The 72,089-nt window shown below is 46.4% G+C and overlaps 3 protein-coding genes across 3 annotated transcripts; all 3 read right to left on the bottom strand.

The window, feature by feature from the left end:
• Positions 1-26,238: 26,238 nt before the first annotated feature.
• LOC109746733 (uncharacterized) lies at positions 26,239-26,811 on the bottom strand. The gene has a single exon (XM_020305836.1). The coding sequence runs from the start codon at positions 26,809-26,811 to the stop codon at positions 26,239-26,241; it is 573 nt and encodes a 190-aa protein (XP_020161425.1).
• Positions 26,812-27,352: 541 nt separating this feature from the next.
• Positions 27,353-27,940, bottom strand: LOC109746734 (uncharacterized). The gene has a single exon (XM_020305837.1). The coding sequence runs from the start codon at positions 27,938-27,940 to the stop codon at positions 27,353-27,355; it is 588 nt and encodes a 195-aa protein (XP_020161426.1).
• Positions 27,941-31,528: 3,588 nt separating this feature from the next.
• Positions 31,529-32,787, bottom strand: LOC109746737 (uncharacterized). The gene has a single exon (XM_020305840.4). The coding sequence runs from the start codon at positions 32,294-32,296 to the stop codon at positions 31,718-31,720; it is 579 nt and encodes a 192-aa protein (XP_020161429.1). The 5' UTR covers positions 32,297-32,787; the 3' UTR covers positions 31,529-31,717.
• Positions 32,788-72,089: the final 39,302 nt, after the last annotated feature.

The following is a 72,089-nucleotide window of genomic DNA, read 5'->3' as shown; positions in this document are numbered from 1 at the left end:
GATAAAGATGCTTGATAAGTTTTTTCAATGAGTACATACCTTGATAAGATTTTGAAATAGTTCAAATGGAACAGTCAAAGAAAGAGTTCTTGCCTGTATTACAAGGTGTGAAGTTGAAAGACTCAAAACCCGACCACGGCAGAAAATAGAAAAAGAATGAACGTCATTCCCTATGCCTAAGCCATAGGTTCTATAAAGTATGCTATGCTATGTACTAGACCTATTGTGTACCTTGCCATGAGTTTGGCAAGGGGGTACGATAGTGATCCAGGAGTGGATCACTGGACAGCGGTCAAAGTTATCCTTAGTCACCTAAAAAGACTAAGGAAATGTTTCTCGGTTATGGAGGCGATAAAGAGTTCGTCGTAAAGAGTTACGTCGATGCAAGCTTTTACACCGATCCGGATGACTCTGTGTCTCAATCTAGATACATATTGAAAGTGGGAGCAATTAGCTAAAGTAGCTCTATGCAAAGCATTGTAGACATAGAAAATTTCCTAAATACATACGGTTCTGAATGTGGCAGATCCGTTGACTAATCTTCTCTCACAAACAAAACATGATCACACCTTAGTACTCTTTTGGTGTTAATCACATGGCAATGTGAACTAGATTACTAACTCTAGTAAACCCTTTGAGTATTGGTCAGATGGCGATGTGAATTATGGGTGTTAATCACATGGTGATGTGAACTATTGATGTTAAATCACATGGCGATGTGAACTAGATTATTGACTCTTGTGCAAGTGGGAGACTGAAAGAAATATGCCCTAGAGGCAATAATAAAGTTATTATCTATTTCCTTATATCATGATAAATGTTTATTATTCATGCTAGAATTGTATTAATCGGAAACTTGGTACATGTGTGAATACATAGACAAAACAAAGTGTCCCTAGTATGCCTCTACTAGACTAGCTCGTTAATCAAAGATGGTTAAGTTTCCTGACCATAGACATGTGCTGTCATTTGATGAACGGGTCACATCATTAGGAGAATGATGTGATGGACAAGACCCATCTGTTAGCTTAGCATAATGATCGTTTAGTTTTATTACTACTGCTTTCTTCCTGACTTATACATGTTCCTTTGACTATGAGATTATGCAACTCCCGAATACTGGAGGAACACCTTGTGTGCTATCAAACATCACAACGTAACTGGGTGATTATAAAGATGCTCTACAGGTGTCTCTGAAGGTGTTTGTTGGGTTGGCATAGATCGAGATTAGGATTTGTCACTCCGTGTATCGGAGAGGTATCTCTAGGCCCTCTCAGTAATGCACATCACTATAAGCCTTGCAAGCAATGTGACTAATGAGTTAGTCACGGGATGATGCATTACGGAACGAGTAAAGAGACTTGCCGGTAACAAGATTGAACAAGGTATGATGATACCGACGATCGAATCTCGAGCAAGTAACATACCGATGACAAAGGGAACAACGTATGTTGTTATGCGGTTTGACCGATAAAGATCTTCGTAGAATATGTTGGAGCCAATATGAGCATCCAGGTTCCACTATTGGTTATTGACCGGAGATGTGTCTCGTACATGTCTACATAGTCCTCGAACCCGTAGGGTCCGCACGCTTAACGTTCGATGACGATTTGTATTATGAGTTATGTGATTTGATGACCGAAGTTTGTTCGGATTCCCGGATGAGATCACGGGCATGACGAGGAGTCTCGAAATGGTCGAGAGGTAAAGATCGATATATTGGAAGGCTATATTCGGACATCGGAAAGGTTTCGAGTGATTCGGGTATTTTTCGGAGTACCGGAGAGTTACGGGAATTCGCCGGGGGAAGTAGTGGGCCTAATGGACCATACGGGAAAGGAGAGAAGGGCCTCAAGGGGTGGCCGCGCGCCCCCCCATGGCAAGTTCGAATTGGACTAGGGAGGGGGTGGCGCCCCCCTCTCTTTCCTTCTCCCTCTCCTACTCCTTCCCTCTCTCCCCTCTTGGAAAAGGAAGGGGACTCCAACTAGGATTGGGAATCCTAGTTGGACTCCCCTTATAGGCGTGCACCTCCTAGGCCGGCCTCCTCCTCCTCCCTCCTTTATATACGTGGCCAAGGGGGCACCCCAAAGCACAACAAACAATCTCTTAGCCGTGTGCGGTGCCACCCTCCACAGTTCAACACCTCGGTCATATCGTCGTAGTGCTTAGGCGAAGCCCTGCGCTGGTAACTTCAGCATCACCGTCACCACGCCGTCGTGCTGACGAAACTCTCCCTCGGTCTCAACTGGATCAAGAGTTCGAGGGACGTCACCGAGCTGAACGTGTGCAGATCGCGGAGGTGCCGTGCGTTCGGTGCTTGGATCAGTTGGATCGCGAAGACGTTCGACTACATCAACTGCGTTATTAGACGCTTCCACTTTCGGTCTACGAGGGTACGTGGACACACTCTCCCCGTCTCGTTGCTATGCATCTCCTAGATAGATCTTGCGTGATCATAGGAATTTTTTTTAATTACTACGTTCCCCAACAATAGTAATTGCAAGTAGGAGCAGCAAGCACATGCATATTACGAAGGAAATATGCCCTAGAGGCAATAATAAAGTTGTTATTTATATTTCCTTATATCATGATAAATGTTTATTGTTCATGCTAGAATTGTAGTAACCGGAAACTTAGTACATGTGTGAATACATAGACAAACAGAGTGTCCCTAGTATGCCTCTACTTGACTAGCTCGTTAATCAAAGATGGTTAAGTTTCTTAACCATAGACATGTGTTGTCATTTGATGAACGAGCTCACATAATTAGAGAATGATGTGATGGACAAGACCCATCCGTTAGCTTAGCATAATGATCGTTTAGTTTTATTGCTATTGCTTTCTTCATGACTTATACATATTCCTATGACTACGAGATTATGCAACTCCTGAATACCGGAGGAACACTTTATGTGCTATCAAATGTCACAACGTAACTGGGTGATTATAAAGATGCTCTACAGGTGTCTCTGATGGTGTTTGTTGAGTTGGCATAGATTGAGATTAGGATTTGTCACTCAGAGTATCGGAGAGGTATCTCTGGGCCCTCTCGGTAATGCACATCACTATAAGCCTTGCAAGCAATGTGACTAATGAGTTAGTTACGGGATGATGCATTACAGAACGAGTAAAGAGACTTGTTGGTAACGAGATTGAACTAGGTATGAGGATACCGACAATCGAATCTTGGGCAAGTAACATACCGCTGACAAAGGGAATGACGTATGTTGTTATGCGGTTTGACCGATAAATATCTTCGTAGAATATGTAGGAGCCAATATGAGCATCTAGGTTCCTCTATTGGTTATTGACCGGAGATGTGTCTCGGTCATGTCTGCATTGTTCTCGAACCCGTAGGGTCCGCACGCTTAACGTTCGATGACGATTTGTATTATGAGTTATGTGATTTCATGACCGAAGTTTGTTCAGAGTCCCGGATGAGATCACGGACATGACGAGGAGTCTCGAAATGGTCGAGAGGAAAAGATTCATATATTGGAAGGTTATATTCGGACATCAAAATGGTTCGGAGTGATCCGAGTATTTTTTCGGAGTACCGAGGGGTTACCGGAACCCCTGGGGAAGTTAATGGGCCTTAGTGGGCTTTAGTGGAGAGAGGGAGGAAGGGCCACGAGGTGGCGCGCGCCTCCCCCTGCCCAAACCGAATTGGACAAGGGGTGGGGGCGCGGCCCCCTCCTTCCTTCTCCTTCTCCCCTCCTTCCTTTCCCTCTGGTGGAAGAAAGCAAAAAGGGGGGCCCAATCCTACTTGGACTAGGAGTCCAAGTAGGACTCCCCCGTTGGCGCGCCCCTCCTGGCCGCCGACCTCTCTCCCTCCCTCCTTTATATACGTGGCCAGGGGCACCCCAAAGCACAACAGTTGTTTCTTAGCCGTATGCGGTGCCCACCTCCACAGTTTAACACCTCGGTCATATCGTCGTAGTGCTTAGGCGAAGCCCTGCGCCGGTAACTTCATCATCACCATCGCCACGCTGCCAGGCTGATGACACTATCCCTCGTCCTCAACTAGATCAAGAGCTCGAGGGACGTCATCGTGCTAAACGTGTGCTGAACACGGAGGTGCCGTACGTTCGGTACTTGGATCGGTTGGATCGTGAAGACGTTCGACTACATCAACCGTGTTACTAAACGCTTCCGCTTTTGGTCTAAGGGTACGTGGACACACTCTGCCCGCTTGTTGCTATGCTTCTCCTAGATAGATCTTGCGTGATCGTAGGAATTTTTTTGAATTACTACGTTCCCCAACATATTATATTCATCAAAATCATCATGTGCAATAGTAGAACGCAACCCATCAATATAGTCCTTAACAAGCGCAAACTTCTCCAATATAGTGTAGTTGGGAGAATTCAAAAATATAATAGGACTATCATGTGTGGGTGCCATAGCAACAATTTCATTGTTAACATAAGGAACTATAGCAAGTTCATCTCCATAAGCATAATTCATATTGGCATCTTGGCACAAGCATAGCAATTATCAAGTTCATCAAAAAGGGATATTTCAAACGAATCAAAGGGATCATAGCAATTATCATAGAAATCATCCTTCGGTAAGCACGAAGGGAAATTGAACAATGTATGAGTCGAAGAGTTACTCTCATTAGAAGGTGGGCACCGGTAGCTAATCCGCTCTTCCTCCTTTTGTTCTTCGCTCTCCACGTCATCTTTTTCATCTAATGAGCTCACAGTGTCATCAATTTCTTCTCCCATAGATTCCTGCAAAATATTAGTCTCTTCTTGGACAATGGAGACTTTCTCAATAAATGCATCAATATCGGCATTGTATTCATAATTCTCATAGGAATATTTGAGTATAGCTAAATTTTCAGGTTTGTAAACAGCATCATAAAGATTTTCACACTCTTTAAACAAAGATTCAATTTCATAAGCACCCATAAAAGCAACAAATTCTTCTATTTGTTTCACATCATAGTAATCATATATACCATTAGCATGAGAAGCCAAGGTTTTATCATCATTAAATTTGCATGAAAAGGGAAGGTGTGGAGCCTTCTGAAGGAAATATGCCCTAGAGGCAATAATAAAGTTGTTATTTATATTTCCTTATACCATGATAAATGTTTATTATTCATGCTAGAATTGTATTAACCAGAAACTTAGTACATGTGTGAATACATAGACAAATAGAGTGTCACTAGTATGCCTCTACTTGACTAGCTCGTTGAATCAAAGATGGTTAAGTTTCCTAGCCATAGACATGAGTTGTCATTTGATTAACGGGATCACATCATTAGAGAATGATGTGATTGACTTGACCCATCTGTTAACTTAGCATAATGATCGTTTAGTTTTATTGCTATTGCTTTCTTCATGACTTATACATGTTCCTATGACTATGAGATTATGCAACTCCCGAATACCGGAGGAACACTTTGTGTGCTATCAAACGTCACAACGTAACTGGGTGATTATAAAGATGCTCTACAGGTGTCTCCGATGGTGTTTGTTGAGTTGGCATAGATCGAGATTAGGATTTGTCACTCCGATTGTCGGAGGGGTATCTATGGGCCCTCTCGGTAATGCACATCACTATAAGCCTTGCAAGCAATGTGACTAATGAGTTGGTTATGGGATGATGCATTACGGAACGAGTAAAGAGACTTGCCGGTAACGAGATTGAACTAGGTATTGAGATACCGATGATCGAATCTCGGGCAAGTAACATACCGATGACAAAGGGAACAACGTATGTTGTTATGCGGTTTGACTGATAAAGATCTTCGTAGAATATGTAGGAACACTTATGAGCATCCAGGTTCCGCTATTGGTTATTGACCGGAGATGAGTCTCGGTCATGTCTACATAGTTCTCGAACCCGTACGGTCTGCACGCTTAACGTTCGATGATGATCGGTATTATGAGTTTATGTGTTTTGATGTACCGAAGGCAGTTCGGAGTCTCGGATGTGATCACGGACATGACGAGGAGTCTCGAAATGGTCGAGACATGAAGATTGATATATTGGAAGGTTATGTTTGGACACCGGAAAGGTTTCAGATGAGTTCGGGCATATACCGGAGTACTGGGGGGTTACCGGAACCCCCCGGGGGCTATATGGGCCTACATGGGCTTTAGTGGGAGAGAGAGGAGGCGTCCAAGAGGTGGGGGCGCGCCCCCCAAGCCCAATCTGAATTAGGAGGGGGGCCAGCCCCCCTTCCCTTCCTCTCATCTTCCCCTTCCTTCCCCCTCCTATTAGGACTAGGAAAGGGGGGAAACCTACTCCTAGTGGGAGTAGGAATCCCCCCCTTGGGGCACACCATGAGGGCCGGCCGGCCCCCTCCTTTATATACGGGGGAGGGGGGCACCCCATAGACACACAAGTTGATTGTTTTAGGCGTGTGCGGTGCCCCCTCCAAAGATTTCCACCTCGGTCATATCGTTGCAGTGCTTAGGCGAAGCCTGGCGTCGGTAGCTTCATCATCACCGTCATCACGCCGTCGTGCTGACGAAACTCTCCCTTGACCTCAGCTGGATCTAGAGTTCGTGGGACATCACCGAGCTGAACGTGTGCAGATCGCAGAGGTGCCGTATCTTTGGTGCTAGGATCGGTTGGATCGTGAAAACGTACGACTACATCAACCGCGTTGTCATAACGCTTCCGCTTTCGGTCTACGAGGGTACGTGGACAACACTCTCCCCTCTCATTGCTATGCATCACCTAGATGGATCTTGCGTGTGCGTAGGATTTTTTTTTGAAATTACTGCATTCCCCAACAGTGGCATCCGAGCCAGGTCTATGCGTAGATGTTATATGCACGAGTAGAACACATAGAGTTGTGGGCGATAATAGTCATACTGATTACTAGCATGTCATACTTTGATTCGGCGGTATTGTTGGATGAAGCGGCTCAGACTGACATTACGCATACGCTTACACGGGACTGGTTCTACCGGTGTGCTTCGCACATAGGTGGCTAGTGAGTGTCTGTTTCTCCAACTCTAGTTGAATCGAGTATGACTACGCCCGGTCCTTGTTGAAGGTTAAAACAACACACTTGACGAAAAATCGGTGTGGTTTTGATGCGTAGGTAAGAACGGTTCTTGCTCAGCCCGTAGCAGCCACGTAAATCTTGCAACAACAAAGTAGAGGACGTCTAACTTGTTTTTGCAGGGCATGTTGTGATGTGATATGGTCAAGACATGATGCTAAATTTTATTGTATGAGATGATCATATTTTGTAACAGAGTTATCTGCAACTGGCAAGAGCCATATGGTTGTCGCTTTAATGTATGCAGTGCAATCGCCCTGTAATTGCTTTTACTTTATCACTAAGCGGTAGCGATAGTCATACAAACAATAGTTGGCGAGACGACAACGATGCTACGATGGAGATCAAGGTGTCGCACCGGTGACGATGGTGATCATGACGATGCTTTGGATATGGAGATCAAAGGCACAAGATGATGATGGCCATATCATATCACTTATATTGATTGCATGTGATGTTTATCCTTTATGCATCTTATTTTGCTTAGTTCGCCGGTAGCATTATAAGATGATCTCTCACTAAATTTCAAGGTACAAGTGTTCTCCCTGAGTATGCACCGTTGCGAAAGTTCGTCGTGCCGAGACACCACGTGATGATCGGGTGTGATAAGCTCTATGTTCGCATACAATGGGTCCAAGCCAGTTTTGCACACGCAGAATACTCGGGTTAAACTTGACGAGCCTAGCATATGCAGATATTGCCTCGGAACACTGAGACCGAAAGGTCGAGCGTGAATCATATAGTAGATATGATCAACATAGTGATGTTCAACATTGAAAACTACTCCATCTCACGTGATGATCGGACATGGTTTAGTTGAATTGGATCACGTGATCAATTAGATGATTAGAGGGGTGTCTATCTAAGTGGGAGTTCTTAAGTAATATGATTAATTGAACTTTAATTTATCATGAACTTAGTACCTGATAGTATTTTGCATGTCTATGTTGTTGTAGATCAATGGCCCGTGCTACTGTTCCTTTGAATTTTAATGCATTCCTAGAGAAAGCTAAGTTGACAGATGATGATAGCAACTACACAAACTGGGTCCGTAACTTGAGGATTATCCTCATTGCTGCACAGAAGAATTACGTCCTGGAAGCACCGCTAGGTGCCAGGCCTGCTGCAGATGTTGCTGATGACGTTAAGAACGTCTGGCAAAGCAAAGCTGATGACTACTCGATAGTTCAGTGTGCCATGCTTTACGGCTTAGAACCGGGACTTCAACGATGTTTTGAACGTCATGGAGCATATGAGATGTTCCAGGAGTTGAAGTTAATATTTCAAGCAAATGCTCGGATTGAGAGATAGTCTCCAATAAGTTCTACAGCTGCAAAATGGAGGAGAATGGTTCTGTTAGTGAACATATACTCAGAATGTCTGGGTACCACAACCACTTGACTCAACTGGGAGTTAATCTTCCTGATGATAGTGTCATTGACAAAGTTCTTCAATCACAGCCACCAAGCTACAAGAGCTTCGTGATGAACTATAATATGCAAGGGATGGATAAGACAATTCCCGAGCTCTTCGCAATGCTAAAGGCTGCGGAGGTAGAAGTCAAGAAGGGGCATCAAGTGTTGATGGTCAACAAGACCACCAGTTTCAAGAAAAAGGGTAAAGGGAAGAAGGGGAACTTCAAGAAGAACAGCAAGCAAGTTGCTGCTCAAGTGAAGAAGCCCAAGTCTGGACCTAAGCCTGACACTGAGTGCTTCTACTGCAAAGGGACTGGTCATTGGAAGCAGAACTGCCCCAAGTATTTGGCGGAAAAGAAGGATGGCAAAGTGAAAGGTATATTTGATATACATGTTATTGATGTGTACCTTACTAATGCTCGCAGTAGCGCCTGAGTATTTGATACTGGTTATGCTCCTAATATTTGCAACTCGAAACAGGGGCTACGGATTAAGCGAAGATTGGCTAAGGACGAGGTGACGATACACGTGGGAAATGGTTCCAAAGTCGATGTGATCGCCGTCAGCACGCTACCTCTACATCTACCTTCGAGATTAGTTTTAGATCTAAATAATTGTTATTTGGTGCCAGCGTTGAGCATGAACATTATATCTGGATCTTGTTTGATGCAAGACGGTTATTCATTTAAATAAGAGAATAATAGTTGTTCTATTTATATGAGTAATATCTTTTATGGTCATGCACCCTTGATGAGTGGTCTATTTTTACTAAATCTTGATAGTAGTGATACACATGTTCGTAGTATTGAAGCCAAAAGATATAAGTTTAATAATGATAGTGCAACTTATTTGTGGCACTACCGTTTGGGTCATATTGGTGTAAAGTACATGAAGAAACTCCATTCTGATGGACTTTTGGAATCACTTGATTATGAATCACTTGGTACTTGCGAACCATGCCTCATGGGCAAGATGACTAAAACTCCGTTCTCCGGAACAATGGAGCGAGCAACAGATTTATTGAAAATCATACATACTGATGTATGTGGTCCAATGAACATTGAGGCTCGCGGCGGGTATCATTATTTTCTGACCTTCACAGATGATTTGAGCAGATATGGGTATATCTACTTGATGAAACATAAGTTTGAAACATTTGAAAAGTTCAAAGAATTTCAGAGTGAATTGGAAAATCATCGTAACAAGAAAATAAAGTTTCTGCGATCTGATCATGGAGGAGAATATTTGAGTTACGAGTTTGGTCTTCATTTGAAACAATGCGGAATAGTTTCGCAACTCACGCCACCCAGAACACCACAGCGTAATGGTGTGTCCGAACGTCGTAATCGTACTTTACTAGATATGGTGCGATCTATGATGTCTCTTACTGATTTACCGCTATAGTTTTGGGGTTATGCTTTAGAGACAGCTGCATTCACGTTAAATAGGGCACCATCTAAATCCGTTGAGACGACACCTTATGAACTATGGTTTGGCAAGAAAACCAAGTTGTCGTTTCTTAAAGTTTGGGGCGGCGATGCTTATGTGAAAAAGCTTCAACCTGATAAGCTGGAACCCAAATCGGAGAAATGTGCCTTCATAGGATACCCAAAGGAGACTGTTGGGTACACCTTCTATCACAGATCCGAAGGCAAGACATTCATTGCTAAGAATGGATCCTTTCTAGGGAAGGAGTTTCTCTCGAAAGAAGTGAGTGGGAGGAAAGTAGAACTTGATGAGGTAACCGTACCTGCTCCCTTATTGGAAAGTAGTTCATCACAGAAATCAGTTCCTGTGACTCCTACACCAATTAGTGAGGAAGCTAATGATGATGATCATATAACTTCAGATCAAGTTACTACTGAACCTCGTAGGTTAACCAGAGTGAGATCCGCACCAGAGTGGTACGGTAATCCAGTTCTGGAGGTCATGCTACTTGACCATGACGAACCTACGAACTATGAGGAAGCGATGATGAGCCCAGATTCGGCGAAATGGCTTGAGGCCATGAAATCTGAGATGGGATCCATGTATGAGAACAAAGTATGGACTTTGGTTGACTTGCCCGATGATCGCAAGCCATCGAGAATAAATGGATCTTCAAGAAGAAGACTGACGCTGACGGTAATGTTAGTGTCTACAAAGCTCGACTTGTTGCGAAAGGTTTTCGACAAGTTCAAGGAGTTGACTACGATGAGACCTTCTCACCCATAGCGATGCTTAAGTCCGTCTGAATCATGTTAGCAATTGCTGCATTTTATGATTATGAAATTTGGCAAATGGATATAAAAACTGCATTCCTGAGTGGATTTCTGGAAGAAGAGTTGTATATGATGCAACCCGAAGGTTTTATCAATCCAACGGATGCTAACAAAGTGTGCAAGCTCCAGCGATCCATTTATGGACTGGTGCAAGCATCTCGAAGTTGGAATAAACGTTTTGATAGTGTTATCAAAGCATATGGTTTTATACGGACTTTTTGAGAAGCCTGTATTTACAATAAAGTGAGTGGGAGCTCTGTAGCATTTCTGATATTATATGTGGATGACATATTGTTGATCAGAAATGATACTGAATTTCTGAATAGCATAAAAGGATACTTGAATAAGACTTTTTCAATGAAAGACCTCGGTGAAGCTGCTTATATATTGGGCATCAAGATCTATAAAGATAGATCAAGACGCTTAATTGGACTTTCACAAAGCACATACCTTGATAAAGTTTTGAAGAAGTTCAAAATGGATCAAGCAAAAAAAGGGTTCTTGCATGTGTTACAAGGTGTGAAGTTGAGTCAGACTCAATGCCCGACCACTGCAGAAGATAGAGAGAAATAAAAGTCAGTCCCTATGCTTCAACCATAGGTGCTATCATGTATGCAATGCTGTGTACCAGACCTGATGTGTGCCTTGCTATTAGTTTAGCAGGGAGGTACCAAAGTAATCCAGGAGTGGATCACTGGACAGCGGTCAAGAAGATCCTGAAATAACTGAAAAGGACTAAGGAGATGCTTCTCGTTTATGGAGGTGACAAAGAGCTCGTCGTAAATGGTTACGTCGATGCAAGCTTTGACATTGATCTGAATGACTCTAAGTCACAAGCCGGATGCGTATTTATACTGAACGGTGGAGCTGTCAGTTGGTGCAGTTCCAAGCAGAGCGTCGTGGCGGGATCTACATGTGAAGCGGAGTACATAGCTGCTTCAGAAGCAGCAAATGAAGGAGTCTGGATGAAGGAGTTCATATCCAATCTAGGTGTCATACCTAGTGCATCAGGTCCAATGAAAATCTTTTGTGACAATACTGGTGCAATTGCCTTGGCAAAGGAATCCAGATTTCACAAGAGAACCAAGCACATCAAGAGACGCTTCAATTCCATCCGTGATCAAGTCAAGGAGGGAGACATAGAGATTTGCAAGATACATACGGATCTGAATGTTGCAGACCCGTTGACTAAGCCTCTCTCACGAGCAAAACATGATCAACACCAAGACTCCATGGGTGTTAGAATCATTACTGTGTAATCTAGATTATTGACTCTAATGCAAGTGGGAGACTGAAGGAAATATGCCCTAGAGGCAATAATAAAGTTGTTATTTATATTTCCCTATATCATGATAAATGTTTATTATTCATGCTAGAATTGTATTAACCGGAAACTTAGTACATGTGTGAATACATAGACAAACAGAGTGTCACTAGTATGCCTCTACTTGACTAGCTCGTTGAATCAAAGATGGTTAAGTTTCCTAGCCATAGACATGAGTTGTCATTTGATTAACGGGATAACATCATTAGAGAATGATGTGATTGACTTGACCCATCCGTTAGCTTAGCATAATGATCGTTTATTTTTATTGCTATTGCTTTCTTCATGACTTATACATGTTCCTATGACTATGAGATTATGCAACTCCCGAATACCGGAGGAATACTTTGTGTGCTATCAAACGTCACAACGTAACTGGGTGATTATAAAGATGATCTACATGTGTCTCCGATGGTGTTTGTTGAGTTGGCATAGATCGAGATTAGGATTTGTCACTCTGATTGTCGTAGAGGTATCTCTGGGCCCTCTCGGTAATGCACATCACTATGAGCCTTGCAAGCAATGTGACTAATGAGTTAGTTACAGGATTGTGCATTACGGAACGAGTAAAGAGACTTGCCGGTAACGAGATTGAACTAGGTATTGAGATACCGACGATCGAATCTCGGGCAAGTAACATACCGATGACAAAGGGAACAATGTATGTTGTTATGCGGTTTGACCGATAAAGATCTTCGTAGAATATGTAGGAACCAATATGAGCATCCAGGTTTCGCTATTGGTTATTGACCGGAGATGAGTCTCGGTCATGTCTACATAGTTCTCGAACCCGTAGGGTCTACACGCTTAACGTTCGATGACGATCAGTATTATGAGTTTATGTGTTTTGATGTACCGAATGTAGTTCGGAGTCCCGGATGTGATCACGGACATGATGAGGAGTCTCGAAATGGTCGAGACATGAAGGTTGATATATTGGAAGGTTATGTTTGGACACCGGAAAGGTTTCGTATGAGTTCGGGCATATACCGAAGTACCGGGGGTTACCGGAACCCCCCGGGGGCTATATGGGCCTACATGGGCTTTAGTAGGAGAGAGAGGAGGCGGCCAAGAGGTGGGGGCGCGCCCCCCAAGCCCAATCCGAATTGGGAGGGGGGTCGGCCCCCCTTTCCTTCATCTCCTCTTCCCCTTCCGTCCCCCTCCTATTAGGACTAGGAAAGGGGGAAACCTACTCCTAGTGGGAGTAGGAATCCCCCTCCCCCTTGGGGCGCACCATGAGGGTCGGCCGACCCCCTCCTCCCCTCCTTTATATACGGGGGAGGGGGGCACCCCATAGACACACAAGTTGATTTTTTTAGCCGTGTGCGGTGCCCCCCTCCACAGATTTCCACCTCGGTCATATCATTGCAGTGCTTAGGCGAAGCCCTGCGCCGGTAGCTTCATCATCACCATCATCATGTCGTCGTGCTGACAAAACTCTCCCTTGACCTCAGCTGGATCTAGAGTTCATGGGACGTCACCGAGCTAAACGTGTGCAGATCGCGGAGGTGCCGTATCTTCGGTGCTAGGATTGGTCGGATCGTGAAGACGTACAACTACATCAACCGCGTTGTCATAATGCTTCCGCTTTCGGTCTACGAGGGTACGTGGACAACACTCTCCCCTCTTGTTGCTATGCATCACCTAGATGGATCTTGTGTGTGCGTAGGAAATTTTTTGAAATTACTGCGTTCCCCAACACCTTCATCCTAGAGCAACAAGTATAATCATATCTCAAGCATAGTTGCCGAGCATACCAACGCAACATATAAATTTGATCCCATAATAGTTCCCCTTTTTTAATCAAGCGCCAATCCCTAAATTATTCACGTTGATCCAACGTTACTCCCACTATATAGTTGAATGGGGTTTTCTCAGGATTATCAAAGTAGTGCATAATATATTTCACATAACAAGCATCGAGGGTTTTAGGAGGTTCCCCATCTCCATGAGTAGCAAGTACACCTAATTTTCTTTGGTATTTCGTGTACCATATCCATAACTAAAGATAGAGAACAACTTAGAACAGCAAATAAAATCTACTTAGTGATAAAGCAAACTAGCACACGCGAGAATATTCACCCCACGCTATTGCTCCCCGGCAACGGCATGAGAAAAAGGTCTTGATAACCCAAAAGTATAGGGGATAAATTGTAGCCTCTTTCGATAAGTAAGAGTGTCGAACCCAACGAGGAGCTAAAGGTAGAACAAATATTCCCTCAAGTTCTATCGACCACTTACAACTCTACGCACGCTTAACGTTCGCTTTAGCTAAAACAAGTATGAAACTAGAAGTACTTTGTAGGTGTGATAGGATAGGTTTGCAAGATAATAAAAAGCACGTAAATAAAAACTAGGGGCAGTTTAGATAAAGACACAACTAAGTTAGTTTTAGTAGAGAGCATTTTGTCACGAGAAAGTTATTTGTGTTGGGGATCGTAGCAGAATTTTAAAATTTTCCTACGCTCACCAAGATCCATCTATGGGGTATACTAGCAATGAGGGGAAAGGAGTGCATCTACATACCCTTGTAGATCGCGAGCGGAAGCGTTCCAATGAACGGGGTTGATGGAGTCGTACTCGCCGTGATCCAAATCACCGATGACCGAGTGCCGAACGGACGACACCTCCGCGTTCAACACACGTACGGAGCAGCGACGCCTCCTCCTTCTTGATCCAGCAAGGGGGAAGGAGAGGTTGATGGAGATCCAGCAGCACGACGGCGTGGTGGTGGATGTAGCGGGGTCTCGGCAGGGCTTCGCCGAGCTTCTGCGAGAGGGAGAGGTGTTGCAGGGGAGGAGGGGGGCGCCCAAGGCTGTTGTGTTGTTGCCCTCCCTCCCCCCCTTTATATAGGCCCCCTTGGGAGGGGGGCACCAGCCAAGCCCCATCTACATGGGGGGCGGCGGCCAGGGGGGGGGGGACTTGCCCCCCAAGGCAAGTGGGGCACCCCCCCACCCTAGGGTTTCCAACCCTAGGCGCAGGGGGGAGGCCCATGGGGGGCGCCCCAGCCCACTAAGGGCTGGTTCCCTTCCCACTTCAGCCCATGGAGCCCTCCGGGATAGGTGGCCCCACCCGGTGGACCCCCGGGACCCTTTCGGTGGTCCCGGTACAATACCGGTGACCCCCGAAACTTTCCCGGTGGCCGAAACTTGACTTCCTATATATAATTCTTCACCTCCGGACCATTCCGGAACTCCTCGTGACATCCGGGATCTCATCCGGGACTCCGAACAACTTTCGGGTTTCCGCATACTCATATCTCTACAACCCTAGCGTCACCGAACCTTAAGTGTGTAGACCCTACGGGTTCGGGAGACATGCAGACATGACCGAGACGCCTCTCCGATCAATAACCAACAGCGGGATCTGGATACCCATGTTGGCTCCCACATGTTCCACGATGATCTCATCGGATGAACCACGATGTCGAGGATTCAATCAATCCCGTATACAATTCCCTTTGTCAATCGGTATGTTACTTGCCTGAGATTCGATCGTCGGTATCCCAATACCTTGTTCAATCTCGTTACCGTCAAGTCTCTTTACTCGTACCGCAATGCATGATCCCGTGACTAATGCCTTAGTCACATTGAGCTCATTATGATGATGCATTACCGAGTGGGCCCAGAGATACCTCTCTGTCATACGGAGTGACAAATCCCAGTCTCGATCCGTGCCAACCCAACAGACACTTTCGGAGATACCCGTAGTGTACCTTTATAGTCACCCAGTTACGTTGTGACGTTTGGCACACCCAATGTACTCCTACGGTATCCGGGAGTTGCACGATCTCATGGTCTAAGGAGAAGATACTTGACATTTGAAAAGCTCTAGCAAACGAACTACACGATCTTTGAGCTATGCTTAGGATTGGGTCTTGTCCATCACATCATTCTCCTAATGATGTGATCCCGTTATCAATGACATCCAATGTCCATAGTCAGGAAACCATGACTATCTGTTGATCAACGAGCTAGTCAACTAGAGGCTTACTAGGGACACGTTGTGGTCTATGTATTCACACATGCATTACGATTTCCGGATAACACAATTATAGCATGAACAATAGACAATTATCATGAACAAAGAAATATAATAATAACCATTTATTATTGCCTCTAGGGCATATTTCCAACAGTCTCCCACTTGCACTAGAGTCAATAATCTAGTTACATTGTGATGAATCGAACACCCATTGCGTCCTGGTGTTGATCATGTTTTGCTCTAGGGAGAGGTTTAGTCAACAGATCTGCTACATTCAGGTCCGTATGTACTTTACAAATATCTATGTCTCCATTTTGAACACTTTCATGAATGGAGTTGAAGCGACGCTTGATATGCCTGGTCTTCCTGTGAAACCTGGGCTCCTTCGCAAGGGCAATAGCTCCAGTGTTGTCACAGAAGAGAGTCATCGGGCCCGACGCATTGGGAATCACCCCTAGATCGGTAATGAACTCCTTCATCCAGACTGCTTCCTGTGCTGCCTCCGAGGCTGCCATGTACTCCGCTTCACATGTAGATCCCGCCACGACGCTTTGCTTGCAACTGCACCAGCTTACTGCTCCTCCATTCAAAATATACACGTATCCGGTTTGTGACTTCGAGTCATCCAGATCTGTGTCGAAGCTAGCGTCGACGTAACCCTTTACGACGAGCTCTTCGTCACCTCCATAAACGAGAAACATATCCTTAGTCCTCTTCAGGTACTTTAGGATATTCTTGACCGCTGTCCAGTGTTCCATGCCGGGATTACTTTGGTACCTTCCTACCAAACTTACGGCAAGGTTTACATCAGGTCTGGTACACAGCATGGCATACATAATAGACCCTATGGCCGAGGCATAGGGGATGACACTCATCTTTTCTCTATCTTCTGCCGTGGTCGGGCATTGAGCCGTGCTCAATTGCACACCTTGCAATACAGGCAAGAACCCCTTCTTGGACTGATCCATATTGAACTTCTTCAATATCTTGTCAAGGTACGTACTCTGTGAAAGACCAATGAGGCGTCTTGATCTATCTCTATAGATCTTGATGCCTAATATATAAGCAGCTTCTCCAAGGTCCTTCATTGAAAAACACTTATTCAAATAGGCCTTTATACTTTCCAAGAATTCTATATCATTTCCCATCAATAGTATGTCATCCACATATAATAAGAGAAATGCTACAGAGCTCCCACTCACTTTCTTGTAAACACAGGCTTCTCCATAAGTCTGTGTAAACCCAAACGCTTTGATCATCTCATCAAAGCGAATGTTCCAACTCCGAGATGCTTGCACACTTTGTTAGCATTCTTAGGATCGACAAAACCTTCCGGCTGCATCATATACAATTCTTCCTTAAGGAAGCCGTTAAGGAATGCCGTTTTGACGTCCATCTGCCATATCTCATAATCATAGTATGCGGCAATTGCTAACATGATTCGGACGGACTTCAGCTTCGCTACGGGTGAGAAAGTCTCATCATAGTCAACCCCTTGAACTTGTCGATAACCCTTAGCGACAAGTCGAGCCTTATAGATGGTCACATTACCATCCGCGTCTGTCTTCTTCTTAAAGATCCATTTATTTTCTATGGCTCGCCGATCATCGGGCAAGTCAGTCAAAGTCCATACTTCGTTTTCATACATGGATCCTATCTCGGATTTCATGGCTTCTAGCCATTTGTCGGAATCCGGGCCCGCCATCGCTTCTTCATAGTTCGAAGGTTCACCATTGTCTAACAACATGATTTCCAGGACAGGGTTGCCGTACCACTCTGGTGCGGAACGTGTCCTTGTGGACCTACGAAGTTCAGCAGTAACTTGATCCGAAGCTTCATGATCATCATCATTAACTTCCTCCCCAGTCGGTGTAGGCACCACAGGAACATCTTCCCGCGCTGTGCTACTTTCCGGTTCGGAAGGGGTGACTATCACCTCATCAGGTTCCACTTTCCTCCCACTCAATTCTTTCGAGAGAAACTCTTTCTCCAGAAAGGACCCGTTCATGGCAACGAAGATCTTGCCTTCGGATCTGAGGTAGAAGGTATACCCAATAGTTTCCTTAGGGTATCCTATGAAGACGCATTTTTCCGACTTGGGTTCGAGCTTTTCAGGTTGAAGTTTCTTGACATAAGCATCGCACCCCCAAACTTTTAGAAACGACAGCTTAGGTTTCTTCCCAAACCATAATTCATACGGTGTCATCTCAACGGATTTCGACGGAGCCCTATTTAAAGTGAATGCGGCAGTCTCTAAAGCATAGCCCCAGAATGAGAGCGGTAAATCGGTAAGAGACATCATAGATCGCACCATATCCAATAGAGTGCGATTACGACGTTCGGACACACCGTTTCGCTGAGGTGTTCCAGGCGGCGTGAGTTGTGAAACGATTCCACATTTCCTTAAGTGCGCACCAAATTCATGACTTAAATATTCTCCACCACGATCTGATCGTAAGAATTTTATTTTTCTGTCACGTTGATTCTCAACCTCACTCTGAAATTCCTTGAACTTTTCAAAGGTTTCAGACTTGTGTTTCATTAGGTAGACATACCCATATCTACTTAAATCATCAGTGAGAGTGAGAACATAACGATATCCTCCGCGAGCCTCAACACTCATTGGACCGCACACATCGGTATGTATGATTTCCAATAAGTTGGTTGCTCGCTCCATTGTTCCGGAGAACGGAGTCTTGGTCATCTTACCCATGAGGCATGGTTCGCACGTGTCAAATGATTCGTAATCAAGAGACTCCAAAAGTCCATCTGCATGGAGCTTCTTCATGCGCTTGACATCAATGTGACCAAGGCGGCAGTGCCACAAGTATGTGGGACTATCGTTATCAACTTTACATATTTTGGTATTCACACTATGAATATGTGTAACATCACGTTCGAGATTCATCAAGAATAAACCATTGACCAGCGGGGCATGACCATAAAATATATCTCTCAAATAAATAGAACAACCATTATTCTCGGATTTAAATGAGTAGCCATCTCGAATTAAACGAGATCCAGATACAATGTTCATGCTCAAAGCTGGCACTAAATAACAATTATTGAGGTTTAAAACTAATCCCATAGGTAGATGCAGAGGTAGCGTGCCGACGGCGATCACATCAACCTTGGAACCATTCCCGACGCGCATCGTCACCTCGTCCTTCGCCAGTCTCCGTTTATTCCGTAGTTCCTGTTTTGAGTTACAAATATGAGCAACCGCACCGGTATCAAATACCCAGGAGCTACTACGAGTACTGGTAAGGTACACATCAATTACATGTATATCACATATACCTTTGGTGTTGCCGGCCTTCTTGTCCGCTAAGTATTTGGGGCAGTTTCGCTTCCAGTGACCACTTCCCTTGCAATAAAAGCACTCAGTCTCAGGCTTGGGTCCATTCCTTGGCTTCTTCCCGGCAACTGGCTTACCGGGCGCGGCAACTCCCTTGCCGTCCTTCTTGAAGTTCTTCTTACCCTTGCCCTTCTTGAACTTAGTGGTTTTATTCACCATCAACACTTGATGTTCTTTTCTGATCTCCACCTCCGCTGATTTCAGCATCGAATATACCTCAGGAATGGTCTTTTCCATCCCCTGCATATTGAAGTTCATCACAAAGCTCTTGTAGCTTGGTGGAAGCGACTGAAGGATTCTGTCAATGACCGCGTCATCCGGGAGATTAACTGCCAGCTGAGACAAGCGGTTGTGTAACCCAGACATTCTGAGTATGTGCTCATTAATAGAACTATTCTCCATTTTACAGCTGAAGAACTTGTCAGAGACTTCATATCTCTCGACCCGGGCATGAGCTTGGAAAACCATTTTCAGCTCTTCGAACATCTCATATGCTCCGTGTTTCTCAAAACGCTTTTGGAGACCCGGTTCTAAGCTATAAAGCATGCCGCACTGAACGAGGGAGTAATCATCAGCACGTGATTGCCAAGCGTTCATAACGTCTTGGTTCTCTGGGATTGGTGCTTCACCTAGCGGTGCTTCTAGGACATAATCTTTCTTGGCAGCTATGAGGATGATCCTCAGGTTCCGGACCCAGTCCGTATAGTTGCTGCCATCATCTTTCAGCTTGGTTTTCTCTAGGAACGCGTTGAAGTTGAGGACAACGTGGGCCATTTGATCTACAAGACATATTGTAAAGATTTTAGACTAAGTTCATGATAATTGAGTTCATATAATCAAATTATTCAATGAACTCCCACTCAGATAGACATCCCTCTAGTCATCTAAGTGAAACATGATCCGAGTTAACTAGGCCGTGTCCGATCATCACGTGAGACGGACTAGTCAAGATCGGTGAACATCTCCATGTTGATCGTATCTTCTATACGACTCATGCTCGACCTTTCGGTCCTCCGTGTTCCGAGGCCATGTCTGTACATGCTAGGCTCGTCAAGTCAACCTAAGTGTATTGCGTGTGTTCCGAGGCCATGTCTGTACATGCTAGGCTCGTCAACACCCGTTGTATGCGAACGTTAGAATCTATCACACCCGATCATCACGTGGTGCTTCGAAACAACGAACCTTCGCAACGGTGCATAGTTAGGGGGAACACTTTCTTGAAATTATCATAAGGGATCATCTTACTTACTACCGTCGTTCTAAGCAAATAAGATGCAAAAACATGATAAACATCACATGCAATCAAATAGTGACATGATATGGCCAATATCATTTTGCTCCTTTGATCTCCATCTTCGGGGCACCATGATCATCTTCGTCACCGGCATGGCACCATGATCTCCATCATTGTGTCTTCATGAATTTGTCACGCCAACGATTACTTCTACTTACATGGCTAACGCGTTTAGCAATAAAGTAAAGTAATTTACATGGCGTTATTCAATGACACGCAGGTCATACAAAAAAATAAAGACAACTCCTATGGCTCCTGCCGGTTGTCATACTCATCGACATGCAAGTCGTGATTCCTATTACAAGAATATGATCAATCTCATACATCACATACATCATTCATCACATCTTCTGGCCATATCACATCACATAGCACATGCTGCAAAAACAAGTTAGACGTCCTCTAATTGTTGTTGCAAGTTTTTACGTGGCTTGTAGGTTTCTAGCAAGAACGTTTCTTACCTACGTATGACCACAACGTGATATGCCAATTTCTATTTACCCTTCATAAGGACCCTTTTCATCGAATCCGTTCCGACTAAAGTGGGAGAGACAGACACCCGCTAGCCACCTTATGCAACTAGTGCATGTCAGTCGGTGGAACCTGTCTCACGTAAGCGTACGTGTAAGGTCGGTCCGGGCCGCTTCATCCCACAATGCCGCCGAAACAAGATAAGACTAGTAGCGGCAAGAAGAATTGGCAACATCTACGCCCACAACTGCTTTGTGTTCTACTCGTGCATAGTAACTACACATAGGCCTGGCTCATGATGCCACTGTTGGGGATCGTAGCAGAATTTTAAAATTTTCCTACGCTCACCAAGATCCATCTATGGGGTATACTAGCAACGAGGGGAAAGGAGTGCATCTACATACCCTTGTAGATCGCGAGCGGAAGCGTTCCAATGAACGGGGTTGATGGAGTCGTACTCGCCGTGATCCAAATCACCGATGACCGAGTGCCGAACGGACAGCACCTCCGCGTTCAACACACGTACAGAGCAGCGACGTCTCTTCCTTTTTGATCCAGCAAGGGGGAAGGAGAGGTTGATGGAGATCCAGCAGCACGACGGCGTGGTGGTGGATGTAGCGGGGTCTCGGCAGGGCTTCGCCGAGCTTCTGCGAGAGGGAGAGGTGTTGCAGGGGAGGAGGGAGGCGCCCAAGGATGTTGTGTTGGTGCCCTCCCTCCCCCCTTTATATAGCCCCCCTTGGGAGGGGGGCGCCGGCCAAGCCCCATCTACATGGGGGGCGGCGGCCGGGGGGGGGGGGGACTTGCCCCCCAAGGCAAGTGGGGCGCCCCCCACCCTAGGGTTTCCAACCCTAGGCGCAGGGGGGAGGCCCATGGGGGGCGCCCCAGCCCACTAAGGGCTGGTTCCCTTCCCACTTCAGCCCATGGAGCCCTCCGGGATAGGTGGCCCCACCCGGTGGACCCCTGGGACCCTTTCGGTGGTCTCGGTACAATACCGGTGACCCCCGAAACTTTCCCAGTGGCCGAAACTTGACTTCCTATATATAATTCTTCACCTCCGGACCATTCCGGAACTCCTCGTGACGTCCGGGATCTCATCCGGGACTCCGAACAACTTTCGGGTTTCCGCATACTCATATCTCTACAACCCTAGCGTCACCGAACCTTAAGTGTGTAGACCCTACGGGTTCGGGAGACATGCAGACATGACCGAGACGCCTCTCCGGTCAATAACCAACAGCGGGATCTGGATACCCATGTTGGCTCCCACATGTTCCACGATGATCTCATCGGATGAACCACGATGTCGAGGATTCAATCAATCCCGTATACAATTCCCTTTGTCAATCGGTATGTTACTTGCCCGAGATTCGATCGTCGGTATCCCAATACCTTGTTCAATCTCGTTACCGGCAAGTCTCTTTACTCGTACCGCAATGCATGATCCCGTGACTAACGCCTTAGTCACATTGAGCTCATTATGATGATGCATTACCGAGTGGGCCCAGAGATACCTCTCCGTCATACGGAGTGACAAATCCCAGTCTCGATCCGTGCCAACCCAACAGACACTTTCGGAGATACCCGTAGTGTACCTTTATAGTCACCCAGTTACGTTGTGACGTTTGGCACACCCAAAGTACTCCTACGGTATCCGGGAGTTGCACGATCTCATGGTCTAAGGAGAAGATACTTGACATTTGAAAAGCTCTAGCAAACGAACTACACGATCTTTGACCTATGCTTAGGATTGGGTCTTGTCCATCACATCATTCTCCTAATGATGTGATCCCGTTATCAATGACATCCAATGTCCATAGTCAGGAAACCATGACTATCTGTTGATCAACGAGCTAGTCAACTAGAGGCTTACTAGGGACACGTTGTGGTCTATGTATTCACACATGCATTACGATTTCCGGATAACACAATTATAGCATGAACAATAGACAATTATCATGAACAAAGAAATATAATAATAACCATTTATTATTGCCTCTAGGGCATATTTCCAACAATTTGTCCCTAGGCAATCGATAAGTTAGACCGGTAATCATTATTGCAATTTTATATGTGGGAGATGCATAAGCTAACATACTTTCTCTTCTTGGATCATATGCACTTATGATTGGAACTCTAGCAAGCATCCGCAACTACTAAAGATCATTAAGGTAAAACCCAACCATAGCATTAAAGTATCAAGTCATCTTTATTCCTATACACAAACAACCTACTTACTCGGGTCTGTGCTTCTATTACTCACGCCACCGACCATAAGAAAATCATGAACATATTGCAAACCCTACAGCGGGGATCCCTCACGCTTGCGCGACATGGAGAGCACCATAGGACAACACCAATAATAAAACATGCAACTCAAACCAATCACGATCATCAATTAACCCATAGGACAAAATGGATCTACTCAAACATCATAGGATAGCCATACGTCATTGGGGAATAATATATAGCGTTGAGCACCATGTTTAAGTAGAGATTACAGCGGGTAAAAGAGGGGTTACACCGCTGCATAGAGGGGGGAAGAGTTGGTGATGACGGCGGTGAAGTTGTTGGTGTAGATCGTTGTCGCGATGATGGCCCCGGCGATGTTCCGGCGCCACCGGGAGAGAGGGGGAGAGAGTCCCATTCTCCTTCTTCTTCCTTGGCCTCCCCCCTAGATGGGAGAAGGGTTTCCCCTCTGGTCCTTGGCTTCCATGGCGGCGGAGGGGCAGGAGCCCCTCCGAGATTGGATCTCTCTCTCTCTCTCTCTCTCTCTCTCTCTCTCTCTCTCTCTCTCTATTTCCATCTGTTTCTACCTTCCCAGATTCTGTCCTTTCACCGTTTCTTAAATTTTCGGAGATCCGTAACTCCGATTGGGCTGAATTTTAACACGATTTCTATCCAGATATTAGCTTTCTTGCGGCGAAAGAAGGGCACCAACCGCCTTACGGGGTGGCCGCAAGGTCAGGGGGCGCGCCCTCCACCCTTGTGGGCCCCTCGAGCATCGTCTCACGTTGATTCTTTTTCCCAAAAATCACATATATTCCAAAAATAATCTCCGTAAGTTTTTATCCCGTTTGGACTCCGTTTGATATGGATTTACTGCGAAACAAAAAAAGCATGCAACAAACAGGAACTGGCACTGGACATTGGATCAATATGTTAGTCCCAAAAATAGTATAAAAAGTTGCCAAAAGTATGTAAAAGTTGTAGAATATTAGCTTGGAACAATCAAAAATTATAGATACGATGGAGACATATCAATAAGACCCATTCGCTCCATTACCAAAAAAAGAAAAATCGTCATGCACAAACTCTGCAGTGTAGTACTCACTGCATTCATCTGCCAAACGAGCAAAATACAAAGCTTTAACACAGTCAACTGAAACCCTACTATTCTGATTAAACAGTAGGCAAACGAGCTCGAATTGAACTTGAATTCTAGTAAAAAAAGTGTCGGAACACAATCCAATTGCTCATAATTGAGTACCAAAACAATCAAATGTAGTGATTTTGTTGTCGAGGGGTTCTTATTGTATTGTGGGAGGGGGCCACCCTCCGCCCATCATATGCCCTATCACGAGCTGAGTGCGGACGACGACAATGCCGTGGCCGACCGCGCTAGATCGGCCACGCGAGAGCCTCTTCGGTCTACTCCACAATAACGATCACATCGCATTGTCAAGGGACGTCGTAGTCCTCGAGGAAGACGGAAGATGTGTTTGGGTGGCATGGGGCTCGAATGAATTTGGGATGTCAACGGGGGTCGTATCGCAAAGGTACGGTTGTTCAGCTGCCATGGATGCGTGACGGGATTATAAAAAAATAAAGGGGGCTTTTTCAAAATGTGCATTTTTTGCATGGTAATACGTGTCTCATTCATATTATAAAGAACAAAGTATAAGTCACGTAAAGGCCGACATGACAAAACTGAAAAGATAGCAAAACATCTCCGAGCTTGACACCACGCTCGTCACCTGCCTCCGGCACCACCACAGCAGCCACCGAAGAAAAGAATGACGAATCACCTCCTCACCCGAGCTCGATGCGGCTCCATCCCTGATATGCAGCTTGGCGGACCTCCAAGGTGGCTCACCAAAAGTAAAGCCCTTGCTGTTGAACGAATCAGACCGGGGCAACACCCCGGACACGCCATCGAACTCCAGATCTGGCACCCCACCATGACTAAAACGCCGAAACCATACCTGCCATCCACGAACCACGAGCCCAACACATGCTCCGTCTTCCAGATGTCGTCGATACAGACCACAATCTGCACCCGCTCCTGGACTACCTCCCAAGCTCCACGTCGACACTGGAGCAAACGTCGTCACAACGGCGGAGCCCGAGGACATAGGCCCACCATGAGGATTCCGCCGCCGCCACGCCATCCTTACTTGAGCAGACTGGTTTCCAAATCCATCCCCAACCATAGGACCGATGGCCTCATCAGGGAAGGATCCGAAGAATCTTTATTCAACTATGTCATCGTCGCCGCCGAAGCAAAGACGATGAACAATCTAAAAACCTAGACTACGAAGGACTAAAAACGATCAACACACGTGGACTCGACGACCCCCTTCATCACCGACGATCGAGGTCACCGGCGGAGGGGAGCCGCCGGAGAACGGTGTTGGAAGATCGGTCTCCCCTGGCGGCGGCTAGGGTTCCAACCGCCACGGATGAGAGGAAACAACGATGCGTTATGTACGTGTGTACTGGTCTATTGTGTCATTTCAAAATGTGCATTGGACGCAGGTGTGGAAGGCGCACGTGGCAGCACCGCTACGCTCCAGAGTACACAGGACCGTACATGTTACTATGTATTTTCGGAGACGGTTGTGATACGCGCCATCAAGTTGGAGGATCGGAATGTGTAATTTTCTCCCTGTAGAAGGTACAGTTAACTCTAATAACAGAAAAACAATATAACTCACGATTTCAAAGTCAGCTGACATCGCAGTACACATCTCTTTCCCAAAAGAAAAATGAAACTGCAGATCTTCCTGTGGTGCTCTCAGCCTCTCAGGTGGCCTGCGCTCCGTGCTCGTAGACTAGAAGCATCACCGGAATCGGCGCGACGTGCGAAAAGCTCCTCATGCATTCATGTGACGCGAACCGTGGAGGTGCAGTGCGAGCTGCTCTCCCGCCTGAACGGGTACAGGATGACACTGCACGATGCCTCGGCGTCCGCGCTCACCCTGAACAGCCGGAGCGCCGCGGCCTTCCCCGCCACCGCCGTCTTGGCCTCGAAGGGCAGCGCGCCTGCCACAATGTCCACCATGTAGTGCCTGCTCAGGATGACCCTCGCCGCGTCAACCCGCACCCGCGCCCCGACCGTCCTCGTCGACCGCGCCGGGATCTTCCCCGCGGGCGCGGCGGACCGCCCCACCGCCGCGCCGCGGTACGTCACCGCCGTGACCACCTCGCCGTACCGGAACGGCGCGTGGCTTGGGTTGTGCACGGTGACGTCGACGGCCAGGGAGAAGTTGAGCGCCGGCGGGAGGACGGTGAAGGCGGCGAGCTGCGTGTCCACCGCCGTTGCCACCACACGCGGCGGGTGCGGGCGGAGCAGCAGGAAGTAGAGCGCGGTGGCGAGGGCGGCGCCGAGCAGGAGGGACGCCGCGAGCAACGCGCAGCAGCATATCACGGCGGCCTTCTTCTTGATCCTTGCCATGTTTGGCAGCAGCAGTTGTCTGGAAGAAGCACGAGGGACGGCGGAACTTCTCGGTTGTGGCGTTTCTTGATCATTTTTAAAGTGGGTGGCGTTTCTTCAATTGTTGTTACTAGTGCTGGAATTGAAGCTTAGGCCGTGCGCATTGAAATAACAGTGACAATTCGTTTTCTCGAATTTGTGGGGTAGTATTTGAGAATGATTCGCTGTTTGTTTTTCAAGAATTTGTATTTCAAGAACAAGCAACGTGGGTTGCCTGGTTGTAACGGCCTTGTGGATCTTGTGAAGAACATCTCTTATTTTTCTCTGTATGCATTCTCAGGCTGCACAAATTCGGAAACATTGGCACACGCGGGGAAATACTGATTGTATGAGTGCACTTAGAAATGTTGACTACGTAGCATATACTATTATTTATTTTATACAAATACAAAACCCTCTATTCCAAGAGAAAAGCTTGCAAGCTCACCGAAAAAAGTTACTCACTCCCACAGTTCTTGATTGACACCCCGTGTGGGCTCCTCGCACGCACAGGTAAAAATAGTTAACCGACATTAACCGTGGACGTGCAGTCGGAGATGGTCTCCTGCTTGAGAGGGTAGGTGGTGATGCTGCAAGTCACCGCCGAGCTGGCCCTGATTTTGAACGTCCCCAGCACCACGGCCTTCCCGGCCACCGTCGTCCTCGTCTGGAACGGCAGCATGAAATCCGGCAGGTCGAGCAACTTGGAAGCCAGTTCCTGGACGAATTGGGGCGTGAACACCACCTTGTCCGCCTGTACCACCACCGTCCCGCCGACCGTCTGTGTGGTTCGCGCGCCCACCTCCCCCGCGAGCACCACCGACTGCCCCACGGGCGAGCCGTAGTACGTCAGCTCCGTCACCACGTCGCCGTAACGGAACGCCGCGTAGTTGGGGTTCTTCACGGTCACGTCCACGCCCAAGCTCATGTTGACCTTTGGCGGGAAGGAGGTTACTTCGAATTGAGTGAACGTCGAGCTCACCACCGTCGCCACCACGTGCGGCGCGCGCGGCCGGAACACGGTGAAGTAGAGCGCGACGAAGACGATGGCGAGGACGAGGATGAGGGCAAGCAGCACGCTGCAGCAGATCACGACGGGCTTCCTCTTCATCCTATCGAATCGGCTGGTGCGCGCTTGTTGAAGCCTTTGATGAATATCTTTGGGTTTGGATGTCAATGGGACGTAGTACGAGCAAATGAGACGGCCATATGTAGGACGGGGAGTTTCATTGGGATTACAGATGGATTTTGTTTCTGGCTGTTCGGCTTGGTGTGCGCATGCATTGTTATCCGTGTTGTTTTGTTTGGTTTCTTTGCAGGTTTGGGTGCGTCTGGAAAATCTCCCAGCCTCTGGTCTGGGGAGAACGGTAAACTAGAGGATGTACGTATAGAAGTACGTCTCGCATGTTATACCTCAAACTTAACGGCTGGTTTGGTTTGCTTAGCTTACAAGTTACATATATACGTACATGTGTGATTTCTGGGAAACTAAAATAATGAAACTAAAAACCAAGAGAGCAATCCTTGCGCAACTGTCATCATGTACATAACTTTTCCAGTAATTGCATAATGTTAGATAATATTACCTGAGGGTAGTGAACATATGTTTCATCTCTGCAGGTTTCGGTTCGTGGTCCGTTGCGGATCCGGAGCCAACGGAGGTTTGGTGGTATAGGATGGGGGCCGGAGAAAACTTTGATCGGCTTGTTCGGTCCGGCATCGGCAATGTCTCTCGACGTTGTTACCCTTCATGGAGGCGATGTCGAGGTCTCTCCTATCCACCTCCAAACCCCTCCTGGAAGAAAGTCCAAAATTCAGTCTAGATTGGGCGCGGCGTCGTCCTTCGCGCCGTACCCTCCATGGAGGCGCCGTCTTGGGAGGTTCTGCTGTTCGGCAGAGAGATGTTGTGGGTGATGGACTCCATGTAGCTCCAACAGCGGCGACGGTGTGGAGGCTGCAAGGAGGTGCGACGTTATTTCTGCTGCGTCGATGACGACGAATATTGGCAGCATGGTGCAGTTGGATGTCGACGACGAATGCAGCTGGATGGACGAGCGCAGGGCAGTGGCGCTGTCTGGCGTCATGGTGGCGTCGACAACTGACCTAACAAGGTCTTTGCGTCGGTACCTGCTTTGAAGATGGTTAGGTGGATGACGGCTGCGGTAGCCTCGGTGAGTGCGCAACACCGCTGTGTGACCCATTCCCGATATGTGGCTGGAATGGGGCAACCGGCATTAGATGTTAGGTTTCAGTGCGATGTCTGTTTGGTATTAGGCTCGGGCATTCGGCACCCCTGCATCAAGGGGATAGGAATAGCGACAGGTGTCGCCAAGATGGTGGCTTCAGACTTAGTGATGTAATTATTAAATGGTTGTATGCATCATTCAAACACTCATCGAATCTATTGACAACGACGTCCTGTCACCGTCACCGCAGCAGTTGTTTGCTTCTTCATACTCGTTTCATTCCGTTGCAACTTACTCCTACATCATTTGGAATTTTCGGCGATGGAGGTGGACGGGTAGACCAAGTCCAGCAGGAAACAACAGGTCCGCATGTAGGCAGGACAAATCATTAAGCATTGTTCTGCGTACCTCACTAAGCTATAACGCTGGCTGTTTCGACGGTTACATTGCCCGGCCTTATAAAATTCTAACCCAGGTGGTGTGCCTACCAACTTAGGCCGTGCACCTTTCACTCTACAAGGGCATTATCAGTGCAGGGGACAAAAGAGGGCAGGGAACAAAAGAGAAGACGTAACAGTATGCGCCCGCCCTGCCTCACCAATGTTTGCTCACACCGACAACGACCTATAGTACCTTCTCACGAATGATCTGTTGCAGTCCCTGACCCGCAATCGTTTCCATGTTTCAAAGGGACCTCCTATATGGCGACTAGCGCACCCCCGCTCCCCCGCGCGTCCTCATGGGCCGGCCCATGTGAAAGGCGGGAAGCCCCTTTGTTTTTTATCAGTTTTTCACTTTTTACAAATAATTATTTCCCAATTTTTTTACAAATAATTCGAGATTTTAAAAAGTTGTGAATTTTGAAAAAATGTTTGTGAATTTAAAAAATGTTCATAATTTAAAAATAATTATTTGTAAAATGATAAATGTTCATGTTTTCAAAAGCTGTTCCTGATTCCAAAAAAACATAATCATATATTAAAAATGTTCACATATTTTAAAAATTATTCATGAATATTTTTTAAAAAGCTCATCAATTTTAAGAAAATGTTAAAAATATAAAAAGATGAACGCAATTTCAAAATATGTTTGTGAAATTCTATAGAATGTTCATGAATTTGTCAAAATATGTTCACGAATTTTAAAAATGTTAACGATTTCAAAAAAATGTTGATGACCTCCTCCAAAGAATGATACTCTCCATAACTATAATTATTCTCTCGTCCAAAGAATGATAATCTTCATATTGATGTGATCTTTCTACCCAACGCTCGATGTTACTTTTCATAATTAACGTGATCTTGCTGTCTAATGATGCTCTTCATAATTAACCTGATCCTTCTGTCCAACACTCAATGTTAGTTTTCATAATTAACGTGATCCTGTTGTCTAATGATTCTCTTCATAATTAACGTAATCCTTTCGTCCAAAAATATATACTCTTCATAATTAACGTGAAACCAACAAACTGTACGAAATCAAACCAAACCAAACCAAGATGTACCATCACAATCACAGACTCCTCTTTAATAGTAAAGCATTATGATAGGTTTCTGCAATGCTATAACTGCATCATCCAGCCAAGAACCGTCTGGGATTGGTCAGGGGCAGATCCATGGCACCCCGTCTAAAAGTGCAAATAATTTACACTATACATCTAAGGCTAATTGTCTAAGTGCATCTTCAACGCCGACCACAAGGCAGATATGATATATTTTTGTGGGACTCGTCTGGATACGACAAGTGCCCTGTGGCGGATGCCGGGGACTGCCGGGCAAGCTACTTGGCGGCGTCGAAGTAGAGAGGCTGGTTTTGCTCCGGCTAGGACGGCGACGGCGGCGGCGACCCTGTCCTAGGCCCCGCCCAACCCCTGCACCCCATCCCAGGCCCCACCCGCCTTGCTCGTTGCCCTTCTTTATGTCGGCCGCCTTGTCCTTTGCCTTCGATTTGAGGCAGCGGGCTTGCCTTTGTCTCCGAGTTGATCTTCCGAGTGACCACCTTCTTCGGATTCTCCACCTCTGTCGTCTCCAGCAGCTTTTCGTATGGGTCCATGCAGCAGCGGCGAAAAGGGCGAGTATTGGTATGGATAGCGACAGGATGGTATAGTCGAGAGGGTGGAGAAAGGGAGGAGATTGTCACAAAAATTGCTCCAAATGGGCAGGCTATGCCTCGGTTTTGGGTGGGCCAAGGGTGTCAGAGTCCTATGTGTCAGGTGTCCGGACTCTCGCAAAGCCCCCTAATTTGCGGGAAAAATGGACAACCGAACCGATCTGTGGACAAATACGGGACATCATTGGATGGTTTGCGTCGGACAACTTGGTCCGGATGGTTACGAGCGGTTTGAGAGTACGCGTTACAGATACCCTAACCTCTTAATGCTATTTTAGGACATTTTTTCAGAACAATAATGGTAATTTAGACCTAGCTATGGTCTTTGAATTGTATTTTATAATGTTTGAATCGTCGTATTGAAATTATGTTGTCTATGCATTATATTTGTATAAACCGTGGGACTCCAGTGCTGAAGTTCATGGGCCCGCCACTAGAACTGGTAGAGTCATTTGGAATCAGCTTCAGAATGTACGTATGTAGTAGGAACTCGCAACCGGAACGTCCATAGTTTCCGACTTACAAACTGGAAAGAATAAATAAAGGAAACAAATTGTGGCACAAGAGGATGGATGGATTACGAGCGACGCACGCTAGTAATTACGTCCAGGCCCTGTGCGGACCCTCGAGACGCAGTTCGAGCTGCTGTCCCCCTGGAGGACGTAGACCTGGACGTAGCACACCACCTCGACGGTCACGCTCACCTCAAACGCGCGCAGCACCAGCGCCTTCCCGTCCAGCCTCACCACCACCACGAACGGAAGCGCCCCGGCCACCACGTCGCCGGCGAAGTGCGGGCTCTCGGCCACCTTGAACCCGTCCACCTCCGTCACCGGCGCCACCCACGACGTCGTCCGCCTGCCGATCTTGCCGGCCGGCACCACCGTCGTCCCCACGGGTTCGCCGTGGTACGTCACCGCCGTCACCGTCTCCCCGTACCGGAACGGCGCGCGGCTCGGGTTGCTCGCCATCACGTGCACGCTCGCGGACAGCGTGAGCGACGGCGGGAGGAGGCTGAAGTCCTCGACGGTGGTCTCCACGGGCGACGTCACCACGCGCGGCGGGAGCGGGCGGTACAGGATGTAGAGCACGAGGGAGAGGATGCCCAGGATGACGAGAACGGTGAGCAGCACGCAGCAGGACAAGGCGTGATGCCTCTTCCTCCCCTTCATGGCCGGTGGATTTTTCACTCGACTCGATCGCGTACTTTCGGTATGGCCTGTATGTGTACCTGGTTGTGTGCTGCGTCGATTAGGATCTGGCTCCCGTTATATTTGCTACGTTTCTTGTTTGTATGTTTGGCGCGTGGTCTGAGATTTCTTGCCCATGGGTTTTCAGTCCGGTTGTTTAGAAATTCGTGTGCATTCTGGGGAAAGGAAATGGCTTGTTGGTGGTGCAGGGTACTGCGGTATGGTACAACTCACTCTGTTTTTTAGGTTCGGTTGGAGGATGCCTAAAACTGAAGGAGAGCTCGTTTGGGTCCTTTTGATTTTTTATTTTTATTTTCGAGAAACTTCCGATCTATTCATCTTCAACAATGACAGTACAACGAAAACTAGGGATAATAAAAATCACATTCAGATCCATAGACCACCTAGCGACGACTACACGCACTCAAGCGAGCCGAAGGCGCGCCGCCGTCATTGCCCCTCCCTCGCCGAAGCTGGGCTAAACGTATTGTAGTAGACAGTCGGAAAGTCGTCGTGCTAAGACCCCATAAGACCAACGTAGTAGATAGCGTAGATCAGAAGGATCCAACCTGAAAACACATGAATGTAGACGAACTACGACCAGATCCGAGCAAAACCACCATGGCAGATCCGCCGGAGACACACATCCACCCGTCCACCGATTATGCTAGACTCACAATCGGGATGGGGCTAGGCGAGGAAAACCTTATTCCATCTTCAGGGAGCCGCTGCCGTCTTTTCTTCCTGAACAACACACAAACCCTAACAAAAACGTGAAGGAACAATTGAAACAGAGCCCTCTCGCAGGCAAGGGCCGAGATCCACCGTACCACCGTGGCCCTAAGGCCACCGAAAACGAGACAGATCGATGGTGAGGCCGGCGGGAGGCAGGGGAACCCTAAACTTTTCTTGAGGAGGAGGCAACCCGCTTGGTTATTTTGGTCAGACAATTGGTTTCTTTTGATTTGATCACCGAAATGCTATAAAAGACTGGGTTTATCAAGAAACGCCTTTTGTCGGTCGATTTTGCACGTAAATCTTAAAGCTATGACATGTGGCAATTTTTTGTGAGACATACTATTCGCTCCCAGGAATGTTCCCAGATAATGACACAATCGTTCGCTCCCACACACCCTTCCAAGGGAATGACTCCGTATGTAGAAGCCTATGTAGAATGACACTGCCTACATGTAGCTGACAATTACGGACGATAACTATTCTGCGTAGCATGACAGTTGGGTTTGTTGTACCCTGACAATTCCTGAACATGCGCTGCTTCGCAAGACGGGTCATCGTTGGCCTTGTACCAAACCATCCCTACCCCTTCCTTCGTTCATTTGGCCATGAAATCTGCGTGAAGTCTATGCCAAATTTCGTGGAGTTTGAACATTTCAATAGCTCTCAATAAAAAGAGTAAATCTCGGGCCGTGAGAAACATTTGAAAACAATAATGTTCGGAGCTCATTTTGCCTTTTTTGCCACGAGCTCTCAGAATGTCATTTTGCCATGAAATTTTGCACGCACCTTACGCACTCCAGCATCTTGAATAAAAAAAGAATTCAGATTTTTTTGATTTTTTCTATTTTACCGTTCAGCGGGTGCAGATGAGCCTGGGCATTGAATTGAATATCGGACTTAAGGGCCTTATTCTAAGTCCGCGCATGGCCTCATTTCTAAAGGAACTTTCCCTTTTTCTTAGCCTGCAATTCTCTTTGTTGTAGTATGCCAAGTTCCTGAAAGCGCATGACAATTCTCTCTGTCGTAGGAGCCTCCTCGAGGGAACATTCGTTCGTGCTAGGATTCTCCAATAGAAAACGTCAACCCCTACCAGGATCCTTTGATGATGGATTGTTCAAAACTTGAAATACATGTCATACTTTTTATTTTGCGGATCAGTAGTGAAGGCAAAATAAGTATGAAAAAATTGGTTTGTCAAACGGTAAAATTGGCAACAACAAGCTGGACAAAGGAATTATTATAAGGGGCCTGCTACGTGGCAGCCCGTTATTAGTCGCATCCCCCACCTTTGGATCGCACCCTCGTGGCCTCGTTTCGTTCTATGTGTACCCGAGATTCCTTCACCGTGCACATCTCCTTTATAGCCTTGAAGCCGTTTCCAGCACCGACGATCTCCCCCAACATTGGCCGCAATCCAATATCGTCGCGCTCCCGCTAACACCGGTTGCATCATCGTCGTCGTTGCAATCATCGCCACTCAACGTTGTCATAGTCGAAGTTTCTACAACGTCGATGCTACAACCAATCCACCGCATCAGTATCATTGTTGTTGGTGAATGGCGAGCGGCACAACATCAAGTAATCGAGGTTGAGGCAGTCGGCGATGCTGGAACCAACCCCCTTGTAGCATCGCAACCATTGCTGCTGGTTGGTGCGTGTCAAAGTCAAGTCCAACGTGTAGCTATTGGAGATATGCCTAGAGGTAACCGTGTGATGATATTATTTATCCCTATGTATTCATCAGTTATTTGTATTGTCCTTGAACGTCATCATTGATATGTATCAATAAGTATATGAATTGGTTGTGAGACTATATGTTATATGATGATTGTTCGAGTGGTCCCTAGTTGATAAGATTATGCAGACAAATATCATTTGAGTAGTATACGGTTTGGTTGATATTATGTTTCGCAAGTCATGGGTATAGAGATGTTATCCCGATAGTATGGAGTTGAGGATGGGGGACTTTGAGACGCAGTGAGATATTGTCTATTAGTCTCAAGTAATCACACATCACAATAATAAATTTGTTAATGAAAAAGTGCAGCTGAAGCACCATATATTCCAAATCATTATTCCACTTGTATCAGCAAAATATTCCAACATTATATACAAATGATGTTTTTCTTTCTTCTTTTGTTCTATTTGTTTGTTTGCATATAAAATACAAGTCAACAAAAGAACTATCACACGGGACAAATGTCCAAATAATACAACACATATGGTCCACCAGTTCTTAAAACATTGTTCCATCACAAATTTCCCACCAATTCTTAAAGCATTGTTCCACCATAAAATGTCCGACCAATTCTATATACTAGGTGATTTACCCGAACATTGCGGCGGGATTTTAAAGATTAATTTCAGATGTACTCCCTTAGTTTGTTTTTAGTCTGCATATAACATTTGTCTGAAGTCAAACATTGTAAAGTTTGACCAACTTTATAGTAAAAAATAACAACATTTACAATACAAAATCAATACATTAGATGTGTCATGAGTTGAATTTTCATACGTTATAACTTTCATATTCTGGATGTTGATATTTTTTAATATAAGTTTGGTCAGACCTTGCATAGTTTGACTTCAAACAAATCTTATATGCAGAGTAAAAAGAAACGAAGGGAGTATTATGTATGAAGAAAATAATTAATCTAAATCAAAAGCTATAATTTTTCTAATGTAGAAATTTTCCATACTTGCACTGTGTGAGAACAAAGAGTATGCATGAGGTTTGCATGGGGCTGTAAAATAGTGTTAGTGGATGCTGACATGGCACATTTGATGAGATGAAAAGTTGCATGTTGAAAGAATTAGTCAGTGAGGATCAGCTATTTGGGAATAGTGGAAAATATTCCAACATTATATACAAATGATGCTTTTCTTACTTTTGTTGTTCTATTTGTTTGTCTGCATATAAAATACAAGTCAACAAAAGAACTATCACACAGGACGATTAAAAAATGTACCTAATACTACACATATGTCCCACCAATTCTTAAAACATCGTTCCACCACAAATGTACCACCAATTCTTAATATACCAGATGATTTTCCGGCGCGCAGCGTGGGAATTTAAAGATTAATTTTAGATGTATTATATATGAAAAAAATGATCTAAAACAAAAGCTACAACTTTTTTAATGTAGAAATATTTTGTACTTGCACTGTGTGTACAAAGAATATGCATGTGGTTTGCATTGGGGTTGTAAAATAGTGTTAGTTGATACTGACATATTACACTTGATGAGATAAAAAACCACATGTTAAGAGAATTAGGGTTAGTGAGGATCAACTATTTAGAAATAGTAGATATTGCAACCATAAATAAAAGTGTTCTGTAGGTTCTAGGAAGTGTTTTATTTATACACCACAAATGTATCTTGTAATTTTATTTGCATCTGTTTATTGCCCTTGAGCATACCTTTTACTTGGGCTTATGTTGTTGGCAGGGTTATTTTAACTTAGACTACATTTATATTGTTCTCTCTAGATTAGGGCATCTCCAAGAGTGACCCTTAAACTGCCCACATACGTTTGGACTGCGCTGTCCGGACCGTGGAAGCCATCTAACACGGCTGTGTATCGGTCCGCAGGGCGGCCTGGTCGTGTTTCTCCCGCAAACTGGAGACAAACATGGGGGCTTTGCGGGTGTCCGGACCGCTGCTACACCCGCTTCTGACCGCTCTGGCCCACCCAATCCTCCCACCCGCCCCTCCCACGCTTTCCAACCCATGCGTCACGCCACTTGCTGTGTTGCATTCATGCCGGCCCAGAGCATGCAGTTGCCTACGTTGATGCCCTCGATTTGACCGGACAGGAGGGCGGCGCAAACGGACGCGACCTTTCGTTGCCGGCATTGAAGCGGCGCGCCGGCCGAGAGAGCGCCGCCCTCTGCTCGCCCTGCTGAACATGCCTCCTCGCCGCATTCAAACGGCCGCAGACTGCCCACCTTCTTCCATTAAAACCCATGCGTGTCTCGATAAACCTACTCCGGCCACATGTCCGTTCGCGAGCCACCTCTAGCATTTGGGGTTGTCTTATTTTCATCTGGATTTTGACCGTAGTCGGTCTATATGATTGTATTTTGGATGATGTATGATGATATTTATGTATTGTGTGAAGTGGCGATTGTAAGCCAACTCTTTATCCCATTCTTGTTCATTACATGGGATTGTGTGAAGATGACCCTTCTTGCGACAAAACCACTATGCGGTTATGCCTCTAAGTCGTGCCTCGACACGTGGGAGATATAGCCGCATCGTGGGCGTTACAAGTTGGTAATCAGAGCCATCCCCGACTTAGGAGCCCCCTGCTTGATCGAATCGCTGGCGTTGTTGAGTCTAGAACAAAAATGTTTTGAGTCTTAGGATTATCGGAGAGTAGGATTCTTTTTACTCCTCAGTCTCTTCGTCGCTCTGGTGAGGTCTCCTGACGTAGAAGTTTTGACTACTCTCTCCTCAAATTTCACGAATTTTTTTTTAGGATCACGCGGGTATCTTGGAATCGTTCCGATCGATTTGTGACGAGAATATTGTTCTTGGTGCCTCCTGTCATTTAGGGGTTGTGGCAGTGTCCCGGGGAGTTGAGCTCCGAGGTGTTGTCGTCACAATTTTATCGTTGCAGTTCTGGAATACCTGAGTTTCGCCGACATCGAAATCTCTTTTATGTAGTTGTTGGTGAGATCACCTCGACGCCACCCAGTACTGGGGCGGGAGTTCGGGAGTATTGCCATAACTTGTATAACGGATGTTTTTCGAAGGTTGAGGTAAACGATTTCCGAAGGTTTCTTGGTTATGTGTTGACGGATGGATACAGCTGGATCTAGGGATTGCTAGTTTGGGTGATATATATTTGTGTCCCCTGTATCCCCTACACCAGATTGCATAACCAGAAAGTTTCGGGAGTTTATAAGTGGGAATTCAAGTAGCCTTAGGATTTCTTTCCGACAGATGCATGATATGAGATTGGGGTTCGACGTCTAGTGGTCCGCCTGTATACGGTTGATTTTACAGTGGTCTCGTTGTGTCTTAAAGAGTCCATGGCTTTGCCGACTCGGGGACGCTTCGTATGTCATGTGCACAGCCTTGTACATGATGGTGCTGTACGATTGAGCCCGTGTGGGCCCCACCACGAAAACTTCGGACGAAATATCTATCATATGTTTGTTCCGGCTTATTTTGCAAGCCAATACTTTGTTTTATTTTGTATTGTGGTATTCGAGTTTCTTCGAATTCATTTATTCATTCCATATCTTTTTCAAGTGGCTTCTCAACTTATGGAAGTGTGATGTTTTACTACGGAATTCATTCGTTCATCTTCGTTCGAATGTTTATTGTGAAGACTATATGTTGCAATTTCTGTCCGTTGATTCTACTTATCTTTTGTCTATCAAGATGCTAAAGGATGTCACCCTCTTCAGGATGGCTCCGCCAACGCGTCAGAATCCGGATCGCAATGAAGGGAGTCAAGCGAACCCTCCGCCACCACCTCCACCTCCGGAGGCATGGCAGGCAATCATGGCAGCCACCAACGCCAATGCTCAGATGATTCTGCAACTCTTGCAAGAACGTACTCAAGGGCAAGGCAATCAAAGCAATCAAGGTCAAGGAAACAATCAGTTTCACTTTGCCACTCTCAACCAGTTTCTCGCAAATCAGCCCAAGTCTTTCAGCTACTGTGCCGAGGCCACGGATGCCGATGATTGGCTCGTGGACATCAACAAGCATTTTGAATGTAGCAATGTCAGGCCTGAGGACTTTGTCAAGTTCGCTTCTTTCCAGCTCAAGGACCAAGCTGCTGATTGGTTTCAGCAATACAAAGATTCCAGAGGAGGTCGTGTGATCACTTGGACTGACTTCTGTCGGGACTTCAAAGCGCACCACATTCCACAAAGTGTTGTCGAGAGCAAGCGTGAGGAGTTCCGCAATCTCAAGCAAGGAAACATGTCTGTGTATCAATACAACATTCAGTTTCAGAAACTTGCTCGCTTCGCTAAACAAGACATTCCTGATGAGAAGAGCATGATCTATCACTTCAGAGGTGGCCTTAAAGAGGATCTGCAGCTAGCTCTCGTTCTTGTTGAGCCTACTCAGTTTGATCAATTCTACAATATGGCACTGAAGCAAGAGGCTGCTCAGCTCAAGTGTGAGGCTTCTAAGAAGAGAGTCAGAGACGCAGTTCAGTCTTCTTCTTCCTCACTTGTGACAGCTAGGCAACAGAAGTTCTGGTTGCCTCCTCCTCCTCCGTTTCGTCAGCCTTACCAGCAGAAGAACAAAGGTGGCCATGGTTCTTCAAACTCTTCCAACTCTGGCTATCAGAACAAGTCTCAGAATCAAGCTCCAAAGTCCAATGCTCCTTATCACCGTCCACTCTCAGAGGTGACTTGCAACAAATGTCAACAGAAAGGTCACTATGCTAACAAGTGCTTCAACCAGAGGCGTCTTCCTCCTCCTCCTCCTGTCAGATCTTCCAGCAATGCAGTGGTCAAGCATAATCCGAAGTTTGCAAAGGTGAACATGATGAATGCAGCTCAAGCGGAGGAATCTACTGATGTGATAATGGGTAATCTTCCTGTTAATGATATTCCTGCAAAAGTTCTTTTTGATACTGGTGCATCACTTTCTTTCATATCAAGACCTTTTGCATCCAAGCATGAATTGCATTTCCAAGGATTGCCTAGGCCGTTAGCAGTTGTCTCTCCGGGCAAATGCATGAATGCAAGTTCCATGGTTCCGAATGTTACCATCAAGATGGGCGACTATAGATTTCAGTCTTCTCTAATTGTTCTTGGTGACTCGGATATTGATCTTATTCTCGGGATGGACTGGCTTTCTAAGCACAAGGCTCAACTTGATTGCGCTGCCAGGGAAATTCAATTGACACACTCGTCTGAGGATGTGATTATTTTTGCTGCTCGTGATGAAACCATTCGGTTTTTCTCTCTCAATGAGAAGGGCAAATTGGATGCCATCTCTCAAATTCCAGTCGTTTGCGAGTATCAAGATGTCTTTCCAGAAGAGCTTCCGGGTATGCCTCCGCACCGGCCAGTTGAGTTCGTTATCGAACTAGAGCCTGGTACTGTACCCGTTTGCAAGCGTCCATACAAGCTTGGACCTAACGAGCTGAAGGAATTAAAGAAGCAGCTCGATGAACAAGAACGTCTGGGTTTGATCAGACCGAGTTCTTCTCCATGGGGATGTGGTGTTCTTTTTGTCAAGAAGAAGGATGGCACGGACCGACTTTGTGTCGACTACCGTCCATTGAACAAGAAGACAATCAAGAACAAGTATCCACTTCCCAACATCAATGAGCTATTTGAGCAACTCAAAGGCGCTAAAGTATTCTCGAAGCTTGACCTTCGTATGGGTTATCATCAGATTCGCATTCGTGAAGAAGATATTCCCAAGACAGCATTCAGAACAAGCTTTGGTTCTTATGAATATACTGTCGTGTCTTTCGGCCTTGTCAATGCTCCTCCAGTGTTCTCTCGGATGATGAATTTCATCTTCAACCCCTATACCAATGAATTCGTTCTGGTGTATCTCGATGATATCTTGGTCTTCTCCAAGAATAAGCAGGATCATGCCAAACATTTGCGATTGGTGCTCGACAAGCTCAGAGAGTATCAATTCTATGCGAAGTTCTCCAAATGTGAGTTTTGGCTCGATGAAGTTCTTTTCCTTGGTCACATCATCTCTGCCAAAGGCATCGCTGTTAACCCCGAGAAGGTGTCCGCAGTTCTGGATTGGGAACCTCCTCAAAATGTCAAGCAGCTCCGCAGTTTTCTGGGTCTTGCAAGCTATTGCCGGAGATTCGTTGAGAATTTCTCCAAGATTGCAAAACCTCTTTCCAACCTCCTACAGAAGCATGTGAAGTATGTCTGGTCTCCTGAGTGTGACGTCGCTTTCAACACTCTCAAACAGAAACTAGTCACAGCTCCTGTCTTGACTCCTCCTGATGAATCCAAGCCGTATGAAGTTTTCTGTGATGCTTCTCTCCAAGGTCTCGGTGCTGTGTTAATGCAAGAGAAGAAAGTTGTGGCTTATACCTCTCGGCAGTTGAAGCCCAACGAGAAGAACTACCCCACTCACGATCTTGAGTTGGCGGCAGTTGTCCATGCTTTGGTTACGTGGAGACATCTCTTGTTGGGAAGACAAGTGGACATTTTCACTGCACAAGAGTCTCAAGTATATCTTCACTCAGCCCAACCTCAACCTCAGGCAGACTCGATGGGTCGAAATGATTCAAGAGTACAATCCGAGTATCGAATATACTCCAGGCAAAGCAAATGTCATTGCAGATGCTTTAAGCAGGAAAGCTTATTGCAACAGCTTAATTCTCAAGCCATTCCAACCGGATCTTTGTGAAGCTTTCCGCAAGCTGAATCTCCAAGTTGTTCCTCAAGGCGTTCTTGCCAACCTCATAGTATCTCCTACTTTGGAAGATCAAATTCGTGAGGCACAACTCCTTGATGCCATGGTGAAGAAGGTGAAACGTGGTATCGACAAGGGTCTTTCCAAATACAAGTGCTATCGCATTGATGACAGAGACACTTTGTTCTTCGAGGACCGGATTGTGGTTCCGAAAGGTGATCTAAGGAAATTCATAATGAACGAAGCGCACAATTCTCTCCTTTCCATTCATCCTAGAAGTACGAAGATGTATCATGATCTCAAGCAGTCGTATTGGTGGACTCGAATGAAGCGAGAAATTGCTCAATTCGTGAATGAATGTGATGTCTGCCGAAGAGTGAAAGCAGAACACCAACGACCAGCTGGTCTCCTCCAACCTCTTGCTATCCCAGAATGGAAGTTTGATCATATCGAAATGGACTTCGTGACTGGATTTCCAAAGTCCAAGCGCGGAAATGACGCTATCTTCGTTGTCATCGACAAGCTCTCTAAAGTGGCTCATTTCCTTCCAATCAAAGAATCCATCACAGCAGCTCAGCTGGCAGAGCTCTACACCTCCAAAATTGTCTCCTTGCACGGCATTCCACAATTGATTTCTTCAGATCGTGGAAGCATCTTCACCTCTAAGTTCTGGGACTCCTTCCAGAAGGCCATGGGCACAAACATTCGCTTCAGCACAGCTTTCCATCCTCAAACTAGTGGCCAAGTCGAGCGAGTCAATCAAATTCTTGAAGATATGCTCAGGGCTTGTGTCATTTCCTTTGGCATGAAATGGGAAGATTGTCTTCCATATGCTGAATTCTCCTACAACAACAGCTTCCAAGCGAGTTCGGGCAAAGCCCCATTCGAGATTCTATATGGCAGAAAGTGCCGTACTCCTCTCAATTGGTCAGAGACTGGTGAACGCCAACTTCTTGGCAATGACTTAATCACTGAAGCTGAAGAAATGTGTAAAGTCATCCGTGATAATCTCAAAGCCGCGCAATCGCGTCAGAAGAGCTACTATGATAGTAAGCATCGTGATTTGGCTTTCGAGATCGGAGACCATGTCTACCTCCGCGTCTCTCCAATGAAAGGCACTCGTCGCTTCGGTATCAAAGGGAAGCTTGCCCCTAGATACGTGGGTCCTTTCAAGATCATTGGCAAAAGAGGCGACCTCGCCTATCAACTTGAGCTTCCTTCCAACTTCGCGAACATGCACGATGTGTTCCACGTGTCACAGCTCCGCAAGTGCTTCAAGACGCCTGAGCGCACTATCGACTTCGAAGAGTTTGACCTTCAAGAAGATTTGTCTTATCATGAGCACCCAGTTGCTATTCTTGAAGAAACTGAGCGCAAGACTCGCAACAAGTCTATCAAATTCCTGAAAGTGAAGTGGTCGCACCATTCCGACCGGGAAGCCACCTGGGAACGCGAGGACCATCTCCGTTCCGACTATCCGGAGTTCTTTCAGTCCTAGATCTCGGGACGAGATCCTCTCGTAGTGGTGGAGTGTTGTAACACCCCGCATGTAACTTGCCATATTTGTAACTCCGACTCTTGCCATTTCCGGCTATGTGATATGTTTTCCCTCCGTTGTCGGGTTTTGTCTTTCGTTTTGTATTTTGTCATGTCATGCATTTTCATATCATGTCATCATGTGCATTGCATTCGCATATGTGTTCGTCTCATGCATCCGAGCATTTTCCCCGTTGTCCGTTTTCCAATCCGGCGCTCCTATCTCCTCCGGTGCACCCCTCGAGTTTTCTTTCATGTGCGTGTGTCAAACTTTCTCGGAATGGACCGAGGCTTGTCAAGTGGTCTTAATATACCACCCGGAGACTACCGGTCAAGTTTCGTTCCATTCGGAGGTCGTTTGGTACTCCAACGGTTAACCGGTCATCCGCAAAGTCCATTTGAGTGTCCAGCAAAAACCCCCTCTAAAACCAGCCCAAAACCCACCAAACTCTCTTCCATGCTCTAGGTCGTTCGATCACGATCGTGTGGGCGAAAACCGCACCTCATTTGGAGCCTCCTAGCTCCCTCTACCTATAAATGTGTGGGCATCCCGATTTACAAACGCAGTCTAAACCCTAGCCTTCCCCCTCCTCGCGCCTCCGGACGAAGCTGCCGCCGCCCGGACATGTCCGCCGCACTCAGCCGCCGCCCCCGAGCCAGTCGTTGAGCGCCACGTGGCCCCGCGCCGTCCCCGCGGCGCCGGCCCGCCGGCCCCCGCGGCCCGAATCCCTCCGCCGCCGCCCGGGGCGCCTGCCCGCGCCCGTGGTTCGCCGCCTGCCCTCGCCGGCGCCGGCCGGTCCCGCTAACTCCGCCGCCGCGAGCAACTCCGCCGCCGGCCGTCGCGCCTCCCGAGGCCGCCGCCTCCTCGCCCCTCCGGTCGCCTCCTCCTCCACCTAGCGCCGCCCGCCGCCGGTGCCAAGCTCCGCCGTCGACCCACCTCGCCGGAGCTCCGGCCGGCCCGAGTTCCACGACCCCCGGCCAGATCTGGATCGCCGTGCCCGTAGGTTGACTTTTTCCCCGAGCCCTCTTTTTCTTCTAAGTCCTCAATTTATCTCAGCATGTGCTCCTGTTCGAGATGCGATAACTTCTTGCATGTAGCTCTGATTCACGCGTATAATATGTCAAATTGTTCGTCTCGTGATGCTCTTCATTTTGTTCAATTGCACCATGTTCATCAGAGGTCATCTTGATGCCCAAATCTTCATTGGAAGAGGGCTAGTTGCTGTTAATCTCTGGTTCTTGTCAAAACTTGGAGATTTGTCATTTTTGTATCATTTAATCTGTGCATCCTTTGAGCATGAGCTCTACATGTGTTTTGAAGTATGCCATGCCATATTTCCAGTGGTGTAGTCCATGTATTTTTTTGATTTTTGTGGTGACTAGCACAAGCATGCAAAGTAGGCCCCGTAATATTTCTGATTTCAGGGACTTAGTGATTTCTCCAAGTCTTTGTCTGCTGTAATTTTGTTGCCATGTAAACTTGATGCTACAGAGAGATCCATGCATATTTTGGAGATGTTCAGTAAGGATGTTTTGTAGCTATAGTTGTAATTGATCCATTCCTGCAATTGTTTGCAATTTTAGAGTGACATAGAATGACTCAATCTTGCTCTACTTTTGCTATAAAATATTTCTGGCAGAGTCTTAACATGATATGCATTTTTGCCAAGCTTATTGTAGTTGATCCCTACATGCTATGCAATTGTTCTTGCCATGGATAGCTTCATAAACATGCCATCTTGCTTTAGGTATGCTTGGTTTGTCATGTATTGCTCTGTAGTTAGTGCATCAAGCTCACAAAGAGGCCTACATATTAATATTTCTGCCATGCTCTGTTTTCTGCTAAGTCTGGAACCTGATAACGAAACTTTCTATGTTTACATGCTTGCCATCATGTCTTCTGGTCCTTTTTGGCTTATGGTCAGTAAGGGACTTTTGTCAAGTGCATTTAGTAGAACACTACCATGCCTTGTTTTGCTATGTTAAGTTCCTGTAGCATGTTGATTTCATGCTCTGAACATTGCTACCTGATGCTGATTTCTGCCATGTCCAGTTTTTCAGTCTGTGAACCTGTAATCTTTTGCACTTTTGCCATGCTTGTTTGAGCTTGATATGTTGTGAACTAGCCATAGCTCAGTGTTCATCATTTGTCTAGCATCTCCTGTAGATTACTGCCATGTGCTTTGTTGCTATGTTGGGGTGCTGTAGCTTTTTTACTTGTTGCATTTTAAGTGTTATCTTGCTGTTTATCGCAGATTCGTGTCATTCTTGTTTTGCTTGCCATTTGCAAACCGTGCATCCGATTCCGGTGATCTTTATATCGATTTCGACCTAAATCATCTCATATTTCCAGTGGCATGCTTGGTTTGCCAAGTTACTGCCATATTCATCTTTTTCCTTCCAGAGCACGCATATGCATCGCATATCATATCTCGCATATCATACATGTCTTGCATCATGTTGCTTGTGCATTTCTCGTTGTTGATTGTGGTTCCGTTTGTTTGTGTTCTTGTCTTGGGTAGAGCTGGGAGACGAGTTCGTGAACGAGGAACCTGTCGAGTACGCTTACGAGGATCAAGCTTTCGGCAACTCTAAGAATCTTGCAGGCAAGATGACCACCCCTCGAAATCACTTCTATCTTTGCTATGCTAGTTGTTCGCTCTATTGCCATGCTCGCTACCTATGACTTGCTATATCATGTCTCCTATTTCAGCCATGTTAGCCCCTAACCATTTTTTCCTAGCAAACCGTTGTTTGGCTATGTTACCGCTTTTGCTCAGCCCCTCTTATAGCGTTGCTAGTTGCAGGTGAAGTTGAAGTTTGTTCCATGTCGGAACATGGACATGTTGGGATATCACACTATCTCTTATTTAATTAATGCATCTATATATTTTGGTAAAGGGTGGAAGGCTCGACCTTATGCCTGGTGTTTTGTTCCACTCTTGCCGCCCTAGTTACTGTTATTCCGGGATTATGTTCCTTGAGTTTGCGTTCCTTACGCGGTCGGGTGATTTATGGGACCCCCTTGACAGTTCGCCTTGAATAAAACTCCTCCAGCAAGGCCCAACCTTGGTTTTACCATTTGCGACCTATACCTTTTTCCCCCGGGTTTTCTAGAGCCCGAGGGTCATCTTTATTTTAAACCCCCGGGCCAGTGCTCCTCTGAGTATTGGTCCAAACCGTCAGTCGCCGGTGGCCACCAGGGGCAACTCTGGACTGGCCTATCGGAAGCTTGGACAATCCGGTGTGCCCTGAGAACGAGATATGTGCAGCTCCTATCGGGATTTGTCGGCACATTCGGGCGGCTTTGCTGGTCTTGTTTTACCATTGTCGAGATGTCTTGTAAACCGGGATTCCGAGACTGATCGAGTTTTTCCGGGAGAAGGTTTATCCTTCGTTGACCGTGAGAGCTTATGATGGGCTAAGTTGGGACACCCCTGCAGGTTATTATCTTTCGAAAGCCGTGCCCGCGGTTATGAGGCAGATGGGAATTTGTTAATGTCCGGTTGTAGATAACTTGTCACTTGACCCAATTAAAATACATCAACTGCGTGTGTAGCCGTGATGGTCTCTTCTCGGCGGAGTCCGGGAAGTGAACACGGTCTGTGTTATGTATGACGTAAGTAGGTGTTCAGGACCTCTTCTTGGTCATTGCTAGATGACATCCGTTCCATTGCTTCTCATCTCGCTCTCATTTGCGCAAGTTAGCCACCATATATGCTTTTGCCGCTGCAGCTCCACCTCATTGCACCTCCCTTTCCTATAAGCTTAAATAGTCTTGATCTCGCGGGTGTGAGATTGCTGAGTCCCCGTGACTCACAGATTCTACCAAAACAGTTGCAGGTGCCGACGATGCCAGTGCAGACGATGGCGTCGATCTCAAGTGGGAGTTCGACGAGGAACGTGGTCGTTACTATGTGTCTTTTCCTGATGATCAGTAGTGGAGCCCAGTTGGGACGATCGGGGATCTAGCATTTGGGGTTGTCTTATTTTCATCTGGATTTTGACCGTAGTCGGTCTATATGATTGTATTTTGGATGATGTATGATGATATTTATGTATTGTGTGAAGTGGCGATTGTAAGCCAACTCTTTATCCCATTCTTGTTCATTACATGGGATTGTGTGAAGATGACCCTTCTTGCGACAAAACCACTATGCGGTTATGCCTCTAAGTCGTGCCTCGACACGTGGGAGATATAGCCGCATCGTGGGCGTTACACCACCCGTCATTGAACACAATGCAGTTGGCTCCAGCCCCCTCCCGCTATTTAAATGATGCCAGATGCAGGGAAAAATCGCAGCACACTGCGCTCTCATCTCCTTGCACATCATTTTCTCCACAAGCTCATCACATCTGGCGAGCAGGAAGCCGAGTTCTCCGTCATACAAGCTGGCTAGGTGGCCATCGAGCCCGCCAGATATGAGCCAGACAACTCTCTGCTCCGCCTCCATCGACGGTCCAGGCGGCTGCAGGCAGCTCATGGAGGCAGAAGCTCCAAGCCAGCGTGCCGTTCAGCAATTCACAGCTCCAAGCCAGCTCACCGAGGAGTGACGTGTTGCTCCAGGCCGGCACATGGTGGACCATGGCGGAACAGGCATTGTGCCTACCATCGACGATGCCGGGTCACATCGCTCCTCCCGTGTTGCTATTGCTCGCGCCATCCGTCGTCAAAGTGCCCGTGACTACGCCCTGCCGGTGGAGGTCAGCGACGTGGCATCCAGCACGTCCGCTCCCTCCGTCATCATCAAGGAGAAGTAGAACACGGGAGATCGCCGCTGTCGTGGTTCTAAGTCTGACAGTAGAATAGGGGGGGGGGTAGGGATGTAGAGGCAAGATCCTAGCTATGGAGAAGCTGTACGCACGAGTTTACGAGTTCGGGCCCTTCTCGGAGGAAGTAACAGCCCTACGTCTCGGAGCCCGGAGGCGGTCGACTGGATTATATGCGTGTGTGTTACAGGGGGTGCGAACCCTTGTCCCAGAGGAGGGGGTGGCTTATATAGAGTGTGCCAGGACCCCAGCTCCCCTCCGTTACACAGGGTTCAATGTTCATAAAGAAGGAGCGTTACAGGTAACGTCCGTAGTAAAGCGCTATAAATGACTATTAAGTCTAAGGGTAAATGTCCGACCGTTGCTGCGCGGAGTGGCATTAGGTCTTCTGCACGTCGAGTGGTTTAGTGGTCGAGTGACCTAAATAGAGGGAGTTTCCGAGTGAATGGTAGGTCGAGTGGATTGCACTCGACACCTTCCTTGGGTCCCCTCTTTTTACTCTTTGAACCTCTTTGCTTCTAGGACAGGGACCTTAGGTAGGACGTATAGGTCAGGCCTATTACCCTACCCCAGGTCTATGTCCTCATCATTAGCCCTCGAATGGATCGAGGTCCGAGTGAAAAGAAGGTTGAAGTTGACCTTGCTTTGACTCTTGCTTTCATCTCGAAATGATGCCAGTTGTTGGAACTTCGGCTTTGTTTCAGTCGCCTTGATCGATTCAGAAATGACCGACTGGTTTTTATAACATCATCCATCGAGTGTTATCCTTGACATGGAATCTTTGGCGTGATCGGTTGTAGAGGATCCCGGATTTCGCGGGATTCGAAATTTTGGTGGAAGCGCGCCAGGCGGAGCGCGCCGTGGTAAGCGGAGTAGATAAGTAGGACATTTCGATTCCCGCGCCACCTTTTTCGCCACGTATCCCGTGTGCGACTGTTAAGGGATTTGACAGGATAGTCCGGGCCCACGCTTCAGCCACTCGAAAGTAGGCCTTTAAAAGCGGCGAGGCCGAGGCGTCCGCACTGTGTGTGCCCATTCTCCTTCTTCTTCCTCTTGCTCCTTTACCTCGTTTTGCTTCTCCACTCTCGACGCTGCCACTCCGCTGCCATGGGGAAGGAGAAAACGGCGGCGCTGGAACGCGCGAAGAAGGCGACGGGGGCGGCGAAGAGCAAGAAGACGAATCGGGGATCTTCGTCGCGCTCGGGGCTGCCGTCGGGTTGGATCCAGGGAGATTGGATTCGATCCTCACTTCGGCAGGAAGACTTGGACGATATGGCCGAGTTAGGGTTGATCGTCCATGAGTCCACGCGGTTTCCGGAGGGGGAAACGGAGCCACAGCCGCGACCGGGTGAGTGTGTCCTGCTCGCCACTCATGTCGACCGCGGCTTCTCGCTTCCTCCACACCCCTTCTTTCGAGGTTTCTTGAATTTCTTCAGGGCTCAACTCCATCATTTCACTCCCAACACCATCACATACCTTGCCGCATTCCTGTCCATGTGCGAGAATTTCCTGGGGTGTCAACCACACTGGGGTCTTTTCAAGCACATTTTCACCATCCGCTCCCAAACAGTGAAGAAAGCGAACTCAAACGACGAGAAAACCCATGTTATCCAGATGTGTGGGGGTCTGGGAATTCAGAAGAGGAAGAGGAGTTCCTTCCCTTCGACGACTCTTCCTGAGTCGGTCAGGGGCTGGCAATCGACCTGGTTCTATTGCTAGGATATCGTGACCCCAGGCCAGTCGACTGGACTTCCCCCTTTCTCTTTTGATCGTGTTCAAACTCCATCTTCGTTGAAAGTGACCGCCGCGGAGAAGGCGGAGATGGGCATGTTGGTCGAGAAAGTAGTTCAACTGATCAACCAAGGTGTCACCGGGATGGATCTGCTGGAGGTGTTCCTCAGTCGGCGCATTCAACCACTCCAAGCTCGTGACCACTCCATGTGGATGTACTCCCGGGCTGGTGATACCGCTCGGGTTCATCCGGAGGAGGTGACGGCCAAAACAGTGGCCGAGTGGCTGAGGGGCATCACCGGGAACAAGGACAACCCCAGGGGCGCCAGGAGAGTCAAACCTTTCAGCGACAGCAACCAGCTAGACAAGGTTTGGCCACTACAACTGATTGAATTTGGATGTGTTTTCTGACTGTTTGTTGATCCGACTGATTTCCACTCGGCTCCTTGTTTTGCAGATTTATACAGAGATGTACTCAATGCCCAATGGCGAAAAAGTTCTGGAGCAGGACCATGAAGGAGAGGACAGCGCGGAGGAGAGCGATGAGTGGGAGTCACCAGCCGACGATGATGAAGATGAGAGCGATGAGTCGGACGACGAGGAGGTAGCCGACTCACCACCTCGTTCCGAACGTCGATCCAAGCAGCACCATGATCCCGCGGGCAGGAGCGGCAAGGCTGTGGCCTCGAGTGCTCCATCTCAAAAGAGCGCTCGGTCTTCGACTCCAGAATTGGCTGAGAAGGTCACCAAGCAGCCCAAGATCAATCCTTCGAAGGCTCGGAAGACCTTGCCTAGAATCAAGATGGACGTTCCTGTTGCTTCTGGGTAAATGTTCTCCCCGTATTTTCTTGTTCTGACCGATTCTCTTGTACTGACCGAGTGGATGATGAACCTTTACAGCCCTGCCTCGGCTACGACTGATATGGATATCGACAAGACCCCAGACGACGAGGAATCCAACGACGCAGCTACCTCCAAAGCCAGTAAGTCTGCCCGACTCGAATTTATTTGGACGACTGGATTGTTTGTCAGCTATCTCTTTGACTTTCTCTGTTTGTTGCAGCACCATGGGACGTTGTTGTGCTCCCGTACGATGAAGAAGAAGTGCCCCTGAGGGAAAGGAGGAGGAGGGACAAGGGACTGAGCGGGAAAGCGCCCGAGGTTCAGGTTCCTCAGTCGACACTGATGCCTGGGACGACGGTCGAGCGATCGACAGATCCGGCTCGCACCAATGTCACTTTCTCTATCCCGCTGTCGACTGCCCATCAGGATCAACTGCTCAGACCCCTGCTGCTCCATTACAACTCCACGCATCAGACCCAGCGGCTGTTTCGACTTCTCTGCCATCATCGCTTTTCACTGCGTATCAAACTCCAGACGACCCACCGAGTGCCGCCAAGGAAGCTCTTCTTCAGTTGAATCTTGTGATGGGGCAGATGAAAGTGGTGCACGAGGCCAGTCAGGTGGCCTTCAACGCCAGCGCTGCTCTGCAGACCAATGTCCAGGTTAGTTGATTTCCGACTGATCTTATTTCTCATCCGATCACCCACTGGGGTGTGACTGTTTTAAAGTTGCACAAGTCTATTTGAGTCAACTTGGATTAAGTCGATTGAGTCTTTGAACTAGTGGGGGCACGCTGAGTGCACCCACTGCGTGTAGTCCCCGAGACCATAGTTGACTGTGGGCAGTCGACTGTGGTCTGAGAATCTGAATTTTCTCACTCGGCCTGGGCGGGCCAGGTCGAGTGGAACCGGAACCAGTGGGGGCATGCTAAGTGCACCCACTGGGTGTAGTCCCCGAGACCGTGGTTGACTGCGGGCATTTGACTATGGTCTGAGAACTTTTTTTTACTCTCGCGCTGGGCAGACCATGTCGAGTGTTTATTCAAACCAGTGGGGGCACGCTAAGTGCACCCACTGGGTGTAGTCCCCGAGACTGCCGTTGAATGTTTGATTCGGTGGTAGTCTTAGAGTAGCTATCACTGTGATGTCTTTTTATCTCAGTCAACTGATATGGCTTATACTGCAGAAATCTTGTGATCTTGGGGCTCAGCTTTCTACAATGAACAAGTAGCAAATCAGCCTCAACCTTGATCTGGAATTGGCCAAGAAGAATCTCAAGACTGCTCGTGATGAAGTAGCTTCCATGGGAGGTAACCAATCATCAACTGTCTATCTCACTGCTGGCACTTTTCCTTTCCATTTTTGAACCGATTGACTCCACTCGAGCAGATGTATGTAGTGAAAACCGTCAACTCCAAGCCCGTCTGAAGAATGTTATTTCTTTAGAGAAAATGAAGCAGGCTTTAGAGAAGAAGGATCTGGATCTTGCTGCCGCAAAGAAGGAAGCGCGAGAGAAAACGACGCTTGCTGACAAGAAGCTTGCTTCATTTGGCAAGTTAGAAGAGGAGAACTCCAAATTGAAGACTGCTGTTTCTGACGCCAATCGGGAGGTCGAGCGACTGAAGAAAGACAAGGACAGGCTGACTGACGAGCTTGGGAGCCTCAAGGCCAAGAAGGGCGAGTTGGAGTCTTATCTGGGCCAGCTTGCTGCAAAGCTGGTCCTAAAACTTGAAGGTACTGATGATTGACTGACTTATTTCGGTCGACTGTCAAGCTTGATTATATCGTCGACTCACCATTTACTCAACTGTGTAGAGCTTTGCCAAGACTTTGAAGCGGAAACTGGGTGGGTCGAGACGGGTCTCGATCCCATAAACTGTCCAGTCAAGGATGATGTTGCGATGAATGTGCTGCAGTTGGAATCTCGCATGGACAGCGCAATTGCTTATCTTGCTCTCCTGAAAGCAGCGATGACTCGGGTTGATACTGAACTCTGGCCTCAGGAGGAACTGCCTCAAGACCTCGAGTCTCTAATGGCTCGACTGAATCAAATACCTGACCGAGTGCAAGAGTGGAAGAAGTCATCTGCTCGCTGTGGCACTGATGTCGCGTTGTCCTTGGTCCGAGTGCACTGCAAAGACGTCAAAGAAGACAAGCTGGCGGAGCTCAAGGTTGCAAACACAAAGAGGCACACCTTCCAATCCTTCATGGACACTTTCCTTGACGCCGCCACTCGCATTGCAGACAGCATAGACCTTGACAGTTTCTGCGACCCAGCCAGTCCTTCTCCTGACGCGTGACCGAGAAACATTATGCTCCACTTTTATTTGCCTCGGAATGCCGAGTGATTGTGTAATCGTTAAACTTCTTTGGGCTTGATGCTCGAATACTTTTGATCCGACGTCCGGAACTTCAGGATTTATCTGAACTTGGTTTATCTCTGAATATGCCTGTGTTTGCCTTCGAGTGGAATTTGCTTTTCAATTGGAATAATCTTTGTACTTGAGATGCAGCTATTGTACTTACGGCGCAACTCCGAGGAGAAGGTTGCAGTCGACCTGCACCTCGTCGTCCTTGCGGATAGGGATGGAGCGCACGTTGTACTTGTGGCGCGGCTCTGAGGAGAAGGTTTTAGTCGACCTGTACCTCGTCGTCCTTGCGGATAGGGATGGAGCGCACGTTGTACTTGTGGCGCAGCTCCAAAGGAGAAGGTTCCAGTCGACCCGTACCTCGTCGTCCTTGCGGATAGGGATGGAGCATACGTTGTACTTGTGACGCAACTCCGAAGGAGAAGGTTTCAGTCGACCTGCACCTCGTTGTCCTTGCAGATAGGGATGGGTTTCAAACTTAGGCGAGTACTGGACTGCAGCTAAGCCCTCGAGTGGGAGGGTTGCTCACCACTCGGTAGGATTTTTCAAACTTAGGCGAGTACTGGACTGCAGCTAAGCCTCCGAGTGGGAGGGTCGCTCACCACTCGGTAAAATTTTTCAAACTTAGGCGAGTACTGGACTGCAGCTAAGCCCCTTAGTGGGAGGGTTGCTCAGCACTCGGTAGGATTTTTCAAACTTAGGCGAGTACTGGACTGCAGCTAAGCCCCCGAGTGGGAGGGTTGCTCACCACTCCGTAGGATTTTTCAAACTTAGGCGAGTACTGGACTGCAGCTAAGCCCCCGAGTGGGTGAAGGAAATATGCCCTAGAGGCAATAATAAAGTTATTATTTATTTCCTTATATCATGATAAATGTTTATTATTCATGCTAGAATTGTATTAACCGGAAACTTGATACATGTGTGAATACATAGACAAACAGAGTGTCACTAGTATGCCTCTACTTGACTAGCTCGTTGATCAAAGATGGTTATGTTTCCTAGCCATTGACATGAGTTGTCATTTGATTAATGGGATCACACCATTAGGAGAATGATGTGATTGACTTGACCCATTCCGTTAGCTTAGCTCTCGATCGTTTAGTATGTTGCTATTGCTTTCTTCATGACTTATACATGTTCCTATGACTATGAGATTATGCAACTCCCGTTTACCGGAGGAACACTTTGTGTGCTACCAAACGTCACAACGTAACTGGGTGATTATAAAGGTGCTCTACAGGTGTCTCCGAAGGTACTTGTTGGGTTGGCGTATTTCGAGATTAGGATTTGTCACTCCAATTGTCGGAGAGGTATCTCTGGGCCCACTCGGTAATGCACATCACTATAAGCCTTGCAAGCATTGTGACTAATGAGTTAGTTGCGGGATGATCTGTTACGGAACGAGTAAAGAGACTTGCCGGTAACGAGATTGAACTAGGTATCGAGATACCGACGATCAAATCTCGGGCAAGTAACATACCGGTGACAAAGGGAACAACGTATGTTGTTATGCGGTCTGACCGATAAAGATCTTCGTAGAATATGTGGGAGCCAATATGGGCATCCAGGTCCCGCTATTGGTTATTGACCGGAGACGTGTCTCGGTCATGTCTACATAGTTCTCGAACCCGTAGGGTCCGCACGCTTAAAGTTACGATAACAGTTTTATTATGAGTTTATGTATGTTGATGTACCGAAGGAGTTCGGAGTCCCGGATGAGATCGGGGATATGATGAGGAGTCTCGAAATGGCTGAGACGTAAAGATCGATATATTGGACGACTATATTCGGACTTCGGAAAGGTTCCGAGTGATCCGGGTATTTTTCGGAGTACCGGAGAGTTACGGGAATTCGTATTGGGCCTTAATGGGCCATACGGGAAAGGAGAGAAAGGCCTCAAAAGGTGGCCGCACCCCTCCCCATGGTCTGGTCCGAATTGGACTAGGGAAGGGGGGCGCACCCTTCCTTCTTTCTCCTTTCCCCTTCCCTTCTCCTATTCCCACAAGGAAAGGAGGAGTCCTACTCCCGGTGGGAGTAGGACTCCCCCTCTTTTGGCGCGCCTCTCCCTTTGGCCGGCTGCCTCCCCCTTGCTCCTTTATATACGGGGGCAGGGGGCACCCCAGAGACACAACAATTGATCCTTGAGATCTCATAGCCGTGTGCGGTGCCCCCCTCCACCATATTACACCTCGATAATACCGTTGCGGAGCTTAGGCGAAGCCCTGCGTCGGTGGAACATCATCATCGTCACCACGCCGTCGTGCTGACGAAACTCTCCCTCAACACTCGGCTGGATCGGAGTTCCAGGGATGTCATCGAGCTGTACGTGTGTAGAACTCGGAGGTGCCGTACGTTCGGTACTTGATCGGTCGGATCGTGAAGACGTACGATTACATCAACTACGTTGTGATAACGCTTCCGCTGTCAGTCTACGAGGGTACGTGGACAACACTCTCCCCTCTCGTTGTTATGCATCACCATGATCTTGCGTGTGCGTAGGAATTTTTTTGAAATTACTACGTTCCCCAACAGTGGCATCCGAGCCTGGTTTTATGTGTTGATGCTATGCACGAGTAGAACACAAGTGAGTTGTGGGCGATATAAGTCATACTGCTTACCAGCATGTCATACTTTGATTCAGCGGTATTGTGAGATGAAGCGGCCCGGACCGACATTACGCGTACGCTTACGCGAGACTGGTTTCACCGTTCGGAGCACTCGTTGCTTAAAGGTGACTGGCGGGTGTCTGTCTCTCTCACTTTAGTTGAACCGAGTGTGGCTACGCCCGGTCCTTGCGAAGGTTAAAACAGCACCAACTTGACAAACTATCGTTGTGGTTTTGATGCGTAGGTAAGAACGGCTCTTGCTAAGCCCGTAGCAGCCACGTAAAATATGCAACAACAAAGTAGAGGACGTCTAACTTGTTTTTGCAGGGCATGTTGTGATGTGATATGGTCAAGACATGATGTGATATAATGTGTTGTATGAGATGATCATGTTTTGTAACCGAGTTATCGGCAACTGGCAGGAGCCATATGGTTGTCGCTTTATTGTATGAGATGCAATCGCCATGTAATAGTTTTACTTTATCACTAAGCGGTAGCGATAGTCGTAAAAGCAATAAGTTGGCGAGACGACAACGATGCTACGATGGAGATCAAGGTGTCGCGCCGGTGACGGTGGTGATCATGACGGTGCTTCGGAGATGGAGATCACAAGCACAAGATGATGATGGCCATATCATATCACTTATATTGATTGCATGTGATGTTAATCCTTTATGCATCTTATCTTGCTTTGTTTGACGGTAGCATTATAAGATGATCCTTCACTAAATTATCAAAGTATAAGTGTTCTCCCTGAGTATGCACCGTTGCAAAAGTTCTTCGTGCTGAGACACCACGTGATGATCGGGTGTGATAGGCTCTACGTTCAAATACAACGGGTGCAAAACAGTTGCACACGCGGAATACTCAGGTTAAACTTGACGAGCCTAGCATATAACAGATATGGCCTCGGAACACGGAGACCGAAAGGTCGAGCGTGAATCATATAGTAGATATGATCAACATAGTGATGTTCACCGTTGAAACTACTCCATCTCACGTGATGATCGGACATGGTTTAGTTGATATGGATCACGTGATCACTTAGAGGATTAGAGGGATGTCTATCTAAGTGGGAGTTCTTAAGTAATATGATTAATTGAACTTAAATTTATCATGAACTTAGTCCTGATAGTATTTTGCAAATTATGTTGTAGATCAATAGCTCGCGTTGTTGCTTCCCTGTGTTTATTTTTGATATGTTCCTAGAGAAAAATTATGTTGAAAGATGTTAGTAGCAAAGATGCGGATTGGATCCGTGATCTGAGGATTATCCTCATTGCTGCACAGAAGAATTATGTCCTTGATGCACCGCTAGGTGACAGACCTATTGCAGGAGCAGATGCAGACGTTATGAACGTTTGGCTAGCTCAATATGATAACTACTTGATAGTTTAGTGCACCATGCTTAAACGTCTTAGAATCGGGACTTCAAAGACGATTTGAACGTCATGGACCATATGAGATGTTCCAGGAGTTGAAGTTAATATTTCAAGCAAATACCCGAGTTGAGAGATATGAAGTCTCCAACAAGTTCTATAGCTAAAAGATGGAGGAGAATCGCTCAACTAGTGAGCATGTGCTCAGATTGTCTGGGTACTACAATCGCTTGAATCAAGTGGGAGTTAATCTTCCAGATAAAATAGTGATTGACAGAATTCTCTAGTCACCATGACCAAGTTAGTAGAACTTCGTGATGAACTATAGTATGCAAGGGATGACGAAGTAATTCCCGAGCTCTTCGTGATGCTGAAATCGACGAAGGTAGAAATCAAGAAAAACATCAAGTGTTGATGGTTGACGAGACCACTAGTTTCAAGAAAAGCGCAAAGGGAAGAAGGGGAACTTCAAGAACGGCAAGCAAGTTGCTGCTCAAGTGAAGAAGCCTAATTCTGGTCCTAAGCCTGAGACTAAGTGCTTCTACTGCAAAGGGACTGGTCACTGGAAGCGGAACTACCCCAACTATTTGGTGGATAAGAAGGATGGCAAAGTGAACAAAGGTATATTGGATATACAGATTATTGATCTGTATTTTACTAGTGTTCGTAGCAACCCCTCGGTATTTGATACTGGTTCAGTTACTAAAGAGTAGTAACTCGAAACGGGAGTTGCATAATGAACAGAAACTAGTTAAGGATAAAGTGACGATGTGTATTGGAAGTGGTTCCAAGGTTGATAAAGATCACCATCGCATACTCCCCTTACTTTCGGGATTAGTGTTGAAACTAAATAAGTGTTATTTGGTGTTTGCGTTGAGCATGAATATGATTTGATCATGTTTATTGCAATACGGTTATTCATTTAAGTTAGAGAACAATTGTTGTTCTGTTTACATGAATAAAAAACCTTCTATGGTCATACACACCAACGAAATTGGTTTGTTGGATCTCGATCGTAGTGATGCACATATTCATAATATTAAAGCCAAAAGATGCCAAGTTAATAATGATAGTGCAACTTATTTGTGGCACTGCCGTTTAGGTCATATCGGTGTAAAGCGCATGAAGAAACTCCATACTGATGGACTTTTGGAACCACTTGATTATGAATCACTTGGTACTTGCGAACCGTGCCTCATGGGCAAGATGACTAAAACACCGTTCTCCGGAACTATGGAGAGAGCAACAGATTTGTTGGAAATCATACATACAGATGTATGTGGTCCGATGAATGTTGAGGCTCGTGGCGGATATCGTTATTTTCTCACCTTCACAGATGATTTAAGCAGATATGGGTATATCTACTTAATGAAACATAAGTCTGAAACATTTGAAAAGTTCAAAGAATTTCAGAGTGAAGTGGAAAATCATCGTGACAAGAAAATAAAGTTTCTATGATCTGATCGCGGAGACAAATATTTGAGTTACGAGTTTGGTCTTCAATTAAAACAATGTGGAATAGTTTCACAAATTTATGCCACCTGGAACACCACAGCATAATGGTGTGTCCGAACATCATAAACGTACTTTATTGGATATAGTGCAATCTATGATGTCTCTTACCAATTTACCACTATCGTTTTGGGGTTATACATTAGAGACAGCTACATTCACGTTAAATAGGGCACCATCAAAATCCGTTGAGACGACGCCTTATGAACTGAGGTTTAGCAAGAAACCAAAGTTGTCGTTTCTTAAAATTTGGGGTTGCGTTGCTTATTTGAAAAAGTTTCATCCTGATAAGCTCAAACCCAAATCGGAGAAATGTGTCTTCATAGGATACCCAAAGGAGACAGTTGGGTACACCTTCTATCACAGATCCGAAGGCAAGACATTCGTTGCTTAGTATGGATCCTTTCTAGAGAAGGAGTTTCTCTCGAAAGAAGTGAGTGGGAGGAAAGTAGAACTTGATGAGATAACTATACCTGCTCCCTTATTGGAAAGTAGTTCATCACAGAAACCAGTTTCTGAGACACCTACACCAATTAGTTGTTGGGGAACGTAGTAATTTCAAAAAATTTCCTACGCACACGCAAGATCATGGTGATGCATAGCAACGAGAGGGGAGAGTGTTGTCCACGTACCCTCGTAGACCGACAGCGGAAGCGTTATTACAACGTGGTTGATGTAGCCGAACGTCTTCACGATCCGACCGATCAAGTACCGAACGTACGGCACCTCCGAAGTTCTACACACGTTCAGCTCGATGACGTCCCTCGAACTCCGATCCAGCCGAGTGTTGAGGGAGAGTTTCGTCAGCACGACGGCGTGGTGACGATGATGATGTTCCACCGACGCAGGGCTTCGCCTAAGCTTCGCGACGGTATTATCGAGGTGTAATCTGGTGGAGGGGGGCACCGCACACGGCTAAAATATCGTATATCAAGTGTGTATAGAGGTGCCCCCATGCCCCCGTATATAAAGGAGCAAGGGGGAGGTCGGCTGCCTATGGGCGCGCCAAGGAGAGGGGGGGAGTCCTCCTCCTAGTAGGAGTAGGACTCCCCTTTCCTAGTCCTACTAGGAAAAGAAGGGGGGAAGGAAAGAGAGGGAGAGGGAGAGGGAAAGGGGGCTGCGCCCCCCTCTCCTAGTCCAACTAGGACTCCTCCTGGGAGGGGGCGCACCACCTCCTGGCTGCTGCCCTCTCTCTCCCCTCAAGGCCCACTAAGGCCCAATACTTCCCCGGGGGGTTCCGGTAACCCTCCGGCACTCCGGTTTAATCCGAAACTTCTCCGGAACACTTCCGGTGTCCGAATATAGTCGTCCAATATATCAATCTTTACGTCTCGACCATTTCGAGACTCCTCGTCATGTCCGTGATCACATCCGGGACTCCGAACAACCTTCGGTACATCAAATCACATAAACTCATAATATAACTGTCATCGTAACTTTTAAGCGTGCGGACCCTTTGGGTTCGAGAACTATGTAGACATGACCGAGACACCTCTCCGGTCAATAACCAATAGCGGGACCTGGATGCCCATATTGGCTCCCACATATTCTACGAAGATCTTTATCGGTCAGACCGCATAACAACATACGTTGTTCCCTTTGTCATCGGTATGTTACTTGCCCGAGATTCGATCGTCGGTATCTCGATACCTAGTTCAATCTCGTTACCGGCAAGTCTCTTTACTCGTTCCGTAATACATCATCCCGCAACTAACTCATTAGTCACAATGCTTGCAAGGCTTATAGTGATGTGCATTACCGAGTGGGCCCTGAGATACCTCTCCGACAATCGGAGTGACAAATCCTAATCTCGAAATACGCCAACCCAACAAGTACCTTTGGAGACACCTGTAGAGCACCTTTATAATCACCCAGTTACGTTGTGACGTTTGGTAGCACACAAAGTGTTCCTCCGGTAAACGGGAGTTGCATAATCTCATAGTCATGGGAACATGTATAAGTCATGAAGAAAGCAATAGCAACATACTAAACGATCGGGTGCTAAGCTAACGTAATGGGTCATGTCAATCACGTCATTCTCCTAATGAGGTGATCCCGTTAATCAAATAACAACTCATGTCTATGGCTAGGAAACATAACCATCTTTGATTAACGAGCTAGTCAAGTAGAGGCATACTAGTGACACTTTGTTTGTCTATGTATTCACACATGTATTATGTTTCCGGTTAATACAATTCTAGCATGAATAATAAACATTTATCATGATACAAGGAAATATATAATACTTTATTATTGCCTCTAGGGCATATTTCCTTCAGTCTCCCACTTGCACTAGAGTCAATAATCTAGATTACATAGTAATGATTCTTACACCCATGGAGTCTTGGTGCTGATCATGTTTTGCTCGTGGAAGAGGCTTAGTCAACGGATCTGCTACATTCAGATCCGTATGTATCTTGCAAATTTCTATGTCTCCCACCTGGACTAAATCCCGGATGGAATTGAAGCGTCTTCTGATGTGCTTGGTTCTCTTGTGAAATCTGGATTCCTTTGCTAAGGCAATTGCACCAGTATTATCACAAAAGATTTTCATTGGTCCCGATGTACTAGGTATGACACCTAGATCGGATATGAACTCCTTCATCCAGACTCCTTCATTCGCTGCTTCCGAAGCAGCTATGTATTCCGCTTCACACGTAGATCCCGCCACGACACTTTGCTTGGAACTGCACCAACTGACAGCTCCACCGTTCAATGCAAATACGTATCCGGTTTGCGATTTCGAATCGTCCGGATCAGTGTCAAAGCTTGCATCAATGTAACCATTTACGATGAGCTCTTTGTCACCTCCATATACGAGAAACATATCCTTAGTCCTTTTCAGGTATTTCAGGATATTCTTGACCGCTGTCCAGTGATCCACTCCTGGATTACTTTGGTACCTCCCTGCTAAACTTATAGCCAGGGACACATCAGGTCTGGTACACAGCATTGCATACATGATAGAGCCTATGGCTGAAGCATAGGGAACATCTTTCATCTTCTCTCTATCTTCTGCAGTGGTCGGGCATTGAGTCTTACTCAATCTCACACCTTGTAGTACAGGCAAGAACCCTTTCTTTGCTTGATCCATTTTGAACTTCTTCAAAACTTTGTCAAGGTATGTGCTTTGTGAAAGTCCAATTAAGCGCCTTGATCTATCTCTATAGATCTTAATGCCTAATATATATGCAGCTTCACCGAGGTCTTTCATTGAAAAACTTTTATTCAAGTATCCCTTTATGCTATCCAGAAATTCAATATCATTTCCAATCAGTAATATGTCATCCACATATAATATCAGAAATGCTATCGAGCTCCCACTCACTTTCTTGTAAATACAGGCTTCTCCAAAAGTCTGTATAAAACCAAATGCTTTGATCACACTATCAAAGCGTTTATTCCAACTCCGAGAGGCTTGCACCAGTCCATAAATGGATCGCTGGAGCTTGCACACTTTGTTAGCTCCCTTTGGATCGACAAAACCTTCCGGTTGCATCATATACAACTCTTCTTCCAGAAATCCATTCAGGAACGCAGTTTTGACATCCATTTGCCAAATTTCATAATCATAAAATGCGGCAATTGCTAACATGATTCGGACAGACTTAAGCATCGCTACGGGTGAGAAGGTCTCATCGTAGTCAATCCCTTGAACTTGTCGAAAACCTTTCGCAACAATTCGAGCTTTATAGATAGTAACATTACCATCAGCGTCAGTCTTCTTCTTGAAGATCCATTTATTTTCAATGGCTTGCCGACCATCGGGCAAGTCAACCAAAGTCCATACTTTGTTCTCATACATGGATCCTATCTCGGATTTCATGGCTTCAAGCCATTTTGCGGAATCTAGGCTCACCATTGCTTCTTCATAGTTCGTAGGTTCGCCATGGTCTAGTAACATGACCTCCAGAACAGGATTACCGTACCACTCTGGTGCGGATCTTGATCTAGTTGACCTACGAAGTTCAGTAATAACTTGATCTGAAGTTTCATGATCATTATCATTAACTTCCTCACTACTTGGTGTAGGAGTCGCAGAAACTGAGCTCTGCGATGATCTACTTTCCAATAAGGGAGCAGGTACGGTTACCTCATCAAGTTCTACTTTCCTCCCACTCACATCTTTCGAGAGAAACTCCTTCTCTAGAAAGGATCCATTTCTAGCAACAAATATCTTGCCTTCGGATCTGTGATAGAAGGTGTACCCAACGGTCTCCTTTGGGTATCCTATGAAGACACATTTTCTCCGATTTAGGTTCGAGCTTATCAGGTTGAAGTTTCTTCACATAAGCATCGCAACCCCAAACTTTAAGATACGACAACTTTGGTTTCTTGCCAAACCATAGTTGATAAGGCGTCGTCTCAACGGATTTCGATGGTGTCCTATTTAGAGTGAATGCAGCCGTCTCTAAAGCATAACCCCAAAACGATAGCGGTAAATCAGTAAGAGACATCATAGATCGCACCATATCTAGTAAAGTGCGATTACGACGTTCAGACACACCATTACGCTGTGGTGTTCCGGGTGGCGTGAGTTGCGAAACTATTCCGCATTGTTTCAAATGTAGACCAAACTCGTAACTCAAATATTCTCCTCCACGATCAGATCGTAGGAATTTTATTTTCTTGTTACGATGATTTTCAACTTCACTCTGAAATTCTTTGAACTTTTCAAATGTTTCAGACTTATGTTTCATCAAGTAGATATACCCATATCTGCTCAAATCATCTGTGAAGGTGAGAAAATAACGATATCCGCCACGAGCTTCAATATTCATCGGACCACACACATCTGTGTGTATGATTTCCAACAAATCTTTTGCTCTCTCCATAGTTCCGGAGAACGGTGTTTTTGTCATCTTGCCCATAAGGCACGGTTCGCAAGTACCAAGTGATTCAAAATCAAGTGTTTCCAAAATTCCATCAGTATGGAGTTTCTTCATGCGCTTTACACCGATATGACCCAAACGGCAGTGCCACAAATAAGTTGCACTGTCATTATTAACTCTGCATCTTTTGGTTTCAACATTATGAATATGTGTATCACTACTATCGAGATTCAATAAAAATAGACCACTCTTCAAGGGTGCATGACCATAAAAGATATTATTCATATAAATAGAACAACCATTATTCTCTGATTTAAATGAATAACCGTCTCGCATTAAACAAGATCCAGATATAATGTTCATGCTCAACGCTGGCACCAAATAACAATTATTTAGGTCTAAAACTAATCCCGAAGGTAGATGTAGAGGTAGCGTGCCGACGGCGATCACATCGACTTTGGAACCATTTCCCACGCGCATCGTCACCTCGTCCTTAGCTAAACTTCGCTTAATCCGTAGCCCCTGTTTTGAGTTGCAAATATTAGCAACAGAACCAGTATCAAATACCTAGGTGCTACTGCGAGTATTAGTAAGGTACACATCAATAACATGTATATCACATATACCTTTGTTAACCTTGCCATCCTTCTTATCCGCCAAATACTTGGGGCAGTTCCGCTTCCAGTGGCCAGTCTGCTTACAGTAGAAGCACTCAGTTTCAGGCTTAGGTCCAGACTTGGATTTCTTCTCCTGAACAGCAACTTGCTTGCTATTCTTCTTGAAGTTCCCTTTCTTCTTCCCTTTGCCCTTTTTCTTGAAACTAGTGGTTTTACTGACCATCAACACTTGGTGCTCCTTTTTGATTTCTACCTCCGCTGCCTTTAGCATTGCGAAGAGCTCGGGAATCGTCTTATCCATCCCTTGCATGTTATAGTTCATCACGAAGCTCTTGTAGCTTGGTGGCAGTGATTGAAGAATTCTGTCAATGACGCAATCATCCGGAAGTTGAACTCCCAGTTGAATCAAGTGATTATTATACCCAGACATTCTGAGTATATGCTCACTGACAGAACTATTCTCTTCCATCTTGCAGCTATAGAACTTATTGGAGACTTCATATCTCTCAATCCGGGCATTTGCTTGAAATATTAACTTCAACTCCTGGAACATCTCATATGCTCCATGACGTTCAAAACGTCGTTGAAGTCCCGGTTCTAAGCCGTAAAGCATGGCACACTGAACTATTGAGTAGTCATCAGCTTTGCTTTGCCAGACGTTCATAACTTCTGGTGTAGCTCTTGCAGGAGGCCTGGCACCTAGCGGTGCTTCCAGGTCGTAATTCTTCTGTGCAGCAATGAGGATAATCCTCAAGTTACGGACCCAGTCCGTGTAATTGCTACCATCATCTTTCAACTTAGCTTTCTCAAGGAACGCATTAAAATTTAACGGAACAACAGCACGGGCCATATATCTACAATTAACATAGACAAGCAAGATACTATCAGGTACTAAGTTCATGATAAATTAAAGTTCAATTAATCATATTACTTAAGAACTCCCACTTAGATAGACATCTCTCTAATCATCTAAGTGATTACGTGATCCAAAGCAACTAAACCATGACCGATTAACACGTGAGATGGAGTAGTTTCAATGGTGAACATCACTATGTTGATCATATCTACTATATGATTCACGCTTGACCTTTCGGTCTCTGTGTTCCGAGGCCATATCTGTATATGCTAGGCTCGTCAAGTTTAACCCGAGTATTCCGCGTGTGCAACTGTTTTGCACCCGTTGTATTTGAACGTAGAGCCTATCACACCCGATTAACACGTGGTGTCTCAGCACGAAGAACTTTTGCAACGGTGCATACTCAGGGAGAACACTTTTATCTTGAAATTTTAGTGAGAGATCATCTTATAATGCTACCGTCAATCAAAGCAAGATAAGATGCATAAAGGATTAACATCACATGCAATCAATATAAGTGATATGATATGGCCATCATCATCTTGTGCTTGTGATCTCCATCTCCGAAGCAACGTGCTTGTGATCACCATCTCCGAAGCACCATCATGATCACCATCGTCACCGGCTCGACACCTTGATCTCCATCGTAGTATCGTTGTCGTCTCGCCAACTTATTACTTTTACGACTATCGCTACCGCTTAGTGATAAAGTAAAACTATTACATGGCGATTGCATCTCATACAATAAAGCGACAACCATATGGCTCCTGCCAGTTGCCGATAACTCGGTTACAAAACATGATCATCTCATACAACACATTATATCACATCATGTCTTGACCATATCACATCACAACATGCCCTGCAAAAACAAGTTAGACGTCCTCTACTTTGTTGTTGCAAGTTTTACGTGGCTGCTACGGGCTTAGCAAGAACCGTTCTTACCTACGCATCAAAACCAAAACGATAGTTTGTCAAGTTGGTGCTGTTTTAACCTTCGCAAGGACCGGGCGTAGCCACACTCGGTTCAACTAAAGTGAGAGAGACAGACACCCGCCAGTCACCTTTAAGCAACGAGTGCTCCGAACGGTGAAACCAGTCTCGCGTAAGCGTACGCGTAATGTCGGTCCGGGCCGCTTCATCTCACAATACCGCTGAACCAAAGTATGACATGCTGGTAAGCAGTATGACTTATATCGCCCACAACTCACTTGTGTTCTACTCGTGCAAAGCATCAACGCATAAAACCAGGCTCGGATGCCACTGTTGGGGAACGTAGTAATTTAAAAAAATTTCCTACGCACACGCAAGATCATGGTGATGCATAGCAACGAGAGGGGAGAGTGTTGTCCACGTACCCTCGTAGACCGACAGCGGAAGCGTTATTACAACGCGGTTGATGTAGCCGAACGTCTTCACGATCCGACCGATCAAGTACCGAACGTACGGCACCTCCGAAGTTCTACACACGTTCAGCTCGATGACGTCCCTCGAACTCCGATCCAGCCGAGTGTTGAGGGAGAGTTTCGTCAGCACGACGGCGTGGTGACGATGATGATGTTCCACCGACGCAGGGCTTCGCCTAAGCTTCGCGACGGTATTATCGAGGTGTAATCTGGTGGAGGGGGGCACCGCACACGGCTAAAATATCGTATATCAAGTGTGTATAGAGGTGCCCCCTGCCCCCGTATATAAAGGAGCAAGGGGGAGGTCGGCTGCCTATGGGCGCGCCAAGGAGAGGGGGGAGTCCTCCTCCTAGTAGGAGTAGGACTCCCCTTTCCTAGTCCTACTAGGAAAAGAAGGGGGGAAGGAAAGAGAGGGAGAGGGAGAGGGAAAGGGGGCTGCGCCCCCCTCTCCTAGTCCAACTAGGACTCCTCCTGGGAGGGGGCGCACCACCTCCTGGCTGCTGCCCTCTCTCTCCCCTCAAGGCCCACTAAGGCCCAATACTTCCCCGGGGGGTTCCGGTAACCCTCCGGCACTCCGGTTTAATCCGAAACTTCTTCGGAACACTTCCGGTGTCCGAATATAGTCGTCCAATATATCAATCTTTACGTCTCGACCATTTCGAGACTCCTCGTCATGTCCGTGATCACATCCGGGACTCCGAACAACCTTCGGTACATCAAATCACATAAACTCATAATATAACTGTCATCGTAACTTTTAAGCGTGCGGACCCTTTGGGTTCGAGAACTATGTAGACATGACCGAGACACCTCTCCGGTCAATAACCAATAGCGGGACCTGGATGCCCATATTGGCTCCCACATATTCTACGAAGATCTTTATCGGTCAGACCGCATAACAACATACGTTGTTCCCTTTGTCATCGGTATGTTACTTGCCCGAGATTCGATCGTCGGTATCTCGATACCTAGTTCAATCTCGTTACCGGCAAGTCTCTTTACTCGTTCCGTAATACATCATCCCGCAACTAACTCATTAGTCACAATGCTTGCAAGGCTTATAGTGATGTGCATTACCGAGTGGGCCCTGAGATACCTCTTCGACAATCGGAGTGACAAATCCTAATCTCGAAATACGCCAACCCAACAAGTACCTTTGGAGACACCTGTAGAGCACCTTTATAATCACCCAGTTACGTTGTGACGTTTGGTAGCACACAAAGTGTTCCTCCGGTAAACGGGAGTTGCATAATCTCATAGTCATGGGAACATGTATAAGTCATGAAGAAAGCAATAGCAACATACTAAACGATCGGGTGCTAAGCTAACGTAATGGGTCATGTCAATCACGTCATTCTCCTAATGAGGTGATCCCGTTAATCAAATAACAACTCATGTCTATGGCTAGGAAACATAACCATCTTTGATTAACGAGCTAGTCAAGTAGAGGCATACTAGTGACACTTTGTTTGTCTATGTATTCACACATGTATTATGTTTCCGGTTAATACAATTCTAGCATGAATAATAAACATTTATCATGATACAAGGAAATATATAATACTTTATTATTGCCTCTAGGGCATATTTCCTTCATTAGTGAGGAAGTTAATGATGATGATCATGAAACTTCAGATCAAGTTATTACTGAACCTCGTAGATCAACCAGAGTAAGATCCGCACCAGAGTGGTATGGTAATCCTGTTCTGGAGGTCATGTTACTAGACCATGGCGAACCTACGAACTATGAAGAAGCGATGGTGAGCCCAGATTCCGCAAAATGGCTTGAAGCCATGAAATCTGAGATGAGATCCATGTATGAGAACAAAGTATGGACTTTGATTGACTTGCCCAATGATCGGCGAGCCATTGAGATTAAATGGATCTTCAAGAGGAAGACGGACGCTGATAGTAGTGTTACTATCTACAAAGCTAGAATTGTCGCAAAAGGTTTTCGACAAGTTTAAGGTGTTGACTACGATGAGAGTTTCTCACTCGTATCTATGCTTAAGTCTGTCCGAATCATGTTAGCAATTGCCGCATTTTATGAAATCTGGCAAATGGATAAACAAAACTGCATTCCTTAATGGATTTATTAAAGAAGAGTTGTATATGATGCAACCAGAAGGTTTTGTCAATCCTAAAGGTGCTAACAAAATATGCAAGCTCCAGCGATCCATCTATGGACTGGTGCAAGCATCTCGGAGTAGGAATATACGCTTTGATAAGTTGATCAAAGGATATAGTTTTGTACAGACTTGCGGTGAAGCCTGTATTTACAAGAAAGTGAGTGGGAGCACTACAGCATTTCTGATAAGTATATGTGAATGACATATTATTGATCGGAAATAATGTAGAATTATTCTGCAAAGCATAAAGGAGTGTTTGAAAGGAGTTTTTTCAAAGAAAGACCTCGGTGAAGCTGCTTACATATTGAGCATCAAGATCTATAGAGATAGATCAAGACGCTTGATAAGTTTTTTCAATGAGTACATACCTTAACAAGATTTTGAAGTGGTTCAAAATGGAACAGTCAAAGAAAGAGTTTCTTGCCTGTGTTACAAGGTGTGAAATTGAGTAAGACTCAAAACCCGACCACGACAGAAGATAGAAAAAGAATGAAAGTCATTCCCTATGCCTCGGCCATAGGTTCTATAAAGTATGCCATGCTGTGTACCAGATCTATTGTATACCCTACACTGATTTTGGCAAGGGAGTACAATAGTGATCTAGGAGTAGATCATTGGACAGCGGTCAAAAGTATCCTTACTGGAATAAGGATATGTTTCTCGATTATGGAAGTGACAAAAGGCTCGTCGTAAAGGGTTACGTCGATGCAAGTTTTGACACTAATCTAGATGACTCTAAGTCTCGGTCTAGATACATATTGAAATTGGGAGCAATTAGCTAGAGTAGCTCCATGCAGAGCATTGTAGACATAGAAATTTGCAAAATACTTACGGATTTGAATGTGACAGACCCGTTGACTAAAATTATCTCACAAGCAAAACATGATCACACCTTAGTACTCTTTGGGTGTTAATCACATAGCGATGTGAACTAGATTACTGACTCTAGTAAACCCTTTGGGTGTTGGTCACATGACGATGTGAACTATGGGTGTTAATCACATGGTGATGTGAACTATTGATGTTAAATCACATGGCGATGTGAACTAGATTATTGACTCTAGTGCAAGTGGGAGACTGAAGGAAATATGCCCTAGAGGCAATAATAAAGTTATTATTTATTTCCTTATATCATGATAAATGTTTATTATTCATGCTAGAATTGTATTAACCGGAAACTTGATACATGTGTGAATACATAGACAAACAGAGTGTCACTAGTATGCCTCTACTTGACTAGCTCGTTGATCAAAGATGGTTATGTTTCCTAGCCATTGACATGAGTTGTCATTTGATTAATGGGATCACATCATTAGGAGAATGATGTGATTGACTTGACCCATTCCGTTAGCTTACACTCGATCGTTTAGTATGTTGCTATTGCTTTCTTCATGACTTATACATGTTCCTATGACTATGAGATTATGCAACTCCCGTTTACCGGAGGAACACTTTGTGTGCTACCAAACGTCACAACGTAACTGGGTGATTATAAAGGTGCTCTACAGGTGTCTCCGAAGGTACTTGTTGGGTTGGCGTATTTCGAGATTAGGATTTGTCACTCCAATTGTCGGAGAGGTATCTCTGGGCCCACTCGGTAATGCACATCACTATAAGCCTTGCAAGCATTGTGACTAATGAGTTAGTTGCGGGATGATCTGTTACGGAACGAGTAAAGAGACTTGCCGGTAACGAGATTGAACTAGGTATCGAGATACCGACGATCAAATCTCGGACAAGTAACATACCGGTGACAAAGGGAACAACGTATGTTGTTATGCGGTCTGACCGATAAAGATCTTCGTAGAATATGTGGGAGCCAATATGGGCATCCAGGTCCCGCTATTTGTTATTGACCAGAGACGTGTCTCGGTCATGTCTACATAGTTCTCGAACCCGTAGGGTCCGCACGCATAAAGTTACGATGACAGTTTTATTATGAGTTTATGTATGTTGATGTACCGAAGGAGTTCGGAGTCCCGGAAGAGATCGGGGACATGACGAGGAGTCTTGAAATGGCCGAGACGTAAAGATCGATATATTGGACGACTATATTCAGACTTCGGAAAGGTTCCGAGTGATCCGGGTATTTTTCGGAGTACCGGAGAGTTACGGGAATTCGTATTGGGCCTTAATGGGCCATACGGGAAAGGAGAGAAAGGCCTCAAAAGGTGGCCGCACCCCTCCCCATGGTCTGGTCCGAATTGGACTAGGGAAGGGGGGCGCACCCTTCCTTCTTTCTCCTTTCCCCTTCCCTTCTCCTATTCCCAGAAGGAAAGGAGGAGTCCTACTCCCGGTGGGAGTAGGACTCCCTCCTTTTGGCGCGCCTCTCCCTTTGGCCGGCTGCCTCCCCCTTGCTCCTTTATATACGGGGGCAGGGGGGCACCCCAGAGACACAACAATTGATCCTTGAGATCTCTTAGCCGTGTGCGGTGCCCCCCTCCACCATATTACACCTCGATAATACCGTTGCGGAGCTTAGGCGAAGCCCTGCGTCGGTGGAACATCATCATCGTCCCCACGCCGTCGTGCTGACGAAACTCTCCCTCAACACTCGGCTGGATCGGAGTTCGAGGGACGTCATCGAGCTGTACGTGTGTAGAACTCGGAGGTGCCGTACGTTCGGTACTTGATCGGTCGGATCGTGAAGACGTACGACTACATCAACCGTGTTGTGATAACGCTTCCGCTGTCAGTCTACGAGGGTACGTGGACAACACTCTCCCCTCTCATTGTTATGCATCACCATGATCTTGCGTGTGCATAGGAATTTTTTTTAAATTACTATGTTCCCCAACAGTGGGAGGGTTGCTCACCACTCGGTAGGATTTTTCAAACTTAGGCGAGTACTGGACTGCAGCTAAGCCCCCGAGTGAGAGGCTTGCTCATCACTCGGTAGGATTTTTCAAACTTAGGCGAGTACTGGACTGCAGCTAAGCCCCCGAATGGGAGGGTTGCTCAGCACTCGGTAGGATTTTTCAAACTTAGGCGAGTACTGGACTGCAGCTAAGCCCCCGAGTGAGAGGCTTGCTCATCACTCGGTAGGATTTTTCAAACTTAGGCGAGTACTGGACTACAGCTAAGCCCCCGAGTGAGAGGCTTGCTCATCACTCGGTAGGATTTTTCAAACTTAGGCGAGTACTGGACTGCAGCTAAGCCCCCGAGTGGGAGGGTTGCTCACCACTCGGTAGTGTTTTTCAAACTTAGGCGAGTACTGGGCTGCAGCTAAGCCCCCGAGTGAGAGGCTTGCTCATCACTTGGTAGGATTTTTCAAACTTTAGGCGAAACGGATTCGCGGCAAAGTCACCCACTGGGGGATTTCAGACGCCAACAAAAGTAACAACAACCATTTAGGAAGACTGTAAAGGTCTTGTCTTTGATTGAACAAACTACAAAGGTATTTCGTATTACATCTCATCCGAATGAGTACTTAACTATAAAAGGGGCGGAGCAGCTCTGCATTCCAAGCCCGTGGCTCGTCTTTTTGATGCTCGACATTGTAAAGATGGGATGCTCCATTGTGGAGAACTCTGGTGATAATGAAGGGACCTTCCCAAGCAGGGGCGAGCTTGTGTGGTTTCTGCTGATCCACTCGAAGAACCAAGTCTCCCTCTTGAAAGGCTCGGCCCCTCACGTTTCTTGCGTGGAATCGACGCAAGTCTTGCTGATAAATGGTCGACCGGATTAAGGCCATCTCTCTTTGCTCCTCTAGGAGATCAACTGCGTCCTGCCGGGCCTGTTCTGCTTCATCTTCAGAGAAGAGCTCGACTCGGGGTGCATTGTGAAGCAAGTCACTCAGTAGAACAGCTTCAGCTCCATAAACCAAGAAGAATGGAGTTCGGCCAGTCGACCGATTGGGAGTTGTCCTCAATCCCCAAAGAACTGATGGAAGCTCATCGACCCAGACGCCTGCTGCGTGCTTGAGATCACGCATTAGTCGGGGTTTCAGTCCTTTGAGAATCAAGCCGTTTGCTCTTTCTGCTTGTCCATTCGACTGGGGGTGGGCGACTGAAGCATAGTCGACTCGTGTGCCTTGGGAAGCACAGAAGGCTCTGAACTCATCAGAATTGAAGTTCG

This window comes from Aegilops tauschii, chromosome 2 (genome assembly GCF_002575655.3).
Source record: "Aegilops tauschii subsp. strangulata cultivar AL8/78 chromosome 2, Aet v6.0, whole genome shotgun sequence".
Classification (NCBI taxonomy): Eukaryota; Viridiplantae; Streptophyta; class Magnoliopsida; order Poales; family Poaceae; genus Aegilops; species Aegilops tauschii.
This window is presented reverse-complemented; position numbering and strand designations above follow the sequence as displayed.

Excerpts from the sequence above, each read along its gene's own strand:
- LOC109746733 (XM_020305836.1), bottom strand. The coding sequence starts at position 26,811 with ATGGCAAGGATCAAGAAGAAGGCCGCCGTGATATGCTGCTGCGCGTTG.
- LOC109746734 (XM_020305837.1), bottom strand. The coding sequence starts at position 27,940 with ATGAAGAGGAAGCCCGTCGTGATCTGCTGCAGCGTGCTGCTTGCCCTC.
- LOC109746737 (XM_020305840.4), bottom strand. The coding sequence starts at position 32,296 with ATGAAGGGGAGGAAGAGGCATCACGCCTTGTCCTGCTGCGTGCTGCTC.